Source organism: Malania oleifera, chromosome 13 (genome assembly GCF_029873635.1).
Source record: "Malania oleifera isolate guangnan ecotype guangnan chromosome 13, ASM2987363v1, whole genome shotgun sequence".
Lineage (NCBI taxonomy): Eukaryota > Viridiplantae > Streptophyta > Magnoliopsida > Santalales > Ximeniaceae > Malania > Malania oleifera.
Genome location: NC_080429.1, coordinates 6257504 through 6329592, shown reverse-complemented (window position 1 = coordinate 6329592; position 72089 = coordinate 6257504). Strand labels below are relative to the sequence as shown.

Below are 72089 nucleotides of genomic sequence, written 5' to 3'. Positions count from 1 at the left end.
GGAAGTGATATACACGTAGAAATACTGAAATTTAACACTGAAAGTTTACAGTTTCAGGGTATTGATAAGGAAACCCTACGGGTGTGAGATTAGAGTTTATAGGGGCTTTTCTTAGTAGTCAAGTAAAGGAATAAAGTAAAGCAGTTACTTTCTTGCAAATTATTGTTATTAATGAGAAAAGTTATGTTCAGGAAAAGTATATATTTTATCTGTATATTACGAAGGAAATGCACGTTTGAGAAAAATACTGTTATTATGTTGAAATGTATATATATGTATGAGATGCTAGAAACTATGATTTTAGAATACAATGCATGGATTTTATACAACAAATGTGTGGCATAAATATTATTTTACGTGGAAAAATATTATGATATGATAATGATACGAATGCAATATGATTTGAGAAGTTATGAAAGTAACAGTACATTATGATTCTGACAAATATATGATTAAATAATTATTTTCAGAATGACATATGTATGTATGATTTTGGTGTAAGGTCGTATCGGCGCAAGGCCGTATGTATGTATGATTTTGGCGCAAGGTTGTATTTACATATGAACGGCACGAGGCCGTATTTATGATATATTCGGCACGAGGCCGTAATTATGAAAGATGTTATATAATCATGTATTATATGTTATCAGAACTCAGATGTTAATTTAGTTTAGTTTAGGGGCTCGGTACCGTAGTTATATATAAATCAGATATCTATGTTTAGATTAATGCTAACCACCCCACGAGGGGGTGGGAGATAGATAGTCGGTGTGGCTTTCAGTGTAGAGTTGTAGACGTCCACCTGACAGTCCGGACTAGAATGCGGCGAGCCCATCATACTTACAGACATTTTTAACTCGGCAGTGGTCTGCCAGCCATTATCGGGTCCCGCCTTCGGGCTGCACAACCCGTCATGGAGGGTAATATATGACATTAGCTAACTATTCATCCTGGGTATATTTTCAGTATTACAGTTATAGAAGATGTTTTATGTACGTTATGAGTTATTAGAAAATATGAAAAAGTATGATTATTCAGTATGATATGATGAATGTTTTCTGATTTATGAAATGTATTGTATATGTATAATTGTATTAAATATTCATGTTGCCACACTGCTGTACTTAGTTTATTTTCCCTTACTGAGAAGTGTCTTACCCCCAACATTAATATATTTTTCAGGAGACCTTGAGTGACCAGCGGATCGTGGCCGCCGTTAAGTTAGGGATATTACCCCGTTATGAGGGTAAGATTTTTGTATTAGGGTTAGAATTATTTTGTGTTTGACCCTAGAGTTATTTTGATGTTTATGGGGATGTATAAAAATACAGTTTTATGATATGTAGTAAACTCTGGTATTATGCTTGATAGATGGATGATTTAAATTTTATGATTGCTGCTGCTTAGGTTTCCGCTGTGATTGACAGGTGTCCCCGTTACCCACGAGTTAGGGTTGACTTTTCCATTCATTAGATTACATTTTATGTTAAGAAATTGAGGTCGCTACATTTGGTATCAGAGCCTAGGATACTAGGTTCTGCAGACTCTAGAGTGCAGTAGTAATAATACCAGAGTATAGGATAAGGGGATTTGAGGTTTAGTTTTGTAGTCTAGATGCAGGACTTCCGTAGTGGTTTGTGTGATTTTCCTGGGTTGACGATTTCAGGAAAGTCATTGTAAACTATCATCGGGTTGGGTATCTAGGTTGCAGGATTGAACCTTGAATTGAGATTAGGAGTTACGAACTAATTAGGAGAATATATTATATGAGTTGAGTGATACGTATAGAAAAGGAGGTTTTGATTTAAGTTACATGTTTTTCAGGATGGACCTTGGTGGCAATAGTGCCCACGCTAGTGGAAGTGTGGGTGTTGGACTCTCAGGCGCTGCGGGTAGTGATTCAGATGCCGTCCTACGCAGCGTGGCACAGCAGGTTATGGTAGAAATTTCCAAGAGTTCGAGGGAACCGAGTGGTCCATCGGCAGGCCACGGTAGTTCAATCGAGAAGTTTATTAAGATGAGTCCTCCAACTTTCTTAGGAGGCACAGATCCTGCAGTTGCTGAAAACTGGGTGCAGAAGATAGAAAAAATATTTGTAGTACTGCAGTGTTTAGAGGAGCAAAAGGTGTTGTTTTCCACCTATAGACTGACTAGGGAGGCCGAGAGATGGTGGTTGGCAGTGAGACTTTTAGAGCAGCAGAGGACTATACCTGTGGAGATGATGTGGGAGTGATTTAAAGAAACATTCTTCGAAAGGTATTTTCCAGCCTCATCTAGGGAGGCTAAGATTAAGGAGTTCCTGAAATTGAAGCAGGGACAACTGTCAATACAATAGTATGCGACGAGGTTCATCGAGCTATCTCGCTTTGCCCTATACATTATTCCAGATGAAGTGAAGAAGGTACGACAGTTGAAAAAGGTCTAAGGAGGGAAATTTATAAGCAGGTATCGATTCCGAAGTTGCAAGATTTTGCTGAGCTAGTGGATAGAGCCACTATAGCAAAGATTGGTGAGCGATTAGAGGCTGAGGAGCAGAGGCAGAAGAAGAGATCCACACCTTCTGGTTCCCAGCAGGGGATTGGACGTGGTTCGTGGAAGAGAGGTGACTATTATAGAGACCAGAGATAGGAGACCAAGAATCGCGGTTTCCAAGGTGTGCAGCCATCTCCAGTTTGCCCGACTTGTGGGAAGAGGCACCCAGGAGAGTGACGTGCCGGGCGGGGTGTCTACTACAGGTGCGGGGAGCCAGGAAATATGATGAGGGAGTGTCCGACAAAGATTGGAGCCGCTCCTGCTCCTAGACCTGCTCGAGGAGGTTACCAGGCGCCATGTGGAAGCCAGCAGAGGAATATGGCCCCAGCTAGGGTTTTCGCTTTGACATCGGGTGATGCTGAGGCTGCCGGCGACGTGGTGATAGGTACTGTTAGTATGTTTTCATTTAAAGTTATTGTACTTTTTGATTCTGGTGCCAAACACTCGTTTGTGTCCTTGAGATGTGTTAAATTATGTGGGGCGGAAACGCAATCATTAGATGTTGAGTTGTTAGTGGCAACACCGACTGGGTCAGCAGTGAGATGTAGTAGGATGCTTCGTGGTTGTCCAGTGGATGTTCAGGGGAGAATTTTATCTGCTGATTTGGTGGTGTTGGACATGCACGGGTTTGACATTATCTTTGGCATGGATTGGCTAGCAGCTAATTCTGCTATTATAGACTGTCGTGCAAGGGAGGTGATATTCAGACCTCCAGGAAAACCAGAATTTAGATTTACAGGGTCACGAGTGCAATCCTTACCTCAGATGGTTTCAGCTATTCAGGCAAGGAGGCTGCTCCAGAATGGCTATCTGGGATTCGTGGCTTTTGTGAAAGAAATGTCAGAAAATGAATTAAAGCTTATAAATACGCCTGTAGTGAAAGAATTTACAGACGTGTTTCCAAATGAATTACCAGGTTTGCCGCCGAACATGAAGTAGATTTTCCCATTGATCTACTTCTAGGTACAGCGCCGATTTCTAAAGCACCGTATAGAATGGCGCCGGCAGAGTTGGCAGAATTGAAAGACCAGTTGTAAGATTTTCTTGATAAGGGCTTTATACGACCTAGTGTATCGCTATGGGGAGCTCCAGTGCTATTTGTGAAGAAGAAAGACAGGTCTGTGAGGATGTTCATAGATTACAAAGAGATTAATAAAGTTACTATCAAGAATAAGTATCATCTACCCCGTATCGATGATATGTTTGACCAACTCCAGGGTACACGAGTATATTCTAAAATTGATCTCAGGTCAGGTTACCATCAGGTAAAGGTGAAAGCAAAAGATGTATCGAAGACGGCTTTCAGGACCAGGTATGGGCATTACGAGTTTCGTGTTATACCATTTGGTCTGACGAATGCTCATGCGGTATTTATGGACTTGATGAATAGAGTCTTCCACCAATACCTAGACTAGTTTGTTGTTGTTTTTATTGATGATGTAGTGGTCTATTCGAGGAGCTATGAGGAGAACAAAAAACATTTGAGGCAGGTCTTACAGATGCTTAGGGAAAAGAAGTTGTATGCAAAATTCAGTAAATGTGACTTCTGGCTCGAGAAAGTGATATTTTTTGGGCATGTAATCTCAGGAGACGTAATTTCTGTAGATTCCAGTAAGATTGAGGCGGTGGTGAACTAGGCTAGATTGAGGAATGTCCACGAGATTAGGAGTTTCTTGGGGTTAGCCGGTTATTATCGTCATTTTGTCGAGGGGTTCTCAACTTTGTTAGGGCCTTTGATGCGACTGACGAAGAAGAATGCTAGATTTGAATGAGATGATAGTTGTGAGCAGAGTTTTTAGGAACTGAAGTAGAGGTTAGTCACAACGCTTGTATTGATCATCCCATCTGGGGGTGAGGGGTATACTATTTACAATGATGCGTCCTTAAAGGGACTTGGCTGTGTATTGATGCAGCATGGCAGGGTAGTAGCATATGCGTCTAGACAGTTGAAAAGGTATGAAAAGAACTACTCTATCCACGACCTTGAGTTAGCTGCAGTGGTACACGCGTTGAAAATTTGGAGACATTATTTGTATGGTGAGCAATACGAGATTTTCTTTGACCACAGGAGCTTAAAGTATTTCTTCACCAAGAAGGAATTGAATATGAGATAGAGGAGGTAGGTAGAGTTGATTAAAGATTTTGACTGTACTATTAGTTACCACCCAGGGAAAGCAAATGTGGTAGCTGATGCATTGAGCAAGAAGTCTGGGGTATCTGCGTTGGCAGCTATGGAGATCCGATATCCGATCATGATGGATCTGGAGAGACTCGGTATTGAATTGAAAGAGAATAATACTCCAGTATGTATCGCGAGCCTAGTGGTACAGCTTATGCTACAGGAAAGAATTAAAATTGCTCAGAAAGAGGATCCAGAATTGGTAGAGGTAATGGACAGAGTGCAGAGTGGTCAGGGAGATGAATTCTGCATTTCATATGATAGAGCTTTGCGGTTCCATTCCAGATTGTGTGTTCCTGCTGATACTAATATCAGGATGACCATTTTAGATGAGGCTCATAGATCCTTGTATACAGTTCATCCTGGCAGTACGAAAATGTACCAGGATCTGCGAAAGTTTTACTGGTGGAGTGGAATGAAGAGGGAGATTGCTGAGTATGTAATCCAGTGTTTGACGTGCCATCAAGTAAAAGCTAAGCACCAGAGGCCGGCAGGTCAGTTGCAACCGTTATTTATCCCAGAGTGGAAGTGAGATCATATTTCCATGGATTTCATTTCAGGACTGCCATCGACATCGCATGGTCAGAATGCGATTTGGGTGATAGTAGATCGGTTGACTAAGTCCGCTCATTTTCTCCCTATCAAGATTAGCTATTCCCTCAGCTGATTAGCAGAGATTTACGTTCAGGAGATAGTTCGTTCTCATGGGATGCCTGTATCTATTGTATCAGATCGAGACCCGCGATTCACGTCACGATTTTGGAGGAGCTTGTAGGAGGCTCTAGGGTCTCAGTTATCATTTAGTACGACATTCCATCCTCAATCAGACGGACAGACTGAGAGGATGATACAGACACTAGAAGATATGCTTTGTGCATGTGTTTTAGATCTTGGGGGTAGTTGGACTCAGTTCATGCCACTAGTGGAATTCGTGTATAATAACAGTTACCAGTCCAGTATTGGCATGGCACCATTTGAGGCACTATACGATAGGAGATGCCGATCTCCTTTGTATTAGGATGAGACAGGTGAGCGGCGAGTTGTGGGACCAAAGCTGGTACAGCAGGCGTACGATAAGGTATGACTCATCAGGGAAAGAATCAACGCAACTCAAAGCCGACAAAAGAGTTATGCCGACCATCGCCGCAGGAATTTAGAGTTTGACGTGGGTGGTCACGTATTTTTGAAGATAGCTCCGTTAAAAGGAGTTATGAGGTTTGGTAGGAAGGGTAAGCTTAGCCCTAGGTTTATCGGTCCAATTGAGATTTTAGAGAAAGTGGGCCCGGTGGCCTATAGGTTAGCTTTACCGCCTTTATTATCCAGAATACACGACGTATTCCACGTTTCTATGTTGAGGAAATACGTCTCAGATCCTTCTCATATTATCATCTATAGTGAGTTAGAGCTCAGTGACTCACTAGTCTATGAGGAGATAGGAGTGCAGATTCTGGATATGAGAGAACAGGAACTACGTAGTAAGAAGATTCCTCTAGTAAAATTTCTATGGAGGAATCATGTGATAGAAGAGGCTTCTTGGGAGCTCGAGGAGCAAATCAGACAGAAATATCCACAATTATTTTAGGAAATTTAGATGTAATTAGAAAATGTGAGTAAATATGTAGTTTTCTTTTGCAGGTACATGTAATGTTTAGTAGTACGAGGTATTTTGGTATGTGTAATCTCCCAGAACTTGAGTTGTAACCACGGTATTCCTCCGCCATAAGTGAGGGTAAGTAATAAAATAAATAGACCATTTTGCCTAATAAGGGATGATGAATTATGTGAATAGTAAATTTCGAGGACGAAATTTTATAAGGAGGGGAGAATGTAACAACTCGAATAATAATGGAATTTAAATAATAAAAGGAGGGGAAATGGAAACGGTAAAAGAAGGAGGAAGTCTACTTCATCGACGAATGCAGGGGATTCGTCGATGAGATCTTAAGAGAATTCGTTGATGAAGAAATACCGAGAGGGTTTGAGCTGATTGAATTTCATCGACGAATTTATTAAAGGATTCGTCGACGAATGATGTGGCTCGTCGACGAATCCAGTTCCATATATATCAAAAATCCAATTTTTAACTTCATTATTAAGCAATCTTCATCCTCTCTCTCTCTCTCCCCTTCGGCCCTCTCTCCCTCTCTCATCATTTTTGGGCCATATTTGCGCCGAATCAACAATCCGAAGTCACCACGACGCTCCTGGGGAAGTTCTCTCAAAATCTGCCGGAGCGGATCGTTGGTAAAAGTTAGTTGAAAATCATCCCTAAGTTGAGGTAAGGCTTTTTAAGTCAAATTTGGTCTTACGACAGTTATAGGAAGTGATATACACGTAGAATTACTGAAGTTTAATACTAGAAGTTTTTAGTTTCAAGGTATTGATCAGGAAACCCTACGGGTGTGAGATTAGAGTTTATAGGGGCTTTTCTCAGTAGTCAGGTAAGGGAATAAACTAAAGCAGTTACTTTCTTGCAAATTATTGTTATTTATGAGAAAAGTTATGTTCAGGAAAAGCATATATTTTATCTGTATATTACGAAGGAAATGCACGTTTGAGGAAAATACATGTTGAAATGTATATATATGTATGAGATGCTAGAAACTATGATTTTAGAATACAATGCATGGGTTTTATACAGCAAATGTGAGGTATGAATATTATTTTACGTGGAAAAATATTATGATATGATAATGATACGAATGCAGTATGATTTGAGAAGTTATGAAAGTATACAGTACATTATGATTCTGATAAATATATGATTAAATGATTATTTTTAAAATGATGTATGTATGTATGATTTCGGCGCAAGGCCGTATGTATGTATGATTTCGGCGCAAGGTCGTATTTACGTATGAACGGATCGAGGCCGTATTTATGATATATTTGGCACGAGACCGTAATTATAAAAGATGTTATATAATCATGTATTATATATTATTAGAACCCGAATGTTAATTTAGTTCAGTTCAGGAGCTCGGTATCATAGCTATGTATAGATCAGATATATATGTTCAGATTAGTGCTAACCACCCCACGAGGGGGTGGGAGATGGATAGTCGCTGTGGCTTTCAGTGTAGAGTTGTAGACGTCCACCTAACAGTTCGGATCAGAGTGTGGCGGGCCCATCGTACTTACAAACATTTTTGACTCGGCAATGGTCAGCCAATCATTGTTGGGTCCCACTTTCGGGTTGCACAACCCGTCATGAGGGGTAATACATGACATTAGCTAGCTATTCATCCTGGGTATATTTTCAGTATTACAGTTATAGAAGATGTTTTATGTACGTTATGAGTTATTAGAAAATATGAAAAAGTAAGATTATTCAGTATGATATGATGAATGTTTTCTGATTTATGAAATGTACTGTATATGTATAATTGCATTAAATATTCATGTTGCCACACAACTATACTTAGTTTATTTTCCCTCATTGAGAAGTGTCTCACCCCCAACATTAATATATTTTTCAAGAGACCTTGAGTGACCAGCGGATCGTGGCCGCCGTTAAGTTAGGGATATTACCCCGTTAGGAGGGTAAGATTTTTGTACTAAGGTCAGAATTATTTTGTGTTTGATCCTAGAGTTATTTTGATGTTTATAGGGATGTATAAAAATATAGTTTTATGATATGTAGTAAACTTTGGTATTATGCTTGATAGATGGATGATTTAAATTTTATGATTGCTGCTGCTTAGGTTTCCGCTGTGATTGACAGGTGTTCCCGTTACCCACGAGTTCGGGTTGACTTTTCCATTCATTATATTATATTTTATGTTAAGAAATTGAGGTCGCTACAGTTCGGGACATCTGATGTGACCCGACCATGCAACACATGCACTGGAGTCTTGGGGGGAGAAAATAGGGTTTGAATAACATGGGGGAGAGGCCGCACAACAAAATAGAGGGTGGGAATTCTTTTGGGGGCGCACAGATAGGAGGCCAAACAGGAGGCGCAGTAGCAGCTCCTTGGAGATATTTTTTTGGTTTCTTTTGGGGTGCTGCACAAACAAAAGACACGAATAACAAGGGTGGTTGGCGGTACGCTGAAAAATTAAAATCTTTTTGGGAACCGGAAAGCGGTGAACAACGGTAGTGCTCGGGGTGTTCGCGGCGCACGACGGTGGTGTTGTGGGTGTTGTTTTGTCTTCTACTCTCCAACTAAAAGAAAGCATGGTGAAATCATTTATGTTTGATTTAATTTTCGACATGAATTAATTTTTGTATTCTAGGAAAACGATGTAGCCTAGTTTTAAACTATGTTTGCTCTTCGATGCTAATCTGAAGTAGTTTTCTTCAATGTTTGTCTGAGTTATTCTACACTTAATGCTTTTAATTAACTGGCCATTAATTAGATGATGTTGGTCTTGTGATTTGCTACTGAAAGGGGGAATTATAGGATAGATTTTGGATAATTCAACGTAGGTGAATATAGAGATCGAAAGACTTGTATGAACTTACGTAGCATTAAAAAAGCGAAGGTCTTATTGATTTCTTACGTTATTCATTTTAATATTCTTATATTAAATAATAAACAAGAATAGGTTTTGATTGACTATCGAAAGAGGCTTTTGGAAAAATTGGAGATTTGCTAACAAACAGAGAAAATGAAGTCGAATTAGCTAGATGAGTAAAGCATAGTGAGAAACTAGGTGAAATCGGTGTCGTAGAAGTTTTCACCCTCATTAATTTGAAACGTGGCAACCAATTTTATTTCCCCTTGAATAGTTAATTTAAAGTAGCCTTATTTCAATTTCGCATTCTAAAATTATTAATTTTTCTAAATAAAATCAAGATTAGTATAATTTCGGTACTTAGTAAAATTAAGACACCAATCCTTGAGGACGATACTCTTCACATCACTATTTTATAACACTACGATACTGTGCACTTGTAGTTTTGCACCGATTAGTGTAGCTACAAGCAACAGCAGAATGTTGCTCACAGCAGCATAGAAGCCGAACATAAGGCACTTGCAAATGTTGTTGCATAAATTCAATGGATAAATTATGTGCTAACTGATCTTCGTGTTCCAATTGTCCACTCTCCGATTCTTTGGTGTGACAACATAGGAGCCACTTATTTGACTAGTAATTAGCTATTTCATGCTCTAACGAAACATATTTAAATTGACTTTCACTATGTTCGTGATCAAGTCCTTCATGGTCAACTTCTTGTTCAATTTATTTCTACCAAGGACCAGTATATAGATGCACTTACGAAGCCACTGCCCTCTATTTGATTTCATCTTCTACGTGACAATCTTAGGGTTCGTTCCTTACCCTTTTGACTAAGGGGGCATGTAGAAGAACAAGCCAACGAGACCTATTCATCCGCATAAGACTCCTCTGTTTCAAGAGTTCAAAACACCTCAACAGACTCCACTTCTTTAGGAGTATAGCTAATAATTTTAAATTTTGAATCCATATGATGTATAGGCAACTAAGTAGGATAACAGTTAAAGTTTTGTTCTATTTAAAGTCCTTGTATACGCACAACTCAAATATAGAAATTAATTTAAAACATTTAAGATTTTTTATGAAAATAATATATCATCTATAGGGTTTTTCCTGAAACCTAAATTTCTAGATTTTCTCAAATATGTATAACACATGAAAAATCATAAATTTCCATACTCATAATTTCATATCCTGTAATATCCAAAAAATCATATATTGAAATCCTATAATCATATATTATTCTTTAGCCGGTAAAATTCCTAAAAAAAAAAAAATAACTGGCATAACTTATTCTCCCTACATGATTCCTAAGGAAATGCTTGCAGGGATCCTAAATCAATGCCTGCGGCGTTCACACAAAACCCTGTATTCCACAAACCCTAGTTTAATCAGCTCAACCCCAAAATGCATATCATCCTAACATTCCTAAATCCACACAATTCCAATAACTAATTAAACTTAAAAACAACTCTCTTACCCTAGTTTTGGAATAGTGCCTGGAATGCCTAAATAAAAAAATCTGCTCCGATTAACTTGCAAAGAATCGCCCCTAGAACCTTGTGGTTGTGTCTGATCGTCGAATCGACTATAATTGGAGAGAGAAGGGAGGGAGTGCCACAGGTTTTAGAGAGAGAGAGAAAGAGAGGGGCTTTATTTTATTTTTTTTTATTGCAAGAAATGGCTTGTAGGATCTATTTTATTAAGCACTGCCAGACAAAACCGTCAACGGTTTGGATTTTAACCCCTCCATTTTTCACTGTTTTACCATTACTAGCTCGTGGTTACTTGAAACCGTCGACGATTTTCTGAGCTCCTCCAAAACCGTCGACGGTTTGGTCCTTCGCCAAACCATTTCACCATTTTCCCTATATTTTCTTATTATTATTTTCTGGGTCTCTACAACCCCCTTCATTACTCATTTTTGGGACTAATGCTTGAATTATAATCTCTCCCAAATTTTTGTGCTTATTGTATATACTCTCTTACTCTCTTTTATTTCAAAATCATTTTAAGAGAGGATTTGATTGCTTCCGTTACTTCTTTCACTTGCAAGTTCTTTGCATTTGAAGGTTTTTGAAAAGGAACATTTATTTTGGGCGTTCATTCTTTGTAAAGTATTATACTCTCACTTGTCTTTATTTGTTGAAAAATATTTTTGAGAGTATAGCTAATGGTTTTCCCATTGTATTTAATTCATAAATATTTCTTGGGAAAAACTCTCCATTTGCTTGTGAATCTTTCCATCCTCATTGCAAGATTCAAAGGCTTGTATTGTGGTTATTGGAAAAATATTTTTGGCAAGCAAAAGCCCTAATATCTCTTATACCTCATATCTAAAAAATATTTTGGAGATATCATTTGAGAGTTCTTGAGATCTTTGAAAAGCATATATTTATTATCTCATTTTCATCAAAGATCATATATATTTTATTTGGGCAAAAACTACTTAAAAACAAAACCCTAGGTTCTCCTGCACTTTCATTGAAAAATATCTTTAGAGAAATATTTTTCTAAGGTTTAATCTTTGAGGTATTTTGTCATATACATCATTCTCAAAGATTGCAAATTTAGTTTGAAAAATACACAGACTCTACTGAACTTTAACTCACATCATACGAGAGTACATTTGTGCTTACTGTTGTACATCATCTGCTTAGCTTAGAAGCAATTTATCTGTATGAAAATTTTATAGAATGTCTATTGTATTCCCGGCGTGTGATCATCGGAAGAGAATGACACTGGGCTGTAACGTGCACCGGATTGGCTCAGACCCGGTTAGGAAAGTTAGGATTTGCACCATCCTGTAAAGTGTGCACCAAATTGGCTTAGACCCAGTAAGTAAAGTTAGGATTTGCACCATCATGTAAGGTGCGCACCGGATTGGTTCAGACCCGGTTAGGTGTACTAGGAGTACCGTCCTATAAGGTGTAGTTGTATAGGTTGGACTCAGCCCTGTAATGTGAGCTGAGGCTTCCCTCGCCCAATAAGGAGAGGGTGTTGTAAACGGTGATGCTCCACTCGTAAGTGAGCATTAGTGGAATTCTCCAGCTGGTTAGTTAGAGGCGGGGACGTAGGCACGGTTGCCGAACCTCGATAACATATCTTGTGTTACTCTTTCCCTTACTCTATTTACATTCCAATATTTGCATGTTTATATTAACTTGTTCAAATTATTGCTCTAATTTTCATTTGTGTTTGATTGGGGACTATGGGAACTATTATACTTGTGCAAATTAATTAAACTTTCATATATTTGCTAAATTGATAATTGATTAGACAAACCCTAGGTTGAGTAATATTGTTGTTATTAGATTTAAACCTAAGAAGAAATTTTGAAAAATTCAATGCACCCCCCCTCTTAAGATTATACCAATTATATCAATTGGTATCAGAGCCTCATTGCAAAAGGCCTAATCATTTATGCTAAAGATCGCAATGACTCAAATTTGTGCATCCCCATTCGGCGAGGGGCGATCATGGCTCAGGCCTCCAGTGTTTTGTGGAGTTAATTGCACTTCCTATAAAATTAGAATGAACGTTTTCATAAAATCTATGGATTGGATGGCCTGGCGGATGATTGTTAATGGAATTTATATGCCCTTGTATGAAAATGATATTAAGTTAATGCATGCAAATTCATATGCCATGAACATGTTATGTCTTGCATTAGATTCTAATGTTTTTCTTGAGATCATGACATGTAAAAGTGCATAGGAAATCTGGGAAGAGCTCGAAAAGAAATATGGAGAGACCTGGGAGAATGAAACCACCACTCTGGAAGTGTCAAATTTAGATAATCAGACAGTGGTATATGATAGGGAAATTGCATTAACAGACAAAGAGATATATGATCCTAACTCTGCCTCTATGGATGATTCTTATGTCAAATACTATGATATATTATATGTTGAATCATCTATTGGATATCATGATAGTTCTGTTAACGATGCATGCAATGATTCATATGATAGGTGTTGTGTTAAATCTTGTGATGAATCACATGTTGAATTTAATGATGAAAGCATGCCTTCTTGCAAACAAATAGAAAATGTTTAAGTAAAATGCATAAGCTTCTGGCTAGGATGTCTAAGTAAAAAGCATTTTTGAAAAATCAAAACAAAAGGATGGCTAAACAATTAGAGGAGCTAAAAGACTATCATGCCATTTTGGAGAAGAAAAAGATGAAGATATTGAAAATTAGATGTTTGAAAGGAAAAACAGATAATCTTTCTAGAATGACATCCAAATCCAAAAATGAGAGAAATAATAAACCCTTAGGAATTATGAAGAAAAATCATATCAAAAAGGGTCCAGGCTTGATTCATATATCACATAGTCATTCGTTTGGCTCATTTAGTAAAAATACAACAAATAAGCAAAATCCTTCACGTATATATAAATTTTTCTTATATTGTAAAATGATGTGGCACATTCGGTCTACTTGTCCATCTAGAAGCGTCAGAGGCTTAAATAAGGAAATGATATAGGTAATTAGAAAAGCAAACCCCGTAGGACCAAAGGAAGATTGAAATCCAATAGAAATTACGTAAGTGTTTAATTCTTTCTTAGTTCTTAGGTTTAGACGTAGTAATGACTAAAAGGCTTAGGAAGTGGTTTGTACCTAAAATGTAAAAACTTAGTATATGCATCCGCTACACACAATTTTGAATACTAAGAAAATCAAAAAATCAAGCCAATATGAAAATTCAAGTAATATATCCAATCTGAACCTAAATCATACATATAATGATTGGGATAAAATGTGAAAATATTGGATAAAGAATGCTCTGAAAAATCCACTTCCAAATGGACAAAAGCATCCTTGCTTAGCAAATAATTCTTAACGCTTAATTCATGCTTATGTATGAAAATCCTAAGTTAAGCATATTTTGTCCACTATACAAGTTTGTGGTGTGGGGGGTCTTTCTCATACTATATATTATTTAATCCCAAACTCATTCTTGGTATTAAAAGCCTGCATCAAAATTTAGTCATCCTCTAGGTATAAGCACTAGTTATAATAAATCCCTATTCTACAAGTGATTATTTAAAGACATCCTTTTCATAATCAATCTAGAGGGCTTCTACTAAGGGGATCAAGCCTTTCGTCGAATTAAATCAAAATTTTCCCTTTGTGCTTAAAATATAAAAATCCTCTAATGTTGATTCATTTCTCTTCCATAGGAAACCTTTACCATACCACAATCACATAGGGTAAAGATTCTCCTATTCCTTGGTTCGTATCCTTGCTTAAAAGTGTGATCATATGCCAAAGGATACCCTCCATTTGTGGCAAATGAGAATTAACCAAAAGAGCTATGTTCAAGATTTTGTATACTCCAAATTGCTCTTTGCCCAAGCTTGGACATGATTACTAGCATAAAAATATTTCAAATAATGTCATGCTTCTTATAAATACTCTTCTGAACTTAACAGTAATTTAATTTTCAAAGAGTATCTATTCAAACTCCCTTCATAAGCTCCCAAATTAATATCAGATCAATTAGAGCTTTTGAATATGTTGAATGACTAAAATGATTGCACTAGGCCTCAATCTAGATGAAAACTCAAGGAGCCTATGCACATGTAGTAGAAATTGAAAGCCATTTGAACTCAAACCTCTCACGAATTGAGGTTCATAAGAAAAGAGGCTAAATAGGCTTTATTCACTAAAGGATTATTGGTTGTGACTTTTTGATCCGTTAAAGCCTATGTATCCAGAGCCAAGATTGAATCACTAAAAATCTTAGGACCTTGGCTAAAGAGTTTGAAAAATGAAAAAGACATAAGCTGGTGTTAACATAAGTGCATAACTCAAGGGGAGCATCATCTTCATAGTTCTTTAAATAAAAAGCTCTCATAATCATACTATATGTTTATATGCCTTTATGAATTGCACTGCAAATTACTATCCATGTTATACTGAATGGTTAAATATCGTCAATGGATGGTTTACATTTTTTGAACTGTTATTTAAGCTACCTAATTGCATGCTTGTATTAAATGTCTCTTGCATGGCGAATGCAGTGATGTGAATTGCATGCTAGTAGTGAATCTACATTGTTGCATGCTTTATATGAATTTTTTGTTGAAAACGATCAGATTTCAAAGCAGGTTTTACAGGAAAATGCCCAATTTATAGACGGCATGCTACTGAAATTTCGTTAAAATTTTTTCCAAAATATAATCATGTGTTAAAGATGATTATGATAAAGTTGATGTTAAAATATTTTTGAAGTATGAGTGAAAACTAAATGAATATTAAATTTCATTCTTACATAATCATCGCATATTTAGGGGAGCTGAGCTCCATCCCTTAAGGAAAGAGCATAATGGACTCATATGCATCATGCTTTACTTTTTGAATATTGAGACTCTTCTGAAAAACCTTGAACATCATGTCCAGTTCTTAAAAGTGTATGTTTAGATATGGATTGTTCTCAGGGCTATGAACATTAAATCATACCTTAATATATATTTTCTGATACATGTGTAATCTATAGGGATAGTTATACTGGTTGCATAATAAAGAAAATTAGTCTTTATCCAGTATATTTATTTTAATAGGTTTAAAATGATTGTTTGTACGACTTGGAACTCTTAGTGAAACTATTCTTTGATAAGTATAAGCAGCTCTTTGCGTCTAAGCTGACATTCAAATTTAGAGGGGGAGATTTAATAAAATCTTATTCCTTATACTCGCCCTAATATAAGCTTAGACTTAAGGCTTGCTGTGGCAAATGTGTTTCAAAGCATAGTGACTTTCTTTCTGTCCATAGCAAATTTTAAATTCATAGCATCTAAGCTCGCATTCAAATTCATAGGGGGAGCATCCAAAACTAAATTTCTATCATATCATGCTCACCGATATTCTTAGGCTTAGATGTGATTTGAACTCACCGTGGCATGTGTTTAATTGTAGTGCTTTTATTAAATACTCTAAGTGAAAAATATAATACTTAGCCACATATTCTTTGGATTCACCATATTGTCCTTGTTTTACATTGTTTTATACCCTTCGGATCGATATGGGTGCTTTTTCTAGTTATATTATGGAATGCTCTTAAATGCTTATCCTTTTATCTAAATAGAAATATCATAAAGGGAAATTTTGCATTATGACAAGAAATTTTTTAAACTAAAACTCTTTATGTCTTGCCTTAGTATTTATATATAAATATAAATATATCTTTTTAAATTGCATTACCCGTTCAGTAATTACATGTAAAAGTGCATGCTAACCAGTTAGACCGATTCTATACTCAAACTTACATTTAGTTATCATATGCCACGTGTTCTGAACTCCATTTGTTTGTGGGTCTTATGTATTGGTTAAACTGCAATGGTTTGAAGATAATTCTGGTCTATACATGTTAATATGTCTTTTTAATCTTTTAATGACCAGTTTTAATGTTATATGTGCTTAATTGCTATACTTTTCAAACATGTATAAATTTTCATGCCCAAAATTTTTAAATTAAAAAGGGGGAGTAAAATTTTTAAATAGGGGAGTTCATTTTTTAAGCTATAATGCTTATAATGCTCATATGGTTTTAAAACTTAGCCCTTTTACTAATAACAAAAAGGGGGAGAATGTTTTCTTAGCAAAATGGAAATTATTTGGAATTTTGTAAAGGGATTAAATATTTAAGCTGCAAGCATCATGTATTTGTGCCTTAAATGTCAAAACTCCATGCATTCATTTGAAGTGTTTTCTTTCGCGAATTTGTTCGTTCTACAATGTTTATTTTTTTTAAGTTATGCATATTGGTAGGGGTAGCCTTTTCAGACTTAACCCATTTTGCTCGTGTGTGTTTGTCATCATCAAGAAAGGGGAGATTGTTGACTTTTTTAGTCCGATTCATGTTTTGATACTGACAAAGCATAAGGATCTTACGTGTTTTTAAGTGCTTGAATAGGTTTATAGTTTGGCACGCAAATAAGACAAAGGGAAGATGGAAGCCTAAAGATCTTAAAGCCTACATTATCTGGCGTATTTCATGGAAGACAAAAAAGCAAAGAAGATTTTATTCATTTGTAATACATTTTATTTTAAAATTTGGTCTATAATAATGCATGTCATGCATGATGTGAATGGAAGCTCAATGATGACCATAAACCGACCTTAGGGAACCAACGTTTTCACGAAAAATCTTTCACATGATTTGCTGAATACTTATAAAGGTTTTAAAAATAAAATTGAGGTAAAAAAAAAACGGGGCTAAATCTTAGGTTTTAAGTAACCTCGGTCGATCGGCCCTTTAGCGTTAAAATCATCTTAGCCGACCGACCCTAAGGTTTGCCTATTTATGAAGCCTCGGCCAACCAACCCTTCTAGCTTTTAATATGGCCAGCCGATCAACCTTCTACATTGGTCGTATTTTGAAATGACAGCCGACCGGCCACTTCAGTGTTAAAAAGGCCCAGCTGATTGGCCTCCAAGAACCGGAAAATCGGCCTTAAGACCAGTCGATCGAACCTATGAAGGTTCGGAATCGCCCTTGGCTCGGCCAACCAGCACCTTCCACAGTTGACCGAACCTTACTTGAAATTCAAAATTGTTGTGTGATGTCAACCAACCGACGCTAGTACTGGTTGACCGAACATCTCAGGTTCCGATATTTTTTAGAGCTAAAAATAGATTTATTTTTAATTAAACAAAATTGAAATGACCTCCATGTCCCCAAAACGGTCATATTTTCTGAAAAACTATAATTACCCCCTTCATTACTCATTTTTGGGACTAATGCTTAAATTATAATCTCTCCCAAAATTTTGTGCTTATTGTTTATACTCTCTTACTCTCTTTTATTTCAAAATCATTTTTAAGAGAGTATTTGATTGCTTCCTTTACTTCTTTCACTTGCAAGTTCTTTGCATAAGAATGTTTTTGAAAAGGAACATTTATTTTGGGCATTCATTCTTTGTAAAGTATTATACTCTCACTTGTCTTTATTTGTTGAAAACTATTTTTGAGAGTTTAGCTAGTGGTTTTCCCATTGCATTTTATTCATAAATATTTCTTGGGAAAAACTCTCCATTTGCTTGTGAATCTTTGAATTCTTGTTGCAAGATTCAAAGGCTTGTATTGTGGTTATTGGAAAAATATTTTTGGCAAGCAAAAGCCCTAATATCTCTAATACCTCATTTATGAAAAATATTTTGGAGATATCATTTGAGAGTTCTTGAGATCTTTGAAAAACATATACTTAATATCTCATTTTCATCAAAGATCATATATATTTTATTTGGACAAAAACTGCTTAAAAACAAAACCCTAGGTTCTCCTGCACTTTCATTGAAAAATATCTTTGGGAAAATATTTTTCTAAGGTTTAATCTTTGAGGTATTTTATCATAAACATCATTCTCAAAGATTGCAAATTTAACTTGAAAAATACACAGACTCTACTGAACTTTAACTCACATCATACGAGAGTGCATTTGTGCTTACTGTTGTACATTATCTACTTAGTTTAGAAGCAATTTATTTGTACAAAAATTTTATTGAATGTTTGTTGTATTCTCGGCGTGTGATCGTTGGAAGAGGAAGACACTGGCCTGTAACGTGCATCGGATTGGCTCAGACCCGGTTAAGAAAGTTAGGATTTACATCATCCTGTAAAGTGTGCATTGAATTGACTCAGACCTGGTTAGGAAAGTTAGGATTTGCACTAGCCTATAAGGTGTGCATCGAATTGGTTCAGACCCGGTTAGGAGAATTATGAGCATCGTCCTATAAGGTGTAGTTGTATAGGTTGGGCTCAGCCCTATAATGTGAGTTGGAGTTTCCCTTGCCTAGTAAGGAGAGTGTGTTATAAACAGTAACGCTCCACCCGTAAGTGAGCATTAGTGGAATCCTCTCACTCGTTAGCTAGAGGCAGGGACGTAGGCACGGTTGCCAAACCTCAATAACATATTATGTGTCACTCTTTCCCTTACTCTCTTTACATTCTAGTATTTGCATGTTTATATTAATTTGTTCAAATTATTGCTTGAATTTTCATTTATGTTTGATTGGGGAATATTATACTTGTGCAGATTAATTAAGTTTTCATATATTTGCTGAATTGATAATTAATTAGATAGATCTTAAGTTGAGTAATACTGTTGTTATCAAATTTAACATAGGAAGAAATTTTAAAATATTCAATTCACCCTCTTCTTAGGATTACACCAATTACATCATTATTTTACGTCTATCCTTACCTCTTTTAAGTCAATTAAACTTGAGCGACACAACACTAGGGATTTCATAGAACGATAATATTAGTGCAGCACAAGAAATGATTTTATTTTAAATTTATACAAATTTAAATTTAAGATCTAAAATTTATACGTTTGAATTTAAGTTACATGCTCAAAAATATTTCGATGTGGGCTGGTTAGGATGACCAAAAAAAGGTGTGAAGTCTTTGTGTGAATATTTGTTATTATTATTATTATTGTTTGAAAACTAATTGCACCATTGAATTATGCTCAGTTGGTCTTTTTTGTGTCTTAGGAGCTGAATGTGATTTTCATAAAAATTGTTTGTTCTCATTGAGAAAAGGAATTAGGAAGAAAAAGTCAATAGTAAAAAAATTGTAAAGTATTTGAAAATATTTAAAATGATAAAAAAATGTAATTAATGTATTAATGATTTTGTAATTTGTAATATTTGAAATAAATTAAGGGTGACAATAAAATATAGTAGTTTGTTGGGAAAAAAGTTAGGCATTTTTAGTTGTTGAAAATAGTTTCTATTTTTCATTTTAAATATTTATATTTATATTTTATAATTTGAAACAGAATATTATATAAAAAAATTGTGAATAGTTATATTTTAATATTTCAAAACCAAATTATGACAATATATCAGTATATTATTTTATATCTAAACTTCATTAAGATTATAAATATTATTTCACATATTATGTACAATGCACTTAATATATATATATATATATATATTAGTATGTGTATATATAATTAAGCAATTACAAAATATTTTGAACCAAGAGGATTTGTGTAGTTGAATAATAAAGTAAAATTCAATTAAGTAAAATTCAATAAATGGATTCAACCCTAACCTCATATTAAATAACAACAAATTAACCAAATTAACCTCAAATTAAATAACAGCAAATTAGCACATTAAATATAACAAATAATATATAGCAAATTAATAAATTCAAAATCAAATACAAATAAAGAATGAAACCCTAACCTCAAATTGGGGGTTTCCGGATGCAGAATCCAAATAAAAAAATCTTTCAAACCAAATACTAATTTATGAATGCAAATAATAAATCTTCCAATCAAACTATCGAATCCTTGAATGAAACCAACAATTGAAAGAGTCATTAACCAAAGTGTTTAGGGCTTTGACATACCTCTTCTCCCTTTTTTTATATCTTCCTCCCTCAAACGTTCAGCTGCTACGAGCTATGGTCCTCCTCCCTCCCTCCAACGATCACCTGCTACAAGTCCAATCTCCAACTTACGACTGCTATCCTCTCTTCTCTGCCACTGCCCCCTTCTCTTTGCAAGTTTGCAAGGAATTGAGGAAGGAGACCAACCGGTTTATTTCCCAACCTAATCTTGACACTGCCCTCTACTCTCTGTAAGTTCACAAGTGAGGAGGAAGGAGACCAACTGGTTCATTTCCTAACAAAATCTCATTGGATGGTCCAGTAAGTTTTATTTAAATCTCATTGACCATTTAGCGAGATTTGAGACGCATCAAAATGGAAAAATTTGGTCCAATCACATTATTATTTAATATTTTATTAAAAAATAAAATCAAAAATGGCAAAAAGCCCAAATGAAAGAGCTCCTAAATACGTTTCCTTAGACTCTCTCTCCTCTCGCCTCTCTCCTCTTTCCCTGCTTCGATCTCAATTACATGGACTACGACTTCAGGAACAGAGGAGGCTCACCGTACGATTCACAGATCCCCATGTACAGACCAACCACGTCGTCTTCCCCCTCCCCCCATCCGATGTACGCTCCCTCCCTCTACCCTCGGGTCGGTCAACCGGCTCACGGCGTCGCTCCACCCCTCGGCCGCACCGCCCCCTATCACCAGACCTCTTCTCCCTCCTCTTCTTGTAAGTTTCAGCTCTCATGTTTCCCGTCGCGCTCTGTTTGATTCCCGAGAAAACGCAGGAAAATGAGAAAGAATCAAAATTCTGATCCGCCAGTTAACTTTCTGTTCATCACCTTAATTGGGTTTTTTTTTTTTTAAATTATTTTTGAGTTAGGTTATTTTCGTCTGCAAGTAATAAAATATTGTTTGTGGCGTTCCTCTAACTAATTTGCATTTTAGATGAAGCGAATTGTTTTGTTTTTTAATCATTTTATTCGTGATTTTAAGTCAGTCAGGAAAAATGATTATAAATATTTTGGTGTGATAAAACTAGAGCAAAAAGAAACAAGAGGGAAATAAAGAACAAAAGAGCAAATAATGAATTGCTATTGATGTATTTTTACGAGCTCTATACAACCCCTTATTTATGCATGTAAATGGGGAGCATAAAATTAAATCTAATTAGTCTACACGCTCCTCTCCATATTTAGATGTATTCGTTGACTTCTCTTAAATAGGAAGTTCATGTAATATTAGTCCCAAATTTACTTGATACTTGTCGTGATGTTGGGCAAGATTGTTGCCTTGAAGTACGGCCTTCCTCAACACTCCCCCTTAAGTTGACATGAATATTTATGACACTCAACTTACTGAGTAAGTAATTAAATTGTGCGAATCCTAGATCTTTGGTAAAAAAATCAGCGGGTTGCTGACTTGTATGCATGTAGACTGTTTGAATGATGTCATTTTGGAGTTTTTCTCGAACCACATGACAGTCTATCTCAATATGCTTGGTTCGTTCATGGAACATTGGATTTAAAGCTATGTGTATAGCGGCCTTGTTATCACAGTACAGTCTGACTGGTTGAGAATGCATTACTTCAAGATCTGAGAGTAAAACTTTTAATCAAATAACCTCACATGTAAAGACCATAGACCTATATTCTACTTCGGTCGAGGAGCATGAAACTGTTGTTTGTTTCTTGGTCTTCTAGGAAATGGGTGATTTTTCGAGTAAGATGCAATACCCAGTGACTGATCGTCTAGTGTCCTTGCAGCGTGCCCAATTTGCATCACAGTATGCACGGAGCTTGATTTCACTAGAAGCAAATAAGAAAATCCCTTGACTTGGAGATTTTTTAAGGTACCGTAGAACCCTATGTGTTGCATCCAAGTTTGGTATTCGTGGCTTGTCCATAAACTAACTTAGTACATGCACTAATTAGGCTAAGTCCGGTTTTGTGATGGCCAGATTAGTCTTCCAACAAGTCGCCTATATGATGAAGGATTTGAGATGAGTATGCCCTCATTCTCGTTGAGTGCGATATTTTGATCAATGGGAAAGTTTCCAGGCTTACCTCCAAGGAAGTCTGTATCTTCTAATATCTCGAGTGCATACTTTCTTTGAGATAGAAATATTCCTTTGGCTGAACGAGTCATTTCGATCCCCAAAAAAGTATTTGAGGATTTCTAGATCTTAGAGTTTGAAATGATCGCCTAGGTATTTCTTGACCTCATTGACCTGTCCCAAATTGTTTCCAGCAATAGTAATATCATACACATAGGCTAAAATGACAATGAAATTGCCCGTATGGGATTTGACAAAGAGTGAATAATCTGCCTTGGATTGTTTGTATCCTGCATCAATGAGAGTGGATGAAAGTTTGGCATACCATTGCCTCAAAGCTTGTTTGAAACCATACAAACACTTAACGAGCTTGTAAACTCTAGTCTCCCCCTTTTGTCCGAACCCCGGAGGAAGCTGCATATAGACTTCTTCATCAAGATCGTCATAGAGAAAAGCACTGTTGACATCGAGTTGATGGAGGTGCCAGTTGTGAGTGGAAGTAAGAGCCAAAATGGTACGAACAGTGGTCATTTTAGTAACCGAAGCAAATGTCTCGGTGTAGTCAATGTCTTCTTGTTGGCTGTAACCCTAGGCAACTAGGAGAGCCTTGTACTGTTCAATGGATCCATCAAGGTTGTATTTGATCTTATATACTTATTTGCAGCCAATGGGTTTCTTGCCAAGAGGGAGAGGAGTAAGATGCCAAGTTTTGTTGAACTCGAGGGCATCAATTTTAGCACGGATGGCAATACGCCAGTTGGGATCGGTCATGGCCTGAAGAAATGACTAGGGTTCTTTGGCAAAAGAGAGGGTTGTGTTGAAAGCACGGTGAGAAGGAGATAAGTGAGAATAAGATAGAAAATCAGTGAGAGAATAAGGAGTACCTGACGAACAGACCACTGCATAGTCAGATGATTGAGCAGGCCGAGATGGTAGAGCTTGTTCCACATGAAAATCTTGCAAGTATGTCGGTGGTTGAGTAGGACAACTAGATTGTCGAGGTGGTGGAGGAGAGGGTAAAGCAGTGGATGGGATGGATGAGAGGTAGGCGGTGAGGAAAAAGATGGTGACAAAGATGGAATTTCTGTGATGTGGTCAATAGAGGGAATAGGACAAGGTAGGACTGGTTTCGTGGGCTCAAGAGTAGATGATGCAAAAAGGAAGAAATCTTTATGAAAGAGAACATCTCGAGACACAAAGATTTTATGTGTTGCAAGGTTATAAAGTCGGTATCCCTTTTGACCATATGGATAACCAAGAAAAGCACACTGATTTTCTCTTGGATTGAACTTAGATGGGTTTTGCGAGTGAGTGGAAGCAAAGCATAAGCATCCAAAAACTCATAGGTGACTGTATGCATGTTTGACATTATGCAATCTCTCATAAGGAGACAAACCACCAAAAATAGGAGAAGGGGTTCGATTAATGAGATAAGTTATGGTAAGAATGGCATCCCCCCAAAAGTGTTTAGGCATATAGGCTTGAAAAATTAATGCATAGGCAACATTAAGAAGGTGACAGTGTTTGCATTCAACTACTCCATTTTGTTGAGGAGTGTTGACGCAACTGGTTTGATGTATGATGCCTTTGGGGGCATAGAATGAGGGCATGTCAAACTTAGGACCATTATCACTTTGGATGATTTTTATGGTGGTGGAGAATTGGTTTTCAACAAGGTGAATGAAGGATTGCAAGAGATAGCGAGTGTCAGATTTGTGGCGCATTAAGTAAACCCAGGTACAGCGGGTATAATCATCAACAATGGTGAGAAAATAGTGCGCACCAATAGTGGAAAGGACACGATGGCTCCCCCAAATATCAACATGCAATAGGTCAAAAGGTTTAAGAGAAGAAATGGAACTATATGGAAAAGGTGCACGAATCTGTTTAGCCAATGGACAAATTAAACATGATTTTGAATTGAAACTACAAATTTTTGGGAATTTATTGGAAAGAAAAGACAAATTTTTATTTGATAGATGATCCAAACAACGGTGCCAAAGTTGGGAAGTGGACGTGGATGTAGCCACCTAACAACAAGCATTCCTGGTGTAGGTGAAGTGGTATAGGCTGTCCCACTCAATTCCCATCCCAATCATAAGGACATTGTCTAAAATAAGATTGGAAGAAAAGTGAACTGATCTAATATGAGTAACGGTGGCAAGAGAGTCATATGGTAATTGAACAGTACGACCATGTACTAGAAAAGATTGGGTTAGAGCAGTGGGTGAGCAAACAATATAATCAGTTGCGCCACTGTCAAGAAGCCATAAAATATCATTATTGGACTTACCTGACGAAGAAGATTTGACACTACCTACTTGGTGTGCATGGATTGAGAGGGAACGAAGTTGTTAAGAATGGTCAGAAGCTGCTGACACTATTCAGGAGTGAAAGGAAGGCTACTGGTAGATGGATTGGAAGAAGCTTGATGAGCACTATGCTTCGGACCCTGATTGGGCTTAGAGTTACAAGGTTCTGGAGGGAAGCCATAGATGTGATAGCATCGATCCACAGTATGCCCCTCTTTGCCACAGTGAGTACATTTGAGAGACTTCCTAAGTGGACCGAGACGTCCTTCCTTTCGTGGCTGATAGTTGGTTACGGCAGAGCAATACCTTCAACAGATGGGGCAGACAGAATGCTGCGATGGCGTTCTTCTGGAAGCACAAGGGCATAGGTGCGGTTGAAGTGGGAAGTGGATCAATAAGAAGTATCTGCCCACGGATCGCAGTGTAGGAATCGTTGAGTCCCATGAAAAATTTCAAGACATGATCTAGTTCTTGCTGTGTGGGAGTCTCCTCGCGTGCACTGCAGGTACAGGTAGACGTCCCTTGAACTGCGCGTAACTCATCCCACAAACCCTTCAATTTGGCAAAGTATGCATTAATTGATTAAAATCCTTGAACAAGATTATTAATATCTTGTTGAATCTTGTATAAGTGAGGGCCATTGACTTGGGAGTATCGATCTTTCAGATCGTCCAATATGGCATGGGCAGTTTCACAATAGGTAACACTATTAGAAATCTCTTTCGAAATGAGATTGAGAAGCCAAGAAATTACCATAACATTGCATCATCTCCATTGTGAGTGTTCTGAGGATTGGGAAGATGGTGAAGGTAGCGTGCCATCAATGAAGCAGATTTTGTTCTTCACTTGGAGTGCGAGAATCATCGCACGGCTCCATGTGGAATAATTGTCCTCCGTGAGCGGTGGAGAAACCAAAATCAGTCCAAGGTGATCTGATTGTTGGAGGCATAAGTGATGATTAGGATCATCATATTTTTCCACCTTGGTTTCCTCTTCAGCCATGAGAAGTGAACCTGTTTTTTTTTTTTTTTTTTGAAAATACGGATCAGGTTAGACCGGACTAGGGTGTGATCTGGACTTGTGATGCGGGTCAAATATGGGGCGCGGGTCTGTTTTGTGACACGGGCTGGGCTTAAATTAGATTTTGTTGGCTAAAATAAAATGTGCAGCCCAAAGAGAAATGGAATGGAGTGACCGTGTGCAGGGACTGGGTTTTAGCTTAGGAAAAACAGCCCAAAACCCACCTTCTTCAACCTTGAACAAAGGCAATATGCAGGTTGTGCACCCCAATTGTTCGACAAAATACTCAATGAAAACGGAAATCAAATTGAATTGATTGATCGAACCAAGTGAAAAATAGAGAGCATCAGAATAATTCCACAATCAAGAGTAGTGGAATTTTGAAAAATAAAACCCACACTCAAGGTTTGACAATAAAGTTGATGTGAGAAGATATGAGAAATACAACCTCTGTTTTGTGGTATTCAAAAATAGAGGAACGAAACCGAGGAGAATCATCCTCAAACAAAAGTTTTACCTCTCAAGGATCGATTTGCTCTGATACCATGATAAAACTAGAGCAAAAAGAAACGAGAGGGAAATAAAGAACAAAAGAGAGCAAAGAATGAATTACTATTGATATTTTTTTACAAGCTCTATACAACCCGTATTTATACATTTAAATGGGGAACATAAAATTGAATGTAAATAATCTACGCGCTCCTGTCCATATTTAGATGATTCGCTGACTTCTCTTAAATAGGAAGTTCACGTAGTATCAGTCCCCAATTTGCTTGATACTTGCCGTGATGTTAGGCAAGATTGTTGCCATGAAGTACGATCTTCCTCAACATGGCGCACTGATTAATCGTTCAGGGTTATCTTTTTACTCATCTTATTAAAAGAAGCGTATCGTTTTGACTTTAATAACTTAACACATTGTTTTCTTATCAGTAAGGAAAAACTGATTAAAGGATTTTTTTAATACACTTGTTGGTCATTTATTGGAATCTTTAACTCATTTTTCTATTAAAAGAAGGCTTTTTTTTTAAAAAAAAAATTAATAATATTATCCATAATTTCAGCTCCGTTTAGGAAACAACGATTAAAGCATTATGGTACACTTTTTAATCAATTGATATTCATAGGGTGTTTTTGGATCATACGTTTGATTTCATTGCATGATGTTTCATAAGTGAAGCTAATTTTCGTTTGAAAATGATTTGCAGCAGGATTGGGCATCAGGATTGCAATTAAACCAGAATATAGGATAACTCCCCCGGTATGGTTTTGAACCTTGTACTTATTGGATTATTTTGGGATGCCACAATTTGAGCTGCCTTGGTTGATGATCCTTGTCTAGGATTGCTTTAAATTAATTGATTTTGTACAGGATTATTTTCATTTTTATGTTGTTTGATTACCTTTTAATAACTTGCACTATGTCGAGTCTGAGGGTAACCAGAAAGCAAGTAAATTTCGTATTTGTATATTGAAGTTGCACTTGCTCTAGAATGATCGGCTTTGCTAGAATTTTGTAATTTATTTTATTCCAATATGAGTTCATTATGTAAAATTGGTTTTACTTAACATATTTATAAAATCTTTGTTCTTTGTTAGTTATAAACTTTCTTTCTTCTTCCTCATTTTTTTTTCTCTTTGGCCAATTAATCACTAAAGGTAAAAGAATCATTTCTGATTGTTTCTTGCTCATATATGTGTGTAAGTCTATTATGTTGTCTGTTTTGATTTTTAGATTTTCATTTTAATTGCTCTCTTTGAAGCCTCAAATGTCACCTCACTTTGGAGATATTCCTCGGAGCAATTTCCAGTTTGACTTTGAATTTGAGAGGAAGATACTGGTTGAAGCAGAGAAGGATAGCCAGAATTGGAGCAGGCTTGGGTTGGAAAACCTTCCTTCTAGAACCACAGAGCCGGCATCTTCATTGGTATACATTTTCCCTTCCAGCACTTCTCTTTTTTCTTATTTGTTATGGCTCAGGACTTTTACTTTTGACCTGGTTTATTTGCTCCATTTAACTTGGAACCTCTATTGATGCTAGAACTGTTAGCTTCTGAATTTTAAATCATGAGAAATGTAGTGCAGTTTTGTGTTTAGATTGACCTTACATTTGGGAGCATTGATTTCGGACCTTGGATTTGGACAAACTTTAATATAATTTTGCATTATATCTTATTCAAATTCAAGGCTTCTTCAAACATACGGTGAAAGTTCTTGCTGAAATTGAATGGTGAAGTCTTCAGTACTTCAAGGGGGGAGGAGATTACAATGTTGGTAGTAGTGTGATGAGAAAAGCACAGAAGATTGGGATTTTTGAAGGGGCGTCAGCTAGCAATCTTCTTCCGGCATGTAGAGTCCTCTGATGGTTGGATTGAAAAGAAATTTTGGAGGCTAAGGTTTTGGGGGGTTCTGCTTTTGATGGTATAGGAGGTGCTGAGAAAAACTTGCTCAAAAGACATGTTTGAAAGAGGGGGACATGACCGGAATTTCAAAAAAGTTCAGAACTTCTTTCTAGTTTCTTTAATTTTTTTTAAAAAATGTAGAATTGGTGATGATGACGGACAGAGATAGAAAGAAATAGAGAGGGAGATGGAAAGAATTAAGAAGAAGAGGAGGAGGAGGAGGAACAGAATGGGACTCATGGGAGAAGAGAAGAAAACAAAAAGAGGTTTTAGATAGAACATAGGAGAAAGAAAGAGAACAAAGGGACAAAATTAAAAATCAGAGGGTGATTTGAGAGAATTATGGTAGAGAATTAGGGGAAAAGGAGAAAAGAAGAGACGGAGAAGATGAACAGAAGAAGAAGTGGGCAGATACTGCTGGGCAGCAGGGGATTAGGATTTGGGAACAGAATAGAGGATTAGAACCAGAGAAAAATTAGAAGAAAGAAGAAGAGACGAGGAAGGAAAAAAGACAAAATAAGAGGAGAAGAGAGGGGGAAATGGGGGATTGAAGTGGATGAATAAATATTGATAGTGGGCTCTGATACCAAAAGATGCAGGGGCAGCATAAATGATCTGCAGCCATGAGAGATAGAAGGGAGGGAAGGGGAAGAAGGAAAAAGAGAGGAGAGAGGAGATACAAGGGGAAAAACTCACTTCGCTTCAAAATCAATTCAACAAAAACTACCTACAACATGGCTTTCACACTAATTATAAGAAAGCCTCTTCACATGAAATTACAAATATACTGCTAACATGCACACATATTACAAACAAGCCTCCAAATACACATAATCATATACTAATTAAAATAAACACACAATTAACTACTAACTAAACCCAACAATCCCTTGACCTAGTTCTTAATCATTCTCCAACAAGGATCGTCCCAAAGGTCTTGCTTCTTGTCCTACATCACAATGTCATTTAAAGTTTCTTGGTTTGAAGTTTTTCTTTTTTATTTGTTAGTTGTTTTGAGGAATCAAAGGATGTCTCACACTCTTGTAATTTTTATTTTTCTCTTTCTTATCTCTAATTAAAATCTTCTTTATTAAAAATGGACAAGATGAGAGAAATTGGTATAAGATGATTTGGCATGTGTTACACCACAAAATGGTAGGTTACTAAACTATGATGTTATTCTTATGAGTAGAATGCAGTGTGACTAGTGTGCTTTGGGTCGCTTAAAGAGCTAATTTTGAATTCAAATAAGGGGTTCATAAACGGAGGAAAAAGAGTTTTGATCCCACTGAACGGAGGAAAAAGCAATTTAAGAGAAAAAAAGCTCGCCCCTACCCGCTTTTTCCCTCTAAAGCCGTTCGCTCCACTCATTTTAGCATTTATAATCAGACCTGGCTGAACTGGGAACGACATAGATCAAAGGGTCGTTCATTAGCCCTACTAGTATAGCACAAAAAAAAGAGGGATTGATTTCAACCTGAAGGCCTTGATTTTGTTTGAATCTGATGCCTTTGTTCATCCTCTTGTCTTGGTTGTCCGTGTAACGAGATGATTGGGAAATCTCCTTGAATAAAACCCTAAATGATGATTGAGCTTTAGAGTGAACCCTGCTGAATTCCCTAGTAGAAATGAGGAAGATGGTTTCCAAGATGGAGACTGGACTGGTCTCCTCTCCAAGGTTTGAGATCACTAAATAGCTAAGTGGGCTAGTCCATGAGAAGTAGGCGATGATCCCTCAAATGGTTCTTCTTTCCCCTTCTCAGGATCGAGGCTGCTCCCAAGCAAGCTTGTCAAACTTTCAAAAGTATACAACACCCATCTACCGTAAAAGATAAAAAATCTTATTCCTATGCACAATCAAACGCCCAAATTTTCCCTAACACCCCAAACTGATAGATCATTTAACACCAACCATGGGAAATCTTGCTTTGTGCTCCAAAGACTCAATAGAGTTTCGGTGAATTGTTTTTCCATGATTCCCAAATTAATCCTGGGCAATATGAAATCCCTTACCAAGTTACCCAATGCTTCTACTTTCCCTACTGAAAAAACATTTTGATGCTAGAGATGAATACATAGCTTGTTGGAATAAAATGTGCATGCGGAGTTACATGTTTGTGTAGGTGTTAAGATCCTAGGGTTTTATCATGGAGAAATTGGGGAAATTTTAACAAGGGAAAATAGTAAGAGAAAATGAGGTTTGATCACTTTGAGGGGATCTGCCTCCAAATTAGCTAAAAGCTATGAATTATGTTATTGCTTGGATGGAAAACCTTCTTAGGGTTACGTATATATAGGGTATTACTCCTATTAGGAATGTAAAATATCCCAATTGATTTGAGAATCCTAACACATTAAATAAGAATCCTAACATTAAATAATCTTAACATTAAATAAATTTGATTGGGAATCATAATAGATTAACAAATTGATTTGAGAAATGAGAATCCTATCATTGAATAGAAAATCACAATTGATTTAGGAATCCTAACATTCTCGCCTCCTTCTAATCAACCTTGTCTTCAAGGGTGAGCAGTAATAAACTCTAGGAATCTCTCCTCCAAGGATTTATAAGTTTCCCAAGTTGCATCTTTAGATGGTAAGTGAGACCAGTGAACTAAAACTTCTATTATGTCTCCACTTCTATGTTTGACCACTCGGCAACCCAAAATTGCTTTGGGCTGCACTTGAACCTCACCCATAGGTGCAACATTAGGCAAGTGGCGCTGCTTAGTAACTTGCTCCCCTAAGTTCTTTTCAAGGCAAGAGACATGTAAAACTGGACGTACCTTAGAACCTGTTGGTAAGCGAAGACGATAAGCAATAGGGCCTATATGTTTTAGGATCTTAGAAGGCCTGTAGAATTGAGGAGACAACTTCATTGAAGAACGAACAGTCACAAATCTGTATAGGGCTGTAGCCTGAGAAAGACCCAATTTCCCACTGAGAATTCCCTTTTGCTATGGTGTTTATCAGATTGCTGTTTCATATGAGCTTGAGCTGCAACAAGATTTTCCTTGAGGAGCTGAAGCTGTTTGTCTCAGTCATATAACTCCTTGTCAACTTGATCAACTCTGGATGATCTAGCTGAATACCTAGCTAGAACAGGAGGGACACGATCATAAACAACCTCAAATAGAGTCAACTTGATGGAGGAATGATCAGTGGTATTACATCACCATTCCGCCCATGGGAGCCATCGCACCCAACCCTTTAGTTTGTTGCTAGCAAAGCAACAAAGATAAGTTTGCAAGAACATCTTAACAACTTCAGTTTGCCCATCTAATTGTGGATGATATGCGGTGCTCATATTCAATTGTGTTTCTTGCAAACGGAAAAGCTCTTACCAAAAGTTGTTGGTAAAGACTTTGTCACAATCATTGGCAATAGACTGAGGAATTCCATGCAACTTGACAATATTCTCAGCAAAATTACAACACTTATGGTAGTATAAGGGTGAGTTATGGCACAACAATGAGCATATTTTGTGAGATTGTCCACAACAACAAAAATAGTAGACTTACCATGAGAAGATGGTAGTCTCTCAATGAAATCCAAGGAGATATCAGTCCAAGCTTCTTCTGGAATAGGAAGAGGCTATAGAAAGCCTAGACTCGCCACAGTTTCCCCTTTCTGTCATTGACAAACATCACATTATGCCACAAGATTTTTGATTTCACGCTTCATTCCCTTCCAATAAAATAACTGAGGAAATGCACTTGTAGGTTCTAAGAAAACCAAAGTGACTTGCAACCGGTGATGCGTGTAATTCTTGCAAAATAGTTTGCTTGTGGGTTAAATTAGACACTAATATAATCCTCCCTTTATACGGTAAGTTTAAAGAGTCCCAAAGGTAAGGAGGGACTGAAGTTGGCTTTTTTTTGTAGCTTTTGGACAATACCTCTAGTTTTCAGATTTTGCCACCATTCCTTCCTAATTGTTCAAGAGTAGTACATGCAGGTACCGAAATAGCTATAAGTTCAACTTGTTTAGGAAGTCGTGAGAGTGCATCTGCCACCTCACTCTTAGTCCCTTTGTTGTAAGTAATCTTATAGTCATAGCCCAACAACTTTGTAACCCACATTTGTTGTTCCATGGAAGAGATTCGTTGTTCCAAAAAATACTTTAGACTTTTATGATCAATTCAGATTTGGAAATGCCAACCAATTAAATATAATCTCCACTTTGTAACTGCATGCACTATGGCTAGATTCTCTTTGTCATAAACAGACATGCCGATGTGGGATGGAGAAAAAGCCTTACTAGTAAAAGCAATGGAGCATTTGTCTTGCATTAAAACTGCACCAATGCCAGCTATTGATGCATTAGACTCGATGATGAACACCTTGTTGAAATTTGGCAGGGCAAGAACTAGTGTGGTGGATATTGCGTGCTTAAGCTTGACAAAGGATTGTTCAGCTTCCTCACTCCATTTGAATGCATCCTTTTTTTAGTAGAGCCGTCAGTGGAGCGCAAGTCTTTCTATCATCCTTGACAAACTTGCGGTAGGAACCAGTTAACCCCCAAAATCCTCGCAACATTTTGATTGTTTGCGGAATAGGTTAGTTTGTCATCACTTGTATTTTAGAAGAGTGAACTGAAACGCCTTAGGAAACAGTATGCCCAAGGTATTCCACATGTGATCGAGCAAAACTACATTTAGATTTCTCAACAAACAGATCATACTCATGAAGAGTGGTGAGTACAATTCGCAAATGACCTAAATGATCTTTCAAGAGATGAGCTATATATCAGAATATCATTAAAAAATATGAGAACAAATTCACTTAGGTAAGGTCGGAAAATGTCATTCATGAGACTTTAGAAGGTTGAAGGCATATTGGTTAACCCAAAAGGCATAGCTAAGAACTCATAATGGCCATCGTGAGTTCTAAACACAGTCTTCTGAATGTCATCCTTGTGCACTCAAATTTGATGAGAGCCTAATCTCAAGTCAAGTTTGGTGAATTGTTGGGCACCTCCCAACTCATCTAACAATTCATCGACAACAGGGATAGGATATTTATCCTTCACAGTGTTCTTGTTCAGTGCTCGATAATCAACACACATCCACCAAGAGCCATCTTTCTTCATCACCAATAAGATAGGAGAAGAATATAGATTGACACTTGGTTAAATTATGCCTGCATCTACTAGCTTTTCTATTTTTGCTTTCTAAAAATAAGGATAGCGATAAGGACAGACATTAGTAGGGACACTACTGGCAATAAAGGAATATGGTGATCATGTGTTCATTGAGGTGGTAATCCTTGTGACTCTACGAATAGGTTAGAAAATTCTGAAATAAGAGAGTCTAGCCCTTCATGTTGGCCAAATTGATGTTGTAACTCTAGTGGTCAAAGTTGTACCTAGCAACCATGTTACTGCTTTTTAAGAAGCTTCTCCATACGATGGCTTGAATCTTTAGTGACATTACCACAATGTTTGCCTTTAAGAGTCACTCTCTAGCCATTAACAGTGAACTTCAACCAGTTTAGAAAAATTCCAAGCTATATCACCTAAAATCCTTAACCATTCAATACCTAAAACCACTTCATAGTCTTCTAGTGGCAGCAAAAAGAAATCAATATACAAGCCATGGTTTTGCATAGTAAGTTTAACCTTCGAACACTTGCTCTGACATGTCAAGGTCCTTACATCTACAACCTTCACATCAAACTTTTCACATTGCTCTACAAGATAGGCTAGCCGGTTTTCAATTTTAGTGTTCATAAAATTGTTAGTGCTACCCGTATCAATTAAGATAGTAACAGTTCGACATTTTAGGAAGCCACTAATTTTCATGATTGAGGTTTAGCTTAACCAGCTAAAGCATGAAAAGTGATAACTTCTTGATCTGAATAAAGGGGGTCATCCTCAACCTCTTCCGGCTCCTCCATTGGTTCAATCATCAATAGTGGTCCCTTTTTACAACAGTGCCTTCTATGCCACTTTTCATCACTATGTCAGCACAAAACTTTTGTCATTCTCTCTTTAAGTTCCTCCTAAGTCAATTGTTTGGCAAAAAGATTGTGAGGAGTAGGTGGTGTGATAGTGCTACTGACATTCTACTTGCTAATGGTCTTGTTGGAGTTACATCATTCTTCTCCCAGCTTCTCTTCTTCTAACCATGCAAAGGAAATTGCAGCAGTCGTAGTTCATGGCCGACGTACTTTGACCTCATGCCGAATGTCAGGTAGTTGACCTTCAATAAAAGTACTGATGAGTTGGCTTTCATTCCAATCTTAGCCCTATTTAATAGCTGCTCAAATCGTATCTGGTACTCCAAGACATGCTAGTATGGCATATTTTAGCAAGCTCTCCATTGATATTCTCATATCCAGTGAGCCCAAATTGGACAAGTAACCTAGAAACAAATTCTGCCTATGAAGGCATTCCATAAGGAGCTTTAAACCAGTCATACTATTGAATAGCATTGCCATCCAGACTAATAAAAGCAATCTCAACTTTAGATGTTTCTAGAGTGTGGTGAAAGTTAAAGTATTTTTCAGCCCTAGAAACCCAATTGGTAGGGTCATCACTATCCCATTAAGGAAATTCCACTTTCATACGAGAAGGACCACAATCTCGCTCTCCTTGGTAACCTCCTTCACACATGTATGGCTGCTCCCTATGATTAGCTGATGTAGAGGCATCATCTTCTCTCTCTTTGTTGGAAAATCTAATGAATAGTTTAGTGAGCGATTCTTTGATCTCTTCAAATTAAAACATAAACATATTGCCAAGTTTAGCCTTTAGCCTAGCTTCCATCTAGGATTCTACTGAATTTTTCTGAGCCATTGCGTATGAGTGAAGATCAAGAATTCCAAGAGCTTGCTTTTGTTGGCGGGTTAACAACATCCACCAGAATGCCAGTTTTGATACCAAAAGATAAGACCGTAGGGTTTTATTGTGGAGAAATTGGGGAAATTTTAATAAGGGAAAATAGTAAAAGAAAATAGGGTTTGATCACTTCGAGGGAATCTGCCTCCAAATGAGCCAAAGGCTATGAATTATGTTATTGCTTGAATGGAAAAGCCCTGTAAGGTTACATATATATATATATATATATATATATATGGTAGGGAAACTTACTCTTATTAGGAATGTAAAATATCCCAATCCAAGTCCTTAATAGACTCAATCCCACTTGATTTTGGAATCCTAACACATTAAATAAAAATCTTAACATTAAATAATCCTAACATTAAATAGAATTCATTGGAAATCATAATAGATTAATTAGAAATCCCAATTGATTTGGGAATTCTAATAGTAGGATGGATGTTGTGGTTAATTTCAGCAGGTCTTTGCTCCCTTGGAGTATCAGGTGTGTTTGAACTTGGTATTTGAGGGCAAGTTTCTGTTTTTGCCTCCACAAAATTCGAACAAAAATCAGTCTTTGGAATTTCAGCATTTGAGAAACCAAATATAGTTTTAAATTGGCTAAAAGTTGTGCTACAGATGTATTACTGTATAAAAGAATTATGGCGGCTTTGTCAACAAGGGTTGACTTGTTAGTAGATGAAAATTCGAAAATGAGAAAGGGAAAGAGGACAGAGACAGCCGTTGCCAATTTTTAGGCTATAGGTTAAATCGAGAGATATAAATTTTCTCTGTTTCATTGTGGGAAGAGGGTGGAGGGGAAAAAAGAGAGAGAGAGAGAAGAAAGTAGACAGATAGCATTCCATTATAGTGCAGCAGCTCTACTATGTTGTCTGGTTATCAGATGAAGCCATTCAATTTCTGGCAGACTCATCATTTAATTTGCATTTCATTAACTGTTAGAAACAAAATGAGCAATGATAACATGTTGTACATACCCTTAGTAATATATTATTTGTGACATCATTGTTGTTTTAAAATAATATTGATGACTTGATGCATTTTAGTATGATTTTTTTTTTCCCGAATAGATTTTCGCTGTTAAGGTAAAATTGATACCATTTGGTTGTCATTGTAGGGCTCTGTTGCAGATCCTGTAGTGAGCAAATACATTGCATCTGGGCTTAACCGAGAAGCTGTTCCCCTTGCAGTTGCAAATTATGGGGACAATCCAACCAAGGTATTCAGTTGTTTCTTACTTATGTGTAGCCTTTCATTATAATAATCAAATATTTCGAGATGCTCAAAGATTATAACTGCAGTATATTTGCCTACAATACTCCATTCTAGCTTCCTTGGGCACGATCTTATGAGAATTAAATGGAGAATATGGTGCTTGATTGAATGGTAGTGCAAAAAGATGACATAGTCAACCAAAAGTTGTTGGCATCATGGCTTAGTTGTAACCTGTTTCAACTTCTTGGTTGCATCTGTGCATTAAATTCGTTATGGACTATTCCCTCACAGTGAATACTGTTTTTTTTTTTTTTTTCAAAATAATTGTATGGTATTATTAAATTAGTTTATTTTTATGATGAAATTTGTTTATAGTCTTCGGGCATGGATTGACTGCATCTGTGCACAGTAGTTGGTGATGGATCCTGCCCTTGTATTTCCTCTTCAACCCCCCCGCCCCCCCCACCTTGTACACATGTTGGGTGTGCGTGTGTACATGTATAGCATGCTATTAATTGATTTTATGATGGCAAGTGTTTGGAGTCCCCAGGCACTTAGTTAACTGCTTAAACTGTGCATGATGTTATGAGCACATCGTATTTATGACATTTTTGCTCTGGCCTCTTGAATTTTATTTTTTCCTGCCTGGCTAGTTAATTGATGGCTGGGGCATCAACGTGGGATTTATGAGGAAACCTCAGCCTGGAGGCCCCTACTCTCTTTAATCAACTTAATTGGATTTATCAAAAGGATGCATTCTTCCTTCCATTTCCGTAACATTCCAATATAGAAATCCATTATGCTGCATGGAGCAATTAGGAGATGACAGCTTTGTGATAAATGATGGTAAAATTGCTAATGTTTCCATCCAAGAAAACCCGTAAATAATCAATTTAATTGGATTTGTCATAGACAGCATGTTCTCCCTTGCATTTTCTTCAGTGTTCCAAGATAGAAATCCATTATGCTGCATGGAACAATCAAGGAATGGCAGCTTTGTGACCAATGATGATAAAAATTTGTAATGTTTTCATGTCAAAAAACCTCTAATAATCTAGTACCATTGATTTTGCTAGTGTCTTGCCCTCTTCAATTAGTGGCTTCAGTCCATATGATATGCCTAATGCTATGAATGGCTTGAGCAAATTCAGGAGACATTCAAAAACATCTCATAATTTTCAAAATATGTTTTTTCCTAGATTGAGTGGAATGGCAGAATAGGGTTCATATGGCTGAGCCACCAAGCCACCACACGAGACTTAAGCCTTACTTGCTTCTGCTGCTAATTCTAACATATAAATTGACTCATTGAAAGAACATGGATATTGGAGTTACCCACTGGCTTTGTAGTTGGACCATTTGCACACATAAGTTGGCATCTGGGTAGAAATCAATGTCCGGTGATCTGTTGCTCAGGTTTTGTGTTATGAAATTTCTTTATACTTCAATTTAGTTGCACAAAACATCTGTGTGCTTGCATGCAGTGTTGGAGAATTTATTCTATTTATTTTTTCATTTTAGCTGGATAAGCCCCACTGCTTGCACATACCAGTACCAGATGCTGTCCCACTTGCTAGGCATTTTGATTGTCTTCTGATTTTTTGACAAACAATTATTTTCTGTTCTTCAGGTGCAGGAATTTGTTAAGGGCTTTACTCTTCTGCGGGAAATGGGGTTCTCATCAACTAATGTTGCTGAAGCCCTAGTAACTTATGAGAATGACACTGACAAGGCACTGGCACATTTCCTCAACACTTCATCCTGAGATCCCAGGAATGGATGGTTATAGAGTAGTGTTTAAAAGTGGTGGTATTGTACAAACAGTTGTGTATTGTTGTATCCAGTGTTAATAACTCCAATTATCTGATTGTGAAGACTTGTTGCCAAGAAAAGAGAGAGATTGACTCTTGTCACAGCTTTCGTAGACATTGAAGTTTACCCATCAAAGACCTTCTGAAACCTTAGAATAGAGGCTGCTGGAAATGGAATTATCAACACATGTTTATTATTGTCATATCAATGGATATTATGTAACTAAAATATATTTACTGGTTATTAGATCCTTCCAAACTGGCCATTGCAGGCTGATTGGCAGCTCTGATTCTTGTTTGTTACTGTAATTGGCAGATGGTCATGGTAAGGCCTGAAGTTCCTTTTTTCACCACTGGGCATGGCCGTCCAAACAGAAGAGCAATTGGTCAATTTGTCCAGTTAAAACCATTCCAGTTTGGAGGTATGCCTTTGGCAGGAGGAAAGTAACGGAGAAAGAAAAGCTGCAAGATAGAAACATGTAGCTATAGATTAATAGAAAAAGAAACATGGAGCTATAGATTAATTGGTCCAATTACCATCCTGGACACCGTTTGTTAGGAGGAAAGAAACAGGGGGAAAAAAAAAAAAGTGGAAAGTAAACTTATCTTTGTGGTTTGGTTAGGAGAAAAGAAATGATTTTAAGAACTGGAAGGCTTAATTTGATATTTTGATCCTTCTCTGTATTAAAATTTTCTCACTAACAAATGGGGGGAAAATTGGTTTTACGTGCTTTTCTTCCTTCTCTGCAAGCACACAATGATTAGTCGAATGCTCAAAGTCAACCACCTCCTGGAGCATTATTGCAGTTAATCCCATGATATAGTAGTCTTAACAAACAAAAATGTCGATCATTATGGTTGTCAATGTAGTGATCCAAAAAATTATGATATTTAAATAATAATAAAGAGAGAAGGAATTTAAAAAGGGGGCATAACAGATCCTCACGTTTGTCGACGACGTGACATATTGCGCTCGTCAATGAGAAGATACCAAGAGGCTATTTTTTTTTTTTAATTTTGAATTTCGTCGACGAGAAATTGTATTCGTCGACGAACTTCCTTCATGACCTCGTCAACGAACTAACGTGGCTCATCAACGAAGGCCAGTGTATAGCCCTAAACGCGATTTTTCAGCTGATTTTTCGTGCAGAAACCCTTCTCTCTCTCTCTCCTCTTCGGTTTCCACTCCTCTCTAAGTTTATGGGCCGAATTTTCACCAGTTCGACGATCTGAGGCCACCACAACACTCTTGGGAGAGTTCTCTTCAAAACTACTGGAGTGGATCGTTGGTGGGACTAGTTTGGATTCCATCCCAAACTCAGGGTAAGGCTTTTATTTAGTATTTGGTCTTCCCTATAGTTGTAGAAAATGCAGTGCGCATAGAAATATTGAATTTCTATTCTGGGAAATGTTATTTTCAGGGTGTTGAACGGGAACCCTGCAAGTACAGGATTAGTTGTTGTAGGGGCTTTTTAGAAATCATGTAAGGGGATAAACTAAGTCAGAATTTTTATGAAAATATATTATTCATTATTCAGCAATTATTTTCAGATGAATATATATGTTATAAAATTATGTTGGGAATAATGTTGTTGAACAAAATGTGATTAGTAACTCCTTTGTGTGGCATGAGTAAAATTTATTATGGAAATGTTATGATGATACAGGGGTTTTCAAACTGAGTTTTATATGATATACCGGCGTACGGACTGAGAGTTTTTACATGTTATACTGGTGTATGGGCCGAGAGTTTTATATGATATATCGACGTACAGGTCGAGAGTTTTTATATGATATACCGGCGTACGGGCCGAGGGTTCTTCTAAATGATATGCCGGCGTATGGGCCGTGAATGATAAAATACGAAATGTCGGCGTAAGGCCCGAAAATTTTCATACTATGTTATAAAATGATATGATGATATTGATTTGACAATTATTATTATGAAATAGTCATGTATCACAATTTGAAAATATGTTATATGTTATCAGAACCTGATTGCCTTGGTTTAAGCTTACATGAGCATGATACTGTAGCTATGTGATCACGATCATTATGATGTTGTGTTATCGTTGTCGTACGAGGCAGCGTGAGGATCGATAGTCAATGTGGTTTATTGTAGTGTTGGCGCCCCTGGTGTACGGACTAAGTCTGGCAGACCCATCGTACTTACAAAATTTTGCTTTGACTTGACAGTGGTCGGCCAACCATTGTCAGGTCCCGCCTTCGGGCCACACTACCCAGTCATGTGAGGGTAAGATATGACACTAGTCACCTAACCTTCCAAGATATTTTCTATATACAATATTATGAGATGATGTATATGTATGGAAACACAGTATATTATACCATGTTATACTTACACATGTTTTCCTAGATATGATACATATGGTTTTCACTAAGAATGCTTATGTAATGTTATATATATAACACGAAAATACTTATGTTGTCACACACTGATATTAGCTTTTTTTCCTTATTGAGAGGTGTCACACCTCAAATTATACAAACATTTCAGGAGCTCCAGGTAGGAGAGCGGATAAAGTTTCGCAACATTAGAGTTCAGTCGTTTTACCCTATCTAAAGGGTAAGTCTATTGCTAGGGTTTGACGGATTTATGGGTGGCGACCTTAGGCCACTTTTGGACATTTTTGGGTTGTGTATTTTTATGATGTATGTAGTAAATTCTGGTATTGTACTGATTTGGTGTTTTGGTATGTATATGATTTTACGTTTCCTGCTACTTAGATTTCTTTATTGTATTTTGGGTATTATATCCCTGGTACCCATGGGTCTAAGTTGAGTATGATTTTCCAGGTTTATTATGTTGTTTTTTATTTTAATGGAAGAAAAAATATATATATGGTACAATAAGCAGGTCGTTACAGTCAATCCCACAAATGAAATTCCTATGCTAAACAATATAAACTTGCAGCCTTGCCTTAAATACTGAACTCTGAAATGCAAAACATCCAAGTAAAAGAAACACAAGCTTAAATTGTAGCATGAGCTACAACAATTCACACAAACACAAAAGGATGATTTTCATCCGGTTGTTAGTTTATTGTTAGCATTTTTTGTCCTTTGTCCTTTTATTTGCTGTATAAATGTAGTTATACTACAGTAGGGTGTTAGAAGATTCTTTTCTGCAATTGTATATATAGAACATTTCTCTCTTTTCTAGGTTTTCTTCTTTGCACATTCCTTTTCTTCTTCAATTTGTTATATGGTATCAAACAAATTATTGATCCTCTTGTAAGGCAGAATCTCAATCTCACTAATCAATCACCTTATTGTGTTTGTCCTTTGGCCAAACAACATCGTCTTTCTTTCACAATTTTCACAAATAAATCTCTGCATGCTTTTGATATTGTGCATTGTGACATTTGGGGGCCAAACTCCATTATTGTTGTTGATGGTTCCAGATTTTTTCTTACACTTGTTGATGATTTTTCAAAGACCACTTGCGTCTATATGCTCCAAAATAAATTTGATGCAAGGCCTTGTATTGAAAGTTTTTACAACTTAATTGAAACTCAATTTCGAACTAGAATTAAGCTATTTAGGACTAATAATGGGAAGGAATTTTATATGAAAAACTTTTTTAATTCCAAGGGTATTATCCATCAAACAAGTTGTGTTGAAACACCCGAACAAAATGGGATAGTTGAGAGAAAACATCAACACATCATGAACGTGGCTTGAGCCTTAAAGTTTCAATCCAACATCCCTCTCAAATTTTGGAATGATTGTGTTATGACTGATGTGTACATAATTAATAGGACTCCCACCCCCTTACTTCATAACAAAACCCCTTATGAGAGCCTTTTTCATAACCCTCCTAGCTACCACCACATGAGAATTTTCAGTTGTCTTAGTTTAGCCTCCACTTTATCCCATGGGAGGAAGAAATTTGATCCAAGAGGGAGAAGGTGTGTTTTCTTGGGTTACCTCTTTGGAGTGAAAGGTTATAAACTGTTAGACTAGGAAATTGAACAATTTTTTCTTTCTCAAGATGTTGTGCTTTATCAAAGTGTCTTTCCCTTCAATACAAGTCTTCCCGACATGAACTCACCTCATACTTCTTTTGTCCCTTTTACAACTCCTTAGGGGTAAGAAAATGGTCGGTTCAGCCAAATTCGGTTAATTAACCAAATTAACCAAAATTTTCAGTTATTGATTTCTGTTAACCGAACCGACCAAACAAAGGAAGCTCACCAAACCGAACCCAAAAGAATTACCTTTTCGGGTAATTCGGTTAACTGAATTTAACTGAAATAATTTGAAATTAATTATTTAAAATAGAATATGATTGTAATTTTTTTACCAATTCCAGCTTAATTAAGCAGCTCATCTATTAATTTTATTAATAAATTATAAATTAGTGGCTAAATGATTCATTTCCATGTTGTGTTTTTTGGGATGACATAAGTTCTGGGATTTAAAATAGGATCTTTATTTGGATTTATCTTCGAAAGGGTAACTTCCTTTGTCCTTGGTCCTTCCTAAACTGCTGTTGCTTTTTGCATGTTATTTGTTCTTCAGAGAAATAGCAAGCAACCAGAGATTGAATTTTATGAGCTTGAAGATGTCAACAAGCCAATGATGGCAACAGTATGTGGAGAAAATATAGAGGATTACTGTCAATTTTGTTCTTCTATCATTAGCAACTACAGTTCTTGAATTTGCTCTCGATCTCAAAACACTCTAGAGTAGCTTTAATTTATATTTAAGTTTTAATTAATTATTAATTCGGTTAACCAAATTAAAATTCCTATTAACCGAACCGATAACCGATTAACCAAAAATTGGTAAAATCATAATTGAACCAAACCGACCATGTTTCTTGACCAAACCAAACTGACCAAAATTGGTCGATTAATTCGGTTAATTCGGGTTTCCTTGAATTATGCTCACCCCTACTACTCCTACTCCATTCACATTTCCTTCACAGAACCTCCTTACTTCCCCACCAACTCATCCTACTTCATCTCAGGATTCACCTACTTCCAGTTCTGCCCCATCTTGTCCCAAGATGTCCTATACTACTCCTTCTCCTAATTCCTCTTCTTCTTCACATTCTCACCACTCTCCCCTTACCACTTCACCCCCATAACCTCCCCCGCCCCTTCCTCGCAAGTCAACCAGAACTCGGGATGTATCCATATACTTGCAAGATTTTCATTGTCAACAGACAACTCTCACTCCTTCCATCCAATTGTTGAACAAGCAGCTAGGACCTCTCTCAAGTACATCTTTTCCACTTGCTAACATTTTATCTCATCATGCTTTTTCACCAACCTACCGAGCATTCTCCACTGCTATTTCCACCCACTTTGAACCACAAACCTATAAACAAGCCCTCAAACACTCGAGCTGGTGTCAAGCCATGAAAAATGAACTTGCTGCCTTAGAGGCCAATAATACTTGGGAACTTACAGAATTACCTCCTGGCAAAGTGCCCATTGAATGTAAGTATGTTTATAAAGTGAAATATCACTCAAATGAGTCTGTTGAAAGATTGAAAGCCCGCTTACTAGCCAAGGGCTACACACAACTTGAAGGGGTAGACTATCATGAGACATTCTCACATGTTGCCAAATTGGTAATCGTAAGGTGTCTCTTGGCCATTGCTTCAATCAAGGGTTGACATTTACATTAGTTTGATGTAAACAATGCCTTTTTACATGGGGACTTAAATGAGGACATTCACATGAGGAAACCCCCTGGCTACACGAAAGGGACACCCACCAAAGTATGTAAATTACTTAAGAGTTTATATGGCCTCAAACAAGCTTCGAGGCAATGGTACTTAGTTTTCTAACTCCTTACTTGAATCCGGTTTCTCTCAAAGGCTGACTACAGCCTCTTAACCAAGGAAAATAATGGTTCATTCACTACTTTGCTTGTGTATGTTGATGACATACTTGTGGCCAGCATTGATCTCAATTCCGTGAACCAGTTAAAAGCTGTTCTAGACAGAAAATTTAAAATAAAGGACCTCGTTTCTTTGAGGTACTTTCTTGGTATTGAGATTGCAAGATCTTCAAAAGGTATTCATTTGTGCCAAAGAAAAAACACTTTGGACATTTTGGCAGATTCTGGAACTTCGGGCAGTACACCTAGTAAGGTTCCCATGGAACAAAATCTCAAGTTAGCTCAATCTATAGGCAATTTTTTATCAGACCCAAGTGTGTATAGAAGGTTAGTTGGTCACCTTTTGTGTCTCACAATCACTCAGCCTGACATTTGCTAGGCTAAACCCACTGATATACATCTGTTAGCTACTTAGAAAATTCTCAAATATCTCAAGGGTGTGCTTGGTCAGGGGTTACTTCTCTTCGACTCATCTTCTCTTCAACTTGCAACATATTGCGACTCGTATTGGACCTCCTGCCTAGGTACCAGGCGTTTGGTAACTAGGTACTGCATCTTCCTTGGTTCATCTTTGATTTCTTGGAAATCAAAGAAGCAGTCCATTGTATCTTGATCCTTAGCTGAAGCAAAATATCGTTCAATGGCAGCCACATGTTCTAAACTCACTTGGCTGCATTTCCTCCTATCTACACTCCAAGTGCCTCATCCCCAAGGTGCTTTATTGCATTGTGATAACCAGACTGCTATCCACATAGCTACCAATCATGTTTTCCATGAAGAACTAAACACATCAAACTTGATTGCCACTTAATCCGTAACAAAATTCAAGAGCATAGTATCCCCACATGTAATGTTTCAAGTTCTCTTCCGGCCGATTGCACTGTCATAACCAGGCTGCTATCCACATAGCTACCAACCCTATTTTCCACAAAAGAACTAAACACATTGAACTTGATCTCTTCAGTTGGCAGATCTTCTCACAAAGGCTCTGCCCTCCACGGTCCTTCATCATCACTTATCCAAGATGGAAGTTCTCAACCTCTACTCTCCGTTTTGGGAGGGGAGGGGGGAGGGGAATTGAAGCATGAGCTACAACAATTCACACAACCACAGCTCTTAAGAAGGATGGTTTTCATCCATTTGTTAGTCTATTCAGTTGGCATTTTTTGTCCTTTTATTTGTTGTGCTGTATAAAAGAGTACAAATGTAATTATACTACATAGGTTGTTAGAATATTCTTTTTTGCAATTGTATATATACAACTCCCTTGTAACACAGATAATTAATTTTAATACAGAGAACATATCTCTCTTTCCTGGATTTCTCTCTTTTCTGGGTTTTCTTCTCTGCACATTCCGTTTCTTCTTCAATTTGTTATAGTTTAAACAATCAAATCTTTCTTTAAATTTCCCTGTAAAGGAAAAAAAAAAATCTACAGGTACATCAAGCAAGAGAGGCAAGTGTATCATACATCATGTCAAGGGACAATCCTCCCCAGTTAATTTCTTGCCGATAAAATGAAAAATTTGTTAGGATTGCTTTAACCGAGACGCCATTACTCAAATACAACTCCCAATATTTCACAAATAGGCAAAATTGATCTTTGAATATCAACTAAAAACTGCCCTCGTGTTGGAGTCAACTCTGAATAGACCTCTGCTGGATTTGTCCATTGTCAACCCAAAAGCAATAACATAACATAAATGAGTACGTCTTAGTCAGCAGGTTAATGTTTTCTCCTCAGGGTTGTCGAGTCAAACAGCTGTACAGATAGCTCCTGAAACACCAATAATATGTTCAGTAACCAATAGCATGTTCAGTGAGAGAGCAGAAGTGAAGTTAATGGGAGTGAGGAGGTGGAGCGCCAAAGGGAGGGAGAAACCTGACAACCAAGATGAGCAGCAAAATTTTCCTTCATCGACATGCTCAACATTGAGCCCAAGAAACCAGGACCCAACACTGACATCATCGTGGGCATAAGTACGAAGAATAGATCTGCAACCTCAACAGAAGATTCAGTCATTGCTCCACAGATGCAGACAATGGAACTGATGCAATAGAAGAGAAGGAACCCTACCTATTTACTGATACAAATTTAGCCAAAGCTTGGGATATGACAAAAATTTCGCCAGAAGCATGGAGGAAGTACCTGTTGTTACATGCAGGAAAAACTTAGTTCATTTTTAAGGAAATCAAAGCATGCAAAAAAAGGAAACAGGATAAATGAGAGCATATTTTCAAGATTTATGGGCTCTAAATGTAACAGCTGCAGGTGAGAGAAGCAAGACCAGTCAAATTTAGATCAAGCCAGTCTACTTGGCACCCATTTCATAGGGTTGGCAACAAAATTTGGAATTCATGCTCGAGAATGTCCATTCAGCATTTGCTTGATATAAAAATTTAGGAAAAAAAAGTGAAAGTAGCGAAACCTAGAGAATGCTCTACAAATTTGATTTCAATACCAATTACCAGAAAATGCTTGTATTAGCAATTTGTGCATTGGTATAAACTTTCGGAAACTTGATACATTTTCATTCTAGAACTATAAAGCAAGCAACCCAAGCTCCAACTATATTTTTTGTATGACGCATAATTTTATCAATGAAATTGCGTAGTTATTACTACATCATTTTCTTTTGAGCCTTTCTCCTCTCTACCAAAGAAAATCCCTCTTAGATTTAGAAACACCCAAGCATATTCTCTATTAAATACTTCAGTGCCAAACTTGCAATTTTGGGCACAAGAAGGCAAGATATAGTGGATTTGAGCAATTCGGGATATTGTTTGTCTGTGTATTAAGCAGGAAAGGAAAGCTAGGATCAGAAGTAAATTTTCTTTCTTATAATAGAGAGATTGGTGTCCCATGCTGAAGCAGTCTTCTGTTATTGGTGGTTCCACAAGATTATCATTAAGTCATGTACAGTGGGACTGGAAGACTTCGTTTTGACTTTTCTTTTGTTTCTGAATCTTTTCAGTTCATTTTTTGGTAGACTTCTCCTTTTGTCCTTTTCTCCTTTACCTTGATAAATTTTCTTATTTTATCAAATAATGAACTGGTGTTGAGAACTGAGGAACTATCCCTCAAAGTTTCAATAATAAATTCTACAACTCCTTCTAATGGATGCTTGGTTTTCAGTACAGTCCTCTACTTGCAACTCATAGGTAAATATTGCAATGCTTGGGTGAAAAAATTTACAGCAAACTGAAATCATCAGGTAGGATAGCAACAAAAATCAGGCAGCTTAAACAATCATGATGCATAGAATTTTTTAAAATAAAAATCCAATGAGTGATGAACTAATCTCAGAAGTATAAAATGCAGATAATGTTTTTTCTAATATTTAATATAAATAATTTTTCATTTAAAAAAAAAAATTAGTACCGATCACTTACGATTTCCCATCACCAAATTTCTGCCAATCTGCCTCATACCATTTATTGCTCCTGCCGAAGTCCAGCAGTTACTCGTTTGGAAATGCCATAATCATACTCAGATATCACATGAAATGATCATATTTTAACAAATTATTAATGAGTTGTACATTTTCCCAAACTTACGGGTCAGAGAAAACTTCGCCCGATTTCATGCATCCAATATAAACGCGAGGTTTGTCCAAATGAGCTGCCAGAGTAGAACCCAGGGCATCTGCACAAGAAAAAAATAATTTAAATACTTAAATAGACACATTCACGTCCAACGGTCCAAGATGTCAAAATTTTCTACTCATGAGAAAAAAACTTCTCTTTTCTTCAAATAAATTTGATAGGACATATCCGCAATTTAGGAGCTGGAATAAGAACATGAGAAATACTGCCATTTAAAAAGTTGAGGCCCACATAATGTCCTAGTAGGAGATAGATCCAACCAAAATAGGGATCAACAATTTACATTAGAATTGAGGAAAATTTGACGGAGGACAAAAAGATATGCCGATTCTCCACAGCATATACAGTCCTAAATCAAACATCATGCTGAAATGATGTTTCAAAGCAATAACTAATCCATTTCTTTTGTAAACTATCATGCCAAGAATTCAGTCTCCTAGAAGACATCCCAATGGGTAATGGATAGGAGATGAGTATGGGATTGGATGTCTTCAGTTTTAACCTTAGGAAGGGATGAAAAGGAGTAAGGGATGGGGGATGAGCTCCCCCCTGTTGTAGTTGTGAAGAGCAGGCTCAACAAGCCTCCAACGGACTAAGAAAAGAAAAAAAATTGAAGCAACCACATCCACAAAGGCCACAATGCACTACATGAAGTCCTCCCAAATCATAACAAAAAATTTGCAGGCTTGATATGAAATCTTATGCATACTGTCACCCATTTTCCCTTTAATCAATAATGCGACTAACCAATATTTACATAAATATCATCATTGACTTTAGCATAAAACTCGGCATCCCATATGTCTGCTGCATGAGCAAAGAACAATTTTGTCTTCTTTGGAATTTCCTCATGTGCCTCAACATGATTTCCCTGTCAACAGAAAAGAAAAAAATTCTCAAACAATTAACAATATGCAGTTCACACCTCATCCCCAATAGACAAAATATTCCAAAAGATCATGGCAAACCCCTAAAGTCCTACAAACCATAGTTAAAATTATCTCCATTCAAGTTAATGACTAAGAGTCCAAAATATAAGAATCTAAAGAATAATATTCTTTAGAAAAATGAGAGTGATTTCTATAAACGAAAGTGTGATACAATTCACCACAAACTCATATTGAATGTCTGCTTAGCCATGAGAGCATGAAATACAGCATAATTCATGCTGCAAAATCTTCAGCAGACAGACAAAGTTCAAAGGTCAAATATTAGTGTTTTAAAGAGACATTGGGTTCATAAGCTGTGAGTAGCACAGTGGGAAATGCATCAAGAGGAAAGCCCACAAGGAGCACAAGGAAGCAAGTCGGGCACTCATTTTACATATAAAACAACAATATTTCCAATCAAGTTAATTGACAACAATAATTGGTGGTCTCAATCCAGCTGACTTGCGGATGCATCTAATTTACTTTTCTACTTTGTTTTCCTTGGAAAATTCCTATTATGAAGTCCTGCAAAGTATATAGCTGAAATGTGTGTTCACTACTTCAGTGATTTCTTCCTGGCTGTTATTTTTATATATGTTTTCTAGCTATCTATATAGTTTATTTATAGATTAATTTGCTCGAAAAATCATGTACTCGGGACACTTGAGCGTCACATCTTAGAAAAGTGGAACACCTTGCCTCACTCCATCATGCCTGGAGACACAGCCATATGCCTAGTTAATTATATTCAATCAAATTTCAATAAAACATAGAATACATTTGAAGTCATTAAGCACAAAAGACATTATAAAATTGAGGGGAAAAAATTGTATCTTTCAATTACTCAATGGACGTACCAGAAGAAGAAAGTCATTGGTCTGCTTAGTTTCACTGTCAATGCCCCTGTCCAAGCTGTCGCCTTGATTTGCACTAAAAATCAATATTTTACAATAAAAATGGAGCTCTAACCAACCATTGTAATATTTTCAGCAAGCACCATAAAATGGAAAAGAAAGAAACCTCCTTCCAATGACAAATCGTGCAATGATGCCCTTCTCAAACTCCAGGTTTTTCAGAGCTGCACCTGCCAAAATAGAGGATTGTATTTATATGCGAAGAAAAAAAAAAGGGAAATAAAATAACAGTTTGAGAGGAAAAATAAAACACCACTATAAGTTTCATAAAATTAAAAAATAAAAAATAAAAAAAATAAATAATAAATAAATAAAAACTTTTTCTACAAAATGAAGTATGTCGTCCAGTATGAATAGAGAGCTTTGAACTTCCTAATATCGGTGCTACAAACATGGTTTCTTTGCTTTCCTTTTTTGGCATGGTACATTCGTATCCTACGGCCTAAAAACAAAAAGCATGCCCAAACACAAGGAACACAACGACAATGTCACAGAGCCATGGGTGGACCAACATTTACGTGAAGCAGGGCCTTGGCCTCCAACTGTTGCTGGCTCTGTCTAAAAAGAGTACATCATGTTGGCATGGTAACATAAGCTTTGATCAGGCAAACCACTTGTTAAACAATTACATACATATTATTTATACTTTCTATTTTAAATTTTTATTTGATATCTTATAATCGGTCTCTTATGTTGGCACTAAACACATTCGAAGCATGACAAGAAGTTATTTTTAAGGTAAAATTAAATTTTTAAGGGAAACGAATATATTTATCAATAGACCTATTTTTACAGCCTCAAATAACCTATTGCAGACACATCCACAAACACGCATAGAGGAAGGAAAAAATATACATCACCCCCTCGTTAAGGGAAAATTTCTTGGCTCTGCCGCCGCTTTTACTCATTTTAATCTACGATCATGTAGCTTAGTTAGAAGTGGGATACAAACCTCTTATCTCTCTCTCACACACACACGCAGACACACACATAACATACACAGGGAAAAAATATATATTTGACCCTTCTCAATGGGAAGTTTCTGGCTCTGTCACCACGTGTTAGTGACTTTTTTTTATCAACAATGACATAGGTTAGATAAAAGTAGGTTTACCTTTAGGAAAAGTTCAATTAGGATATCATTAAGACCAACTCAACCTTATCCCAACGACTTTGCATGAGCTGCAAAAATTGATTTTGGGGTCACACTGATTCAAAAGTTGAACAGATAATATTCACTGTAAAGGCTAGGACATCTTACACAACCATTTGGCATGTGGCAGTTCACAGTAAAGGCCAAAGATATGCAACTGTAAAGGCTAGGACAGCTTACCTAACCATGGAACTTTTTTTTTTCAACTTATTACAGTGTCTTACAGTGCTGAAGAGCATGATATGGATATGGTGCGCATTATATTGATCTAAAACACATTGGATTGCATCCTTACCAACCAAACATTTGAGCAAATTCATCTTCAGAAATGTTGTCAATGAGCTCCAACAACTAAAAATATGTAGCCAAAGCAATCCTCCATTAATTTACCACCTGCCAAAGTCCTTTTAAGGTTCTTCCCTAAGCTTTTGGTTCTCATTGTGTTGGTCCTCTCACCATCTAAATCTACTTGTTTACATACCATATTTATACTTATTAGTTTGTCTCTCATTGAGTGTGGCTGTTCTTATCTATCGCTGTTTTAACTTTTGCCCACGTGTAAACTTTGCCTTAACAAATCAAGCATTGGATAAGTCCTAATGCACACCTTTTTCTAAAGTTCTAATTCTTTTTGCAACATGCTTCTTAGTTGCCCCTACTATTTACATCCATCATTGATGCTATGGAAATAACTACTTCAGGTTGAATTTTGGACATTGCTTTAAAGTACACAATTTTTGGGCAAGTCTGTGATATACATGCACATCCATATTCAAATTCCTTCTTAATTTAAAGCCATTGCACCCATGACACACTTTCAAAGTTTAATTTTGTGTCTGTTTTGTCTGTTTTATGCACTTATCCTTTGACCTTGTTGCTAGTTTCAGAGGCTGGATGCCTGCGCTACTGTAGTATCAATGGATCATGAGACACCGTGTCTAAATGAATAAACAAGCAGGAAACAAGAAGGTTCTCACTTTACCAAGAAAATGAATACATAATAGGACACAGAAAGAAGGAATTATACCAGTTCCCATCCATGCCCTACGGATTGCATCTCTATAATTCTTGCGGCCAAATGCTGTGAATATTCCGATTACAAGTAGGGACCTTCTCTTTGAATGTGTGCCATTAGTTCCTGCCAAGTGCTTTGAAACAAAGTTTTGCTGTCTAGCTGCAGCCAACTCCATCTCAAGAGCCGATAACCTTTTCTGTTGTTCCCTAACAAGCAAAGAATCCTCCATCAAACCAATAGTAAGAACTTAACCAAATCAAAAGAGACCAACAAATTAAACAAAAATAAAACTGGAAACCAACCTACCTGCAGCCTAGGATTTTGAATGACTCATCCACTGATATTGCAGTTTTTCCCTGAAGAAATTGGGTCCTCATATATTACTTGACAGGAAAAACAATATATACATGCATTAGCAAATTGTGTGTCTATCTAACTGAAAGCTTTTGTGTTTCTTTGGAAAACAAGAAAAGTAACTCCTCAATTATCAATAAACCAATAACCCAGCAAATATTTTATATGCAACACAAGAAGTAATAGATCATAACACTCATTACTCATTGTCGCGACGTCCTCGCGGAGCGAGGGTGCCCCGGGGTGGGCGAATGAAAAATGATTTGATTATTTTCGTGAAAAATGGATGTTGGAGTCTCCACTAACCTTTTGGAGTGTGGTTAGAACACGTGATTACTACCCAATTAAGGGTAGAATCGGTCTGCGTTACCATGATCGGGATTACGGTTATGTGAAGGGAAGGTACTAGCACCCCCTACACACCCGTTCTACGAACGGAACCTAATTAATTGAAGATTATCCAAAATTTAATTCAATAGGCATTTATTTTACTCCTCTTGAAAAATTACAAAATTATTAATGTTCATGTAACAAATGGGCCATACAAATATTCACAAGGTATATTTTATATAAGTATTCCCTCAGAGCTTAAGGTACATAAGGCTTAGAAAGCCCGTACCCCTTTTTGAAAACATAGGAAATGAAAATCGAGAAAATATCTTACGAAAATAACTCCCAGATTTTTGCTAAAATTTTTAGAATTTTAAGTAATATTTTCAAAATATTCTGGGAGGTTTTTGGACTCATTTGGGATGAAACGCGTGCAAAAACATATTTCCAACCTCAAAAATATTTTTTTAGAACTTTCCCATAATTTTCCTTATTTTTTATGATTTTTCCATATTTTTCCCGATTTTTAAAAAATAAATAATATAATACAAATATAAAGAAAATAATCAAAACCAAGTCAAAACTATTTTTATAATTTTCCTCTATTTTTCTGAATTTTTTGTAATTTTTCCAAATTTTTCATGAATTTATAAATAAATAATATTAATATGATACAAATAAAATAAATAAAGAGAAAAAGAAACCAGTTAGGAACCGGCTCAGGAAGTCAGACGGTTCAAGGGGAACCGGTCAAGGGGTCAATTGGTCAGGGAGTCAACTAGTCAATAGGCTAGGCCACATGTCATGCAGCGGGAGGGGTGATGAGGATAGACCTGGATCACTGACGTGGCCGGATCATGGTCGTCACTGGGAAACAAATGATCAGACGGCCGAAAAGAGACCACGTGAGGCGCTTGAACAAAAGGAGGGTGGGACGCCACGTGTCAATGGCCGTGTAGACACCCGAACCCAGAAAATAAAAGAAAATAACTAAAGAAGAGAGAAATAAAGGAAAATAAAGGAAAAAGAAGGAAATTGGTTTGGTAGGACCCAAACCGTTGACGATTTCATCGAGCTCGAGAAAAACCGTCGACGGTTTTGTTAGTGCAAGGAAAACCGTCGACGGTTTTCTTGCGAGTCTGCTTACTTAAGGGCTAAGCAACATATAATTTTTCATAACTTAAAATTTTCCTCTCTCTCTTTCTACTCTCACTCTCTCGTGACCCTCTCTCTCCCGTAGGCTCACCCGGAGGCCGTGTTCGGTCTCCAATCATCTTTCCCTTCTCTCTCGGCCCGCTTTCAGCGGCAGGACCGGAAAGCTAGGATTTTCATTTTTGAAACGTTAGCAGTCTATTTTTCAGAAATAGGTAAGGAGATTAAGTTAAATCAGATTTTTATTAAATTTGAACCGATTATACTGCATCATATATATGTATACTTACGATTTCAAAGGTTATTTCAAAAACCAACCGTTCAAAATAGACTTTACAAAGATAGGATATATGATACGGTATTTTGAATAATTGAACGGTGAAAAGCTTGATTTTACTTTACATACTAGTATACTACAAGGTACTCCTCAGTTGTTTATTGGATTATATTAAAATACTGAAATTGTGTGACAAGTGAATAATCTATAGGGTTATTGTATAATCGAATTTGGGTATGGTTGTGAAAATACATTGTAAAATGATGATTTACACGGGTTGTAAAAATATTGGAATTGTTGGTGTAAAATACTCAATTTTGATATGACGGTTGCAGGTCGGGTTTTATCTGACGGCTAAGAGTCGGGTTGTATTTGACGGCTGAGAGCCAAGTTTTTATGTGACGGCTATATGCCAGGATTTGTGAAATGGCCGGTTTTATATGAAATGGGATGTATACTACGGTTTTTATTACTTAAATTGCATGATATGATTTAAGAAACCTAAGAACCAGTTGTATTGTGAGCACGGTACCGTTGTTAGGGAATTGTTTGGCCATGTGCGTCCACATTGTAGTGGAAGTATAGCGTGGTTTTAGCCGATTGACCTGCGAAGGGTTGATGTACCTTTTCTGGATTCCGGATCAGGAAGTGTTAAGCCAATTGGACCTGCAACGGGGTTGCGATGCCTACAGACATACTTGCAGATGGTTACATTGAGTTAGTTTGGGTTGATCACCCAGACTAAGTCTAGCCTTCGAGCTGCACAACCCGTCATGGGAGCATGTCATTTAGTCACAGGGAGTGTCTTTTACGCATATTTGTTGATTTATGTAAATGATGTTATTATTTATTGAATTGGTTTACACTGAAGAAGCAAACGCATATTTTTCAATTGTAAAAGTGTGAGTATATGTATGTGAATTAAAATGCATGAATATTTATGACGAAGTAAAACTCTCCGTCCGAGGACTTACTGAGTAAAGTGAGTGCTCAAATAAGTATCAGTTGTAGTCTTACTCAATTAAAAAGGTAAGGTTACAAACAGTATCAGAGCAAAGGGGTGTTACATGTATAGGCGTGTAATCTCCCCTATCCTCAGGAACTCTCGCTTATAAATGTTTATGTGTGTGTAAATATAGTCTGCATGTGTTTTCTCAGTTGATGTTGATTTACAAACAGCTATATTTTGTTTACATTAAAACTCATATTGGCCACACACTGATATTAACTTAATCTGCCTTACTAAAAAGTGTCTCACCCCAATATACAAATCATTTTTTAGGACCATCTCGAGATCAAGCTTAGCAAGCTCCGAGGCGAGGTGATAGCCAGTTTCTGTTTGTGAGTGTCTGTAAGAACTCTAATATATTTAAGTTATGTTTGAAATCCCTGGATATGTAATATGGTTGTATGGACTGAGTTAGTTTACTTGTATGGACTGAGTTAGTTTACTTTCTTTTGGTTGGGATGTAATATGCATATTGGGAGACTTCTATGTATGTTAACAGTTTAGAACTCTGGTAATGTATTTGGAGGATGTATCATTTATTTCGGACGCTTTTATATAATGAATATGGTATCAAGAACACATAGGTTACTAAAGTAGCACCTCGGGCCCCACGTGGCGGGTCGGGGTGTTACAGGTGGTATCAGAGCCTAGGTTTGCTAGGTTCTACAGACTTTGATAGTTGATGATTACTAGAATATAGGTTGAGATAAGATAAGGATAAGAGTGGGCAGGTTAGGTTGGGTTTTGGTATGGAAACTTAAAGGCGGAGATCCTTTGACAGTCTTCTGTGTTTTTCCTGGAATGACGATTTTAGGAAAACCACGATAAATCCATCGATGGTTTCGTTCTAGGTGGAGAGACTAGAACTTGGAAACTTAAGTAAGAACGTTAGGTCGAGTGAGTATGTGTTAGTCTCGGTGTTGTGATTAGAGGCCAATACTTAATTATGACCAAGTGTATGTGAGCAACGGAGGGTAGTATGGTTTGTAGGAGGCAAACCGTCGACGGTTTCTTGAGAGGAATATAAAACCGTAGACGATTTTCTTCAAAAGAGGCTTTCAGTAATTCAGGTTTTCTGTCGACGATTTTGTGGCAAGACTGTGTGAATGATTTTTTTTTTTACCAAGAACTCATATGTTATATTAACTTCTTCGTTCAATATGATAAATACGTAATTTTTAAGTCGGTTTCTATCCTATATTCAGGATAGATTCTAGGGGAAAGGACATTGTTGCTGGAGGGGATAATCATATGGAGACTTCCAGTGCGAATGATGCCGATGCCTTGGCTGCACTGCGAAGTATAGCGCAATAGGTTAGGAAGGAGAACCTGAGGGACTCTAGAGAGCGGGATCAGCAACTATCTGATCAGGGCTGCACTTTTCAACAATTTACCCGAACGAGTCCACTGGCATTTGCTGGAGGAGCAAACCCGATCGCAGCTGAAGATTGGGTTCAAGAGATAGAGAAACTGCTGGGTGCGCTACAGTGTATAGCGGAGCAGAAGGTGTGGTACGCTACCTTTAAACTAGTGGGAGAAGCAAAGAGGTGGTGGAAATCGGAAAAACTAGTGGAGGAATAGCGGCCAAAACCTGCAGCTATTACCTGAAGTCGTTTTAAGGAGATTTTCTTCGACAAGTACTTCCCTACTGCCACCCGAGAGACTAAGGCAGAGGAGTTCCTGAATCTAACTCAGGGACACTTGACCGTACAGCCATACGGGGCCAAGTTTGTGGAGCTAACCCGCTTCACTCCATACATGATCCCAAACAAGCCGAAGAAGACCCAGAGATTTGAGAAGGGTTTGAGGCAGGGAATACGCGCACAGGTGGTGGTGTTGTTGACTCAGAGTTTTTCTAAGTTGGTGGACAAGGTCATGGCAGTTGAGGTCAGTATTCAGGAGGGTGAGAGAGTAGTAAATCAAAAGAAGAGGCCCTTACCTCAGGGATTTCAGACTAGCACCAGCCAAGGTTCATGGAGGAGGCCTGGTAATTTCACGGGACAGCGACAAGAGATGGGATATCGAACCCATCAGGGAAATTCATCGCATCCTACCTGTCCTAGATGCCATCAGAGGCATCGGGGCGAATACAGGGGTGGACCAGCTGGCTACTACTGGTGTGGTATGGCAGGGCATTTGGCGCGGAATTGCTGCGCGACATTAAATTACGCACCTCCACAGCATCAGTATCGGGAAGATAATCAGGCACCTCAAGGTGGTCACTAGAGGGGAACCGCCCAGGCGCGGGTGTACTCACTTACGCCGTGAGATGCGGAGAATTCTGGCGATGTGGTGACAGGTACTATTTCCATTTTATCGAATAGTGCTGTTGTATTGCTTGACTCAGGTGCAACGCACTCTTTTGTGTCTCGGGGATTGGTTAAATTGTATGAGGTAGAGACACAATTGTTAGATGCCGAGTTAGGTGTGGCCACGCCGACAGGGTCAGTTGTTGTGCGTAGTAAGGTAATCAGAGATTACTCAGTGGAGATTTAGGGGAAAATGCTGCATGCTAGCTTCATTGTTTTTTACATGCATCAATTCGACGTCATTTTGAAAATGGATTGGCTAGCATCCAACTATACGAGCACTGACTGCCACAGGAAGGAGGTAGTGTTCAGACCTTCAGGGGAGCAAGAGTTTAAATTCGTCAAGTCGTGTGTGCACTGTGCACTCTGCACCACGGATTCTTTCAGCAATTCAGGCAAAGAGGTTACTTTTGGAGGGAAGCCAGGGGTACCTAGCATTTGTGAAAGAAGCACCGAAAGAGGAACTTAAGCTGGAGGATATCCCAATGATAAGGCAGTTTTCGGATGCTTTTCCTGAAGACTTATCAGGATTGCCTGCTGATCGCGAAGTGGAGTTTGCTATTGCATTAAATCCAAGAACAACCCCAATTTCTAAGGCTCGATACAGAATAACTCCGACTGAATTAAAGGAGCAATTACAAGAACTTCTTAACAAAGGAATTATCAGACCGAGCGTATCACCTTGGGGAGTGCCGGTGTTGTTTGTAAAGAAGAAGGATGGGTCGATGAAGATATGCATCGACTATAGGGAAATTAATAAAATGACAGTGAAGAATAAGTACTCGTTACCTCGTATTGACAACCTATTTGACCAGCTACAGGGCACACATGTTTTCTCTAAGATCAATCTACAATCCGGATATTATCAGGTGAAGGTTAAATCAGAGGATGTACCAAAGACGGCTTTCCGTACTAGGTATGACCATTATGAATTTTTGGTTATGCCTTTCGATTTGACCAATGCTCCTGCGACATTCATGGACCTGATGAACATAGTGTTCCACGAGTATTTAGATCAGTTCGTGATGGTGTTCATCGACGACATCTTAATTTATTTGAGGAGCCTTGCAGAGCATGAAGCTCATTTGAGACTGGTACTTCAAGTACTTAGGGAAAAAAAGTTATTTGCTAAATTTAAAGAAATGCAAGTTCTGACTGGAACAAGTTTGCATTTCTTGGACATGTAGTATCCAAGGAGGGAATCTCAGTGGACCCAGGCAAAGTAGAGGCGGTAGTTGATTGGGCAAGACCGAAGAACGTGCATGAAATTAGAAGTTTTTTGGGTCTAGCAGGGTACTATCGCTGGTTCGTCGAGGGATTTTCAATACTATCAGGTCCTCTAACATAGCTTACGAGAAAGAATAGGAAGTTTGAGTAGACGGGTGAATGCAAACAGAACCTTCAGAAGCTCAAGTTGTGACTAGTCACTGCCCCAGTGTTGACCATTTCATCAGGAGATGGTGGGTTCGTGATCTACAGTGATGCATCTCAAAAGGGACTCAGGTGCGTCTTGATGCAACAGAGAACAGTCATTGCGTATGCTTCTCACCAACTCAAGGAGTACGAGAAGAACTATCCTATACACGACTTGGACTGGCAACAATAGTTTTTGCGTTAAAGATTTGAAGGCACTACCTATACGGTGAAAAGAGCCTTAAATACTTTTTCACCCAAAAGGAGTTAAACATGAGGCAAGGTAGATGGCTTTGATAAAAGACTACGACTGTACCATTAGTTACCACACAGGAAAGCTAATACGATAGTTGATGCGTTGAGTCGGAAGTCGGTGGGTGCGTCAATTTCAACAGTTGTTGTACAGCATCAGATCAGGATGGACCTAGAGAGGTTGGGTGTGGAGTTAATAGAAGGAAATTCACAGACCCGCTAGCTCCATGGGGACGGCTCCAGAGGCGTTGCCGCAGGCGCCAACACCGGCGAAAGTTGCATGCTCTTTCTGTGATGCTATTTTGACCTCGTAAAGAAATAGTACTTTCACACTGGGATGTGGAATGTGATTGGTGATGGATGGTGGTTATGAAATTGGTTCAGGATCATCTTGCATCTAGATCTGTATCTGCATCTAGCTCTGCTGTTGAGGCAGAAGGGAACAAGAGATGGGGTTTGTTTCATTGAAAAATTCATTGCCAGTTTGATAGTTCAGCCAACCTTGCAGGAGAAAATTAAAGTCTCTCAGAAAAAAGACGTAGAGCTAATGAAAATTGTGGAGAAGGTACGAAGCGAGCAGCAAACGAACTTCAATATTTTTGAGGATGGGGTTCTCAGATTTCACACCAAGATATGTGTACCTAACGACGCGGAGATTAAAAAGACAACTCTGGAGGAGGCTCATCGCTCTCTCTATACCGTTCACCCAAGAAGCACGAAATGTATAGAGATCTGCGAGAATCATTCTGGTGGAGTAACATAAAGAGGGAGATTGTCAGATTTGTAGGACAGTGTCTGACAAGTCAGCAAGTAAAAGTAGAGCACCAGAGGCCAGCAGGACCACTTCAACTACTTAACATCCCTAAGTGGAAGTGGGAGCATATCTCTATGGACTTCGTAACAGCATTGCCTTCAGCGGTGCATGGACAGAATGTCATCGGGGTAATAGTGGATTGGCTGACAAAAACTGCGCACTTCGTTCCAATCAAAGTCAATTATTCTATGAATAAGCTGGCAGACCTTTATGTGCAAGAGATTGTACGACTTCATGGCATTCCAGTATCCATTGTTTCATATCGAGATCCATGATTCACCTCTCGGTTCTAGAAGAGTTTGCAGGACGCTTTGAGATCTCAACTCACTTTCTGTACCGCGTTTCACCTACAAACGGATGAACAGTCCGAGAGGACCATTCAAATTCTGGAGGACATGCTGCAGGCATGTGTGCTGGATTTTGGGAATGGTTGGATTCGATATATACCACTAGTTGAGTTTGCGTATAATAACAATTATCAGGCCAGTATCGAGATGGCACCATATAAAGCTTTGTATGGTCGCCGGTGCCGATCTCCATTGTACTAGAATGAGGTAGGAGAGCAGCAAATTTTGGGGCCGGAACTTGTTCAGCGGACCTCTGCAAAGGTCGAGCTCATCAGGGAAAAGATTAAAACAACACAGAGTTAGCAAAAGAGTTACGCGGACACTCGCCGACGGGAGCTAGAGTTTGAGGTAGGTGATATGATATTCCTGAAGATTACTCCGATGAAAGGAGTGATGAGATTTGGGAAGAAAGGCAAGTTGAGTACTAAGTACATTGGGCCATTTGAGATCCTAAAAAAGATTGGTTCAGTTGCCTATCGAGTGGCATTACCCCCAGCTTTGTCTAGGGTTCATGATGTTTTCCGCGTGTCGGTGTTGAGGAAATATGTCCCAGATCCCTTCGTACGTGATAAATTATGAGCCTTTGGAGATCGGGGATACGTTAGCATCTGATGAGATACCAGTTCAGATTTTGGATCAGAAAATACACGAACTGCGTACTAAGGAAATACCGTTAGTGAAGGTGTTGTGGTGTCATCATGCAGTGGAGGAAATTTCATGGGAATTAAAGACAAAAATACGTCAGAAGTACCCATAACTTTTCAGAGAGGTTCAGCACTAGATAGGAAGGTGTCTAGTTTTGTATCGAGGTTGTGTAAGGTAGATTTGTTTAGTATTATTAGTTTGTTTACGGTTTTCGTATATGGATGGTCTTTGGGAGAGCTTTGTATGGTATTGCAATCTCCGGGGACGTTGTGTGTAATCACGGTATTCCTCAACCATAAGTGAGGATATTTAATAGACTTGGGACGGGGCTGCTATGTGGGTGGCTACCGACTCTTCTGTAGAGATGGATCGTTAGTTAAGGATGGGATTGGTAACAGTTAGCAAATTTTGAGTACGAAATTTTTATAAGGGAGGGAGATTGTAGAAAACCGAACCCGAAAAATAAAAGAAAATAACTAAGAGAGAAATAAAGGAAAAATAAGGAAATTGGTTTGGCAGGATCCAAATCGTCAACGGTTTCACTGAGCTTGAGAAAAATCGTCGTCGATTTTAGTCAACTAAAGTGGTCAACTGGCAAACCGTCGACGGTTTTGTTAGTGCAGCGAAAACCGTCGACGGTTTTCCTATGAGTCTGCTTACTTAAGGGCTAAGCAACATATAATTTTCATAACTTCAAAATTTCCTCTCTCTCTCTCTCTCTCTCTTAGGGTTTTCGGACTCTCTCTCTCAACTCTCACTCTCTCGTGGCCCTCTCTCTCCCGTAGGCTCACCCAGAGCCCATGCTCGGTCTCCGATCATCTTTCCTTTCTCTCTTGGCTTGCCAGTTCGCTTTCGGTGGCGGGATCGGAAAGCTAGGGTTTTCATTTTTGGAACGTTAGCGGTCTATTTTTTAGAAACTAGTAAGAGGATTAAGTTAAGTCAGGTTTTTTTTAAATTTGAACTGATTAAACTGCATCATATATATGTGTACTTATGATTTCAAAGGTTATTTCGAAAATCGACCGTTCAAAATGGACTTTACAAATATAGACTAGTATACTACGAGGTACTCCTTCGTTGTTTATTGGATTATATTCAAATACTGAAATTGTGTGGCAGGAGAATAATCTATATGGTTATTGTATAACCGAATTTGGGTATGGTTGTGAAAATACGTTATAGAATGATGATTTACACGGGTTGTGAAAATACTAGAACTGTTGGTGTAAAATACTGGATTTTGATATGACCCTGCAAGCTGGTTTTTATTTGACGACTGAGAGTCAGGTTATATTTGACAACTGAGAGCCGGGTTTTTATGTGACAATTGTATGCCAGGATTTGTGAAATGGAAGGTTTTATACGAAATGGAATGCATACTATAGTTTTTATTACTTAAATTGCATAATATAGTTTAAAAAACCTGAGGACCAGTTGTATTGTGAGCACAATACCGTTGCTAGAATTTTATTTGACCATGTGCTGTATGCCAGGATTTGTGAAATGGAAGGTTTTATACGAAATGGAATGCATACTATAGTTTTTATTACTTAAATTGCATAATATAGTTTAAAAAACCTGAGGACCAGTTGTATTGTGAGCACAATACCGTTGCTAGGGTATTATTTGACCATGTGCGCCCACACTGTAGTGGAAGTGTAAGGTGGTTTTAGCCGATTGACCTGCAAAGGATTGATGTACCTTTCCTGGGTTCCGGATCAGGAAGTGGTAAGGCAATCGGACCAACAACGGGGTTGCGGATGCCTGCATACGTACTTGCAAATGGTTACTTAGAGTTAGTTTGGGGTTGATCACCCAGGCTAAGTCCAGCCTTCGGGCCGCACAACCCGTCATGGGGGTTAAGCATGTCGTTTAGTCCCAAGGAGTGTCTTTTACACATATCTGTTGATTTATGTAAATGGTGTTATTATTTATTGAACTAGTTTATACTAAGGAAGCAAATGCATATTTTTTAACTGTAAAGGTGTGAGTACATGTATGTGAATTAGAATGCATGAATGTTTATGGCGAAGTAAAACTCTCCGTCCAAGGGCTTACTGAGTAAGATGAGTGCCCTGATAAGTATCAGTTGTAGCATCACCCAATTAAAAGGGCAAGGTTACAAACAGTATCAAAGCAAAAGGGCGTTGTATGTATGAGTGTGTAATCTCCCCTATCCTCGGGAACTCTCGATTATAAATGTTTATGTGTGTGTAAATATAGTCTGTGCATGTGTTTTCTCAGTTGATGTTGATTTACAAACAGCTATATTTTGTTTACATTAAAACTCATGTTGGCCACACACTGATAGTAACTTAACTTGCCTTACTGAGAAGTGTCTCACCCCAATATACAAATTATTTTTCAGGACCATCTCAACATCGAGCTTAGCAAGCTTCGGGGCGAGGTGATAGCTAGTTTCTGTTTGTGTCTCTGAAAGAACTTTAATGTATTTATGTTTGAAGTCTCTGAATATGTAATATGGTCGTATGGACTAAGTTAGTTTTCTTTCTTTTGGTTGGGATGTAATATGGATATTGGGAGACTTCTATGTATGTTAGCAATTTAGAACTCTGGTAATGTATTTGGAGGATGTATCATTTATTTCCACCCCGGGCCCCACGTGGCGAGTCGGGGTGTTACAAGCCAAATGGATGAGCGTATGTGGGCGTGGATGGATGACGCGATTCGATCCAAGCTGTCCCCAGAAAAGACAGACCGTGCGGTTGAGGTTTGGCACACTCAGATCCATTACTTGGCGCGCTCTTTGCCGTTGCCAGAAAACACAAATCCAACGGTTGTGATCTAGCCGCGTAGCCCCTTTTAATGAGCAGAAGACATTGCACCACATGTCGGCTCCCTGTGGCTCCAGAGTAAGACATACAAAAGCCAAAATTTTTTGTTTCCATTCATTTTTCACTCTCTCTCGAAGCACTCTCTCTCCCTTCTTTCTTCCCTTCTTCCCTCTCCTCTCTCTAATCCTCCTCTTTGCAACTGAACGAGCATAAACCCTAGCTTCCCTCTCTGTCCTTTCTCTTCTTCTTTCTCTGAGTCTGCTAAACCCTAAACTCCTGCAACACCTTCTCACCCTTTGTCTTCTTTCTCAAGCTCCCTTCAAGCTCTCTCTCTTTCCCTCTCAGAAAACCCTCTCTGCCCTTTGATCTCTAACCTGCTACCTAGTCTCATTCATATCTGCTACTCTCTTTCTCTTCCTAACCTGCAACTCTCTCTAATCTAAAGTTCTCCCTAATCTTTTGTCTTTTTCAAGCAACACACAAATTGAAGCCCTAAACTCACTGCAAACCCCGACTCCTCTCAGTCTTCTCTCTTAAAGAAACCTACAACTCTCTTACCTCACTCTCTATCTCCTTGGCAACTCTCTGAAAAACCCTAGCTTCGAACACTCCCTTTTCCGAGATCTCAAACTCTCGGGGTCAAATCTAAAAAATGCTTTGGAATCCTTCAGTGAAACTATGGCGAACGGCGAACACCCGGGGGTGTTTCGGGGGAGAAGGTCGACATAAACCTCAGAGACCTGGTGGATTAGTATCGGGTTGACGCACATGAGTCAACCCGTGGGGAGTTGTGTTGGCTCGGGTAAACCTGAGTAGGGTTAGACACGTGTGGGGCTTGACGCGTGTTGGGTTTGGGCACTTTTCAAATTAAATGGGCTTCGAGTGTTTTTAAATGGGCTTTGGGCTTAAGTTTAAAACAGGCTTGGGTTGATTTTTTAAAAATGGGGTTGGGTTGGATTTTAAAACAGGCTTGGGTTGATTTTTAAAATGGGCTTGGGTTGGATTTTAAAAACCATGGGTTTGGGCCTGGGGAGGTTTTAAAATGGGCTTTAATGTTTTAAAAGAAATGGGTTTGGGCCTGGGTTAATTTTTTTAAAAAATGGGCTTGGACTTAAAAATTGGTTTTGGGCCTTAGGAGGCTTTAAAATGAAATGTTGGGCCTTAGGTTTTAAAAACAAGCTTAGGGGTTATTCTGAAACAGGTTGGTCCTTGAGTAGGTTAAAAAAAATGAAATGGACCCACGTTCGTTTTAAAAGGATGTGGGCTTCTGGTTGTGGGATCTATTTCTGGCTCAGTGAGTCGGGTTCAGTCTTGGTGATTCAAACCCAAGTTCGGGTTCGGGTCAGAGGTCCGGGTTAGGGTAAGGGGATTCAAACCTAAGTTCGAGGGTTCAAGTTCGAGTTTGGGTTCCTGCTTTCAACTCAGGTTCAGGGGGCTTGTTTTGGGGGTTTCAGTTCAGGTTCAGCCTTGAACCTAAAACTAGGATGAGGGTACCTGCATTCATAGTTCAAATGGAGTAGCATAGGGATTGTAAAAAAAGTGAAGGAAGAGGCCTATTAGCTTTTACCTCTGGTTTTTTCTCCTTCAGTCTTCTTGTCTGGTACGTAAGTCTGAGCTTGCTTCTGGCTCCTGATCACCGAGTGGTTATTGCAGCTTTTGCAGTTGGTCTGAGAACTGCTTCTCAATTCTCCTGGTTCTATCTTGCTGGTAATGGCTCTCTGTGTTTCCTCTTTTCCCTTGCTAATTTCCCAATGTAATTCCTCCTCCCTCTAATGTTCTCTCCTAACTCTTGCTCTGCTAATTTCTCTATATCTCTTCTCTTAATTATTTAGCAGAGCTCTCTCCAATGCTCCCTCTTTTCTGTGTGAGCCCTTTCTCCTTGTGCTCTCCTGCTAATTTCTTTCTATCATGCCCTCCTAATGCCCCTTCTTCTCCCCCCCCCCCCCCCCCCAAGGTCTGTGTGCGACTCCCTATTCAGTTAGTGGGGACTCTGGCAGAGAATATTTTAACAGCTGTCATTCCCTTTGCGCACATGTTCATTTTAATTTTTCTTTTAACCATTTTCTAATTTTTCTCATTCTTTTTTCAGGTGAACAGGGCTCTCCGAAGATGCTCCAAGCTATTCCAGCTGGCGATTGAGGATTGGATCTGCTTTGATTTTTTATTTCCTGTATTTTCTTTGTATCTTATGCATTTTCTTTGTATTTGTTCTGTATCTGCACACATTTCTTTGTATTTCCCTTTGTAATTTCATGTATCTGCACATTTTTATTTCCTTTGTAATTTCAGCATTATATACCGTGTATTTCTGCTTCTCAGAATTGTATTTTGCTGCAACCCCCCTGTATTTCACATCTTGGGCACGCGTCCCCTATTTAATAAAATGTGCCATTTCATGCACGTCCAAACTCTCTCTTGTGTGTGAATTACAAAGTTCAGTTATTCAGTCCATTTTGACAAGGCAAAGAATCAACCTGACCCTTCGGGCTTATAATTATGCAAGGGCATGGGTTAAAATTCAGGGACCAAGAAGAGGAGGAAAGACTGGGAGGGAACCTTTTTAGAGATTCTAAATGCTACTCTTGAGTTCCGGGAGCGCTAACCATGTAAAAGGTGAATGCTCTGTCTCCTTTTGAGAGGTGAGCTTGTTCTGCTATATCGCGGCTCTTAGGAGTCTGACCACACTGCTTGTTGCTCTATTGTAGGTGGCATATCTGCAACAGGTGTGCCTTCTTCTGTTCAGCGGGGGTCGGGTTACTATGGATAGTAAGGGCGGGACCAGTGGAGAGTGTTGCATTTGTCTATAACTAGGTGGTCGGGACTATGGTAGTGGTAAGACTGACGGAGGGCGGCTCGAATATTGGTGCAGGGCTAGTTTCGTTACTTCTGGAGAGCCAGACATATTGCCCGAGGACGAATATCTATTTTAGGTATTCTCATTGGGTCCGTGACTTACTCTCTAAGATTGGACTTCATGATTTGAGGTCACGATTTGGGATTATACCACAGGATCCTACTCTTTTTAATGGGACTGTGAGATACAATTTGGATCCATTATCTCAACACAGTGATCAGGAAATATGGGAGGTAATATTTAACTTTGCTACAAATATGGCTCATTTGTGCTGAGTCAGCTGTCGATCAAGTTACAAATCAGTTGCACTTACGGGTGGAAATTTTACTCTTGGATTTTGTTAGGTTCTCCGAAAGTGTCAACTTCGAGAGGCTGTTCAGGAGAAAGAAGAAGGACTAGACTCCTTAGGTAAGGTTTTGTGATTTACGTAAAGTACTTAATCTATTTTTATCCTCTGTGACCAGTAGCCACATTCCAAAGGTGAGAAGGAAATTTAAAATGCCATATAGGGCACTTTGACAAAATGCTTTAGTCATATGCTTAGTTGGTTGATGAAATAAGACTACTTTAACTATCACCACTACTCACATGAAGCAACGATTATTCAGTTGCGGAAGATGGATCAAATTGGAGCATGGGGCAATGACAGCTGTTTTGTTTGGGGCGTGCTTTATTGAGGAGAAGTCGGATATTGGTATTGGATGAAGCAACTGCGTCAATTGACAATGCAACTGACTTGATTCTTCAGAGAACCATACGTTCTGAATTTGCAGATTGCACTGTGATCACAGTGGCCCATAGGATACCAACAGTGATGGATTGCACAATGGTTCTTGCCATCAGTGATGGTGCGTTCCCATTTCTCAAACCTCTCCATAGAGAATACTACTTGTTAGCATGTGTGCAACTGTGTCTTGAAATGGTTTTTATTGTCATTTTCATCCAACCATAAAATATTATTATTTTAAATTAATCCTCCAGATTTCCTTAATTTCTTGGTCCGTGTACATATTTTCTAGACGTCTTTGTGTTACATAGCCAGAGTTGAGGGATATTTGGCATGACTTAATTGGGTGAATTATAACTTGCACACAGACTGAATATTACTCAGTCTAAATCATAAAATTATATTAGTTGTTATGATAAGTCATGCTGAACACCCCCTTAATCCAACACTGTTGCTTGTCTTGATGTTGTCATGGAATGTTACTGCAGCACCTGCAATTTCGGTTGGAATTTTTTTTTTTTAAAAAGACAGGAGGCATCTTCAAAACTAGGTAGCCACAGAACAAAAATGAACTAGGAAAAGTGAATAAATGGGTTTTGTCATGTCTGCAGTTTTCCCCATGTGGGACAGCACACCTAAATTGTTTGTTTAATGGGCAGATTACGATGGGGATCGAACCCAGCGTACATTTGTGAAAACAGAAAGTAATGCAGAAATATATTTACTTAGCTTGTTAAAAATCCTTTAAAATGCTTCATTTTTACTTCAGGAAAACTGGTGGAATATGATGAGCCGATGAAACTAATGAAGAAAGAAGGTTCACTGTTTGGGCAACTTGTCAAGGAGTACTGGTCGCATTTTCATTCTGCAGGAGCACACTGAAGCTGGCTATTCTTTCTTATGGAGCATTCCTTTTTTGGACCAAAATAAAGAACTGCATGTGCCAATTGGGTGAAAATTAAGAGAGGGTGGAGACGTTGACGATCACCACCACCATTACAATGACGACATGGTCTATTAGTAAGTTGGATGTGCTATAGCACTACATATTTACAGCTTAAATAACCAAGGGAAAAAAATGAACCAGTAACCCTAGTTTAGGTGGTTGTACCCATACGTATTAAATCGTCGCACACCATTTTTCAGGGCAAATGAAATGTGTATTAGTGTAAATGGGCAAATAAAATACAGCCATCCAATTTTCATAAATTTTTCAAAACCCGCATGGTATAGGGTGGAAGCGGGTTGGGCTGATCAGACTCAAATTTTGAAATGGATTTCGAAGAACAGGTCAAGAGAAAAACTCAAAAACTTAGTTAAGTAGCAGTTATATGTATGTAATTTAATTTGTACCAAGGTAATGTATAAATGAGGGTGGTTTGTAATAGAATTGCCTTTTGAGATTAATCGTGTGTTTTCCCTTCATGTCTTTCCTCTCTCTCTCTCCACCTGTATTTCTCTCCACTTTTGAACTGCATTGCTAGATTGCGACGTTTGGATTTGGGTGTCACTAGGTTTGAGGAATATGTCATGTGAGGAACAAAGAGGTAGCATCTGTATGACCCTGTGGAAGAAAAAGGCTGCACCTGAGAGGGAGAGGAAGAGTTCAATTTTATTTTGATCACTTAGGTCTTATGGATGACGATAATAAGTTAATAACAATGTCATTGTATTAGAGAACTTTACAGCAAAACAAGTCCTCCTGTTTTGGTTCATAGTTGACTTGCGTTTGGAGCACATGGTAGCTAGTTGATTTCTTTTATGGATGATCAAAAGTGATGGTCACTTTCGGAGTGATGCAAGTTTGCTTTTGTTTAATGCCAAAATTGAAGAATAGGAGGATGGACTACTACTTTGGATTTTCTGTGTGATATTATTGTTTGGCACATCTATTTTCCACGGGCTGAGAAATTAGGGAATAAGTATTCATATGCCTTCCCAAGAAAAAAATTCTAGGGAATCCTCTACTGAGATTCAATGGTTCTATGACACATGTTTTATTGTGTTCCACATTCTTGCCCATGAAAAAACTATTTTTATTTTTTAGAACCATTCCATTTCTTGTGATTAATACACGTGATTCTTATATATTTGAAAAGATGCATACATGAAAACAATAAAAAATTATGAAAAGATGCATATATTATTTATTTTTAGTATAAGAGAGAAGGGGAATTCCTCTGCTTAAATGTTCACTTTTTTATTTCTTAAGGAATTACAAATAGTAATATGGACTAGGCATGAGTTTCACTCCCCCCCCACCCCCCTTTTTTTAATCTTAATTTCTATTTTTTAAAAGTTAGGTTTAACGTATTTAGTAAATAATTTTTACAACTTTTAAAAATAAGTTTTTAATTTTTTTAAGAAGCTCTTAAAAATTATAAATTTAATACTTTTAGAAGTTCAAATTTTGCTTTTTCTCCAATAAAATATTATATTCCATTGTTGTTCTCAATTTTTTTTTTTCTATAATTACAAATCTATGAATGCAATAGTTAAATTTTCAAAAAATATGTATTCATTTTAGTCATTTTAAATATTTTTAGACACCTTATAACTTTTTTACAGACTTTCAAAGTTAGCATTTCTTTAAAAAAAAAACTTTTTCAAATTGAGACCAAATATTTCTAAAGCTCCTTTTCATGTTAGTCGGACTAGCTTAAGTGGCCAAGACAGTAACTTTGATGGCTTCAAGGTCACGATTTTAATTCCCTACTTGTAGATTATTCTGTGAATTATCAGGGCGTGCATCAATGAATGAGTGACAACATTTCCACCCTGTGAGTTTGGTGCTGCATCGGGGGGTCCAAAGAGCGCGTCGGTGGCAAAAAAAACTTTTTTTTTTCATTATTTCCTTTTTAAAATATCCTTTATAAAAGGGATATAACTTTTTTTTTTTTTGAAAAATATTAGATAATTCATAACTAATTAGAGCAAACACCTGAATACTTATAATTAAGTGAATGCTGAGGTAGGATTTTAGGAGCTCCTTATTAATTCGATTCTTTGTAATTATTATTATTTTTAAACCTTCCTTAAGATTTTGGTGGAGATGATATGTTAATTAGAGCGGTTTATGGTGGGATATTATTTTTAAGTCTAAAGAAGATGGCTAGGGTTTCAATAATTTGATGTATAAAAACATTGCTTTAACGGCTAAATGGATATAATATTTTCTTTTGATTGATTTTCTTTCACATAGAGTTATTTAAAAAAAAAATATTCTACTGGAGAATGAGTGGGATGGTAATGTTAAAGCTAGGGATTAATAGAGAGTTGGAGAGGATTCTATAGTTTATTTTTTTCAAGCTCAGTAGTAGACATCCTCATAATGAAATTTGGGAATAGTTGTTCCTTGTCTATTCCATGTTATGGACTTAAAAAAATATTTTACATTATTATTTGCTTTATAGTAACAACATAATTTCTCACATAAATAATTGTAACTATCTTACTAAAACTAATCTACTCATTGGTGTTAGGACCAGAAGAGCCCATGGGTGGGCTCCCATGGGCTCGATACACATAGATGAACACCAATTTGACCTAAGAGCTTAAGCCTATTGGGTCTTGGATCCAACCATGTATATAAGCACTCATCATCCACTCAATTTTTCCAATGTGGGACAAACTTCACAAGTGAAATTCTCAACAATCTCCCCTTCACTTGTGAGTTCTAACTGCTTTCACTTGAGCGGAAACCATAAGCCCAATTCCCCAACAGTTACTCAAGTGGGTCTTACTACTAGTGTCTTATGTGTCTCGGATTGCATTCCACGTGCCTACAAACTAATCCTACCTCCCACGTCTTGACCCTATTCGGATCCATCCCAGGCCTAGATGATCCTTATTGGCATCGGTCACACACTTGGTCCTCCAACTATTAGCATGTCAGGAGAATTAGTTTCACATCTCGACTTTATGATTTCGCTCACCCAGAGTTACGAACCAAACCATCGGCTTTGATACCACTTGTTAGGACCGGAGGAGCCCATGGGTGGGCTTTATACATATGGATGAACACCAACTTGACCCAAAAGCTTAAGCCTATTGGGTTTTTTATCCAACCATGTATATAAGCACCCATCATCCACTCAATTTTTTCAATGTGAGACAAACTTCACAAGTGAAATTATCAACAATTGAAATAATAAGCATTCCTCATATTAAATGCGACCTTCTAATTTGGGAAATTATGCTTTTGATATGTTTTTCGTAGTACATCTTATCTTTCTCTATATCTTGATACATCTATATCTTCTTTCATCCTTACCAATAGCTTGGTTGTTTCATGACATTTTTAATTTTGTCAAAATCTTAATGACATAGGGGTGGAGGAACTTTCTTTATTCTTGGGTTCATTAGATTCTTTTTTGTATTCTCATTGTGGGGATGGTAGGATTTGGTGTTTGTACAATTTAGGCATTTTAAACCATCTTGTTCTTATCTAAGCCAATATGTTCATTCATTTTCTCTTACCAATATAATGTGAGAAACTAATATTCTTTTCGAAGGTAAAAACTTTTGAATGTAGTGTCATTTTTAATAGCATTAACACCAACAATTTACTAAAGATTCAGAAAATGTTGGCATTGCCCTTGTTCTTGGGAATTTTTATATTGATTGTCCTCATAAGAAGGCATGAATATTATGATAAGAGTGCATATTTTTTATTCTGCTATTTGATCACTTAGAGTGAGGACATGCTTGGATTTTCAAGATCATGTTTCATTTGTAGATTTGATTTGGGATACGATTTTTTCCTCCTTTCATGTGGTATATAGCGTTTTCACATATACAATGCATTTTTTTTTTCAATTATTTGAATCAATGTTTTAAAAGGCGAAGGCATAAGGCAGGGTTCTCTAACCCTTAAAAGGCAAAGCGTAAGCCTTCTAAGCTTTTTTTTTTTTTTTGAATAGAAATATGTAAATAAGTAATATATTTTAAGAATAAATACAATTTTAAGAAAAAATGCAAATATAACGTTAAGAAAAATCAAATCTAATTTGCAAACTACTTGTTGGCCATTCAAAAAAAATGCTAACTTAAATTCAGTGCATAAATCATGACAATAGATAGCTATAACATTACAAAGTTCAAATTATTTTTCAAG

The 72089-nt window shown here is 37.6% G+C and overlaps 2 protein-coding genes and 1 pseudogene across 2 annotated transcripts; 2 read left to right on the top strand and 1 right to left on the bottom strand.

Annotated features, from left to right (window-relative positions):
* Positions 1-20980: 20980 nt before the first annotated feature.
* On the top strand, positions 20981-38460 carry LOC131145955 (uncharacterized). The gene is made up of 5 exons (XM_058095131.1): positions 20981-21268; positions 27135-27187; positions 27690-27854; positions 36293-36394; positions 38021-38460. The coding sequence occupies exons 1-5, from the start codon at positions 21064-21066 to the stop codon at positions 38153-38155; spliced, it is 660 nt and encodes a 219-aa protein (XP_057951114.1). The 5' UTR covers positions 20981-21063; the 3' UTR covers positions 38156-38460.
* Positions 38461-45448: 6988 nt separating this feature from the next.
* On the bottom strand, positions 45449-54495 carry LOC131145954 (hydroxyproline O-galactosyltransferase HPGT1). Its single transcript, XM_058095130.1, has 10 exons — positions 52002-54495; positions 51708-51901; positions 49634-49697; positions 49471-49543; positions 48432-48555; positions 47637-47724; positions 47472-47522; positions 46156-46227; positions 45961-46073; positions 45449-45855 (listed from the first exon to the last, which is right to left on the bottom strand). Exons 1-10 carry the CDS (start codon positions 52070-52072, stop codon positions 45833-45835), a joined length of 873 nt encoding a protein of 290 aa, XP_057951113.1. The 5' UTR covers positions 52073-54495; the 3' UTR covers positions 45449-45832.
* An 11720-nt stretch (positions 54496-66215) lies between these two features.
* Positions 66216-68380, top strand: LOC131146723 (ABC transporter C family member 10-like; annotated as a pseudogene).
* Positions 68381-72089: the final 3709 nt, after the last annotated feature.

Bases quoted from the DNA above. Each gene is read 5' to 3' on its own strand.
- LOC131145955 (XM_058095131.1), top strand. From the start codon at position 21,064: ATGGACTACGACTTCAGGAACAGAGGAGGCTCACCGTACGATTCACAG. The intron at 21,269-27,134 runs GTAAGTTTCAGC...AATGATTTGCAG, and splicing joins CTCTTCTCCCTCCTCTTCTT to CAGGATTGGGCATCAGGATT. The intron at 27,188-27,689 runs GTATGGTTTTGA...CTCTCTTTGAAG, and splicing joins AATATAGGATAACTCCCCCG to CCTCAAATGTCACCTCACTT.
- LOC131145954 (XM_058095130.1), bottom strand. From the start codon at position 52,072: ATGAGGACCCAATTTCTTCAGGGAAAAACTGCAATATCAGTGGATGAG. The intron at 49,698-51,707 runs GTATAATTCCTT...CTATTTTGGCAG, and splicing joins TAGGGCATGGATGGGAACTG to GTGCAGCTCTGAAAAACCTG. The intron at 49,544-49,633 runs GTTTCTTTCTTT...ATTGATTTTTAG, and splicing joins CGATTTGTCATTGGAAGGAG to TGCAAATCAAGGCGACAGCT.